The 53778-nt window shown below is 43.3% G+C and overlaps 1 protein-coding gene and 1 long non-coding RNA gene across 2 annotated transcripts; both read left to right on the top strand.

Annotated features, from left to right (window-relative positions):
* The first annotated feature begins 26827 nt into the window (after positions 1-26827).
* On the top strand, positions 26828-47830 carry LOC124277532 (G-protein-signaling modulator 2-like). Its single transcript, XM_046713243.1, has 12 exons — positions 26828-26982; positions 28367-28490; positions 28640-28755; positions 29021-29283; positions 31967-32066; positions 32180-32244; positions 33803-33879; positions 37789-37938; positions 39443-39608; positions 43161-43354; positions 44944-46567; positions 47319-47830. The coding sequence occupies exons 1-11, from the start codon at positions 26828-26830 to the stop codon at positions 45127-45129; spliced, it is 1596 nt and encodes a 531-aa protein (XP_046569199.1). The 3' UTR covers positions 45130-46567; positions 47319-47830.
* A 359-nt stretch (positions 47831-48189) lies between these two features.
* On the top strand, positions 48190-49746 carry LOC124277533. The gene is made up of 4 exons (XR_006898849.1): positions 48190-48310; positions 48369-48422; positions 48586-49443; positions 49693-49746. It is a non-coding gene; the product is annotated as an uncharacterized LOC124277533 (long non-coding RNA).
* The last annotated feature ends 4032 nt before the right edge of the window (positions 49747-53778 follow it).

Raw genomic sequence — 53778 nt, 5'->3', positions numbered from 1 at the left:
TGTTTTTTTTCAGTTTGACGATGATTATCATTATCAACCGTCAGCGTGAATAATTCAGATGGGTTCATATGACAATCAGTCAATGGTAACCGTATGACCAGACGCATCAATATCAACAAAGTCGTTACGAAAAGCCATCACCGACATCGTCAACAATATGCTCACCAGATGACCAGGCATGAGTAATATCACCGTCAGCCATAAGTGCAGCACGACGACATTAGTCAACCGGCTTCCAGTCTAGCAGATACCAGAGAATTCATAACAGTTCCCTTCAGATAACGATGATTATCAATATCACCAGCAGTATGCCTTTACACCAGTACGTGTCAATATCGTCAACAGCTATGTACCAGATAACCAGACTTCGACAAATCGAAGTACCGTGATGACCAGCCATCATCGTCAATCAACAGTCAGTGTGGTACCGAGCGACCATCACAATAAAAGCTTGGTACCAGATAATCAGATTTCGACAACAATCAAAGTCATGTCACTGCATACCAGGCATAATGCCGCCGGGTCGTCAGCGTGGTACCAGAGAATTCAAGCATTTAGTATCAAAGTCGTTTACCAGAGGCCACCAGATTCTTCGACAAATACGCACCAGCATGATGATCACAAGGGTAAGTACCTTTGTAAGCATGAAATCAATATCAACAGCCGTTAAATTTATTTAACCGACAAACAACAACAAGTCATGTCGCGACGAGCTGGTTCAGGCATTGATGATCACGCCAGAGAAGTCAATATCAACACAAAAGTTTCATACCAGATGGGTTCAGACTGATCGAAATCGTCACTACATGTTAAGGCCTCAGATGAATTGAATCTATTTATCATCGCATCAACAAATAACCAGTACGAAAATAAACAGTCAATTGGTACCAGATGACCAGACATTGAAGTCAAGGGATGGTTCAGTACGATGAACACGCCAACAAGTCAGCGGCGGTACCAGATGGCCCGCATTTATGTCAATCAACAGTTGCAGTTCTACGCGGCGGTACCGAGGTTCGAAAGTTGATGACGCCGTAGTGCGCTCCTCGCGATATCCGTACCACCGAAGGGTACCAGATACCAGTGGCGATATCGACAACCGTCGGTGTTATGTGGCGGTACCGGTAGCATGAGATCATCGCCGTCATGCGGTACCAGATAATTCGTAAAGATGACGCCCCTCAACACAGTGAACGCATCGTCAACCAACAGTTAAGGGTGTTCAGATATCAGTATGATGACATCGCCACCGGGTCAGCTGGTCGGTGGTTCTCAGACCAGATTAGATCAATATCAAATGTTCCCAGAATGGTTCGATGACGTCACCGAATCGTTGCGTTACCAAGATGGCTCGAAATACGAAGTCAATATCGTCAACAAAGCTGCGATCAGATAATACGACAATCAACAAAGTCATAAGTACCTCATTCAGCATGATGACTGACGTCAACCGGGTCGAGTCAGGCGGCACTGGTGATGGCCCTCGAAAGGATGATGACCACGTCAATCAACGAGTTAATGGTGTAAGTTCCTCTATTGGTCCAGACTTCGTGATCGATTATCGTCTCAACGAAATAATATTAACATGATCCGAGGTCCGCAAGCGATGATGACCGACGCTTCTAACCGGGTCGAAGTCAACGGTTTGGACATCGTCATTGATGTCATACCAGATAAGGCAGAACGACGTTCTGTTCACCACCGAGAATTCAGGCATGCCGAAATACGAACCTCGATGCGAACAGCGTCGCCTGGTCAAAGTCAGTATTTCCTTCAGTGTTCAACTCCACCCCGTATTTCATTGTCGACCGCTATTAAACAAACCGAATTAATGACAAAGAACAGCAGCCATTGTACGATGTCTGAAAACTGGTTCATATTCAGCCGCACACCGTACCGTATCCCCATGTTACGACATCGCTGGAACAAAAGTTACTTCGACGCAAATGCGCTAACAGAATTAAAATCGTGCCGTAGCCCGTTGCGTTGTCGCGAATTTCCATATTTCACAAATGAACACGTTCAACAACATGCAATAACGACCGGGTCTGTTCGTTCCGGTTTTCGATGATGAAGTTACCGGTGTTTCAGCCAGTTCTTCAATAGTGCGCTATCGTGTCGAGTCAGTTCACCGGTGTTCATATCAGTCAGTGCTGTTGAAACAAAGTTATCGGGTGTACCACAGTCAAGATACCGGGTGTTCTTTCAATGTCAAGACTTCATCCAGTATTACCGGGTATCTGCTGTTTACCGGATGTACAGTCGCTCAATACCATGTCAGATTTCACTGCGTGTTCGTTTAAGTCGCGACCGGCGTGTTGTCGCGATTACCGCGTTAGTCGACTACTGCGTGTTCAGTCGACTTCACTGAAAGGTTCGGTATTGCGTTCGTTAAGTCATGTACCGGGATGTGCTGTTGTTGCGCATCTTCTTCGCAACAGCCGAATTACCGGCGTATCTGCCAGTCAGTATCTTTCACCGGTACTCCGTCGACCACTGCAAAAATTGTTGTCGTCAGTATCGGGTGTCGTTCAAAGTTCGCGGTGTCTGGTTGTTCAGCGTCAAAATGGCAGTACGCCATCGTGTTTGACCGGTACCAGTCAAGAGGGTATTACCGCGGTGTTCAGTCGCATCATCGGCGTAAATTCACGTCAGACCATTGCGTACGACTGGCACCATTACCGTGTTCACCGGGTACCGGTGTCAGAATTGCGTTCAGCCGTTCACCGGTGTCTGGCGTCATGTACCGGGTGTACACTAAGGCAGTGTTCGTCAGTATTGCGGTGTTCAGTCAGAAGGTTATTTCAATATCAGTTGGGCAACCATAATATGCGAAGTTTGGTTCACGAATATCATTGTTAAACAAGCGTTGTTCATCGTTTAATCGATGTCTGCGATTTCGGTTTCCAGAATGCTGGATTATCCATTTAGGGTCCGCCCAGACGACGTGCCCATGAATGCAACGAGCACGACAGTTGAATATCATCAAATGGCAACCAAACATCAAAGGTCAGAATGCTTAAATAAAACGATTATTGAATATCAATGTAGCCTGCGCCTGACAGCAACCGACCGCAGCACCGGTAACCGTTTGTACGTATGAGCTACCTCCTCAATAGTCATTCAGCGCTGGAGAAGATGACGTCAGTAACAACCAGCGTCGTATCTTTGAATTTCAGCAACCGATTTTAACATCATCGGTTCAAACAGTTGTTCAATATCATCGTTTCAAAACAAAATGGTCCATCAATCGTCACCAGCCAATATCAAACAAAGTGCCGAAGAGATGAACAATATCAACAAACAGCGTTGGTTATTGTTCAACACCAGCGTTGTGAAAGATGGTTCAACACACCGCGTCAAGGAAGATGTTCATCATCAACAAATAAGTTGCGAAGATGGTCAATAACAATAACAAAGTTGGTGAGATTAAATCAAACAAACAGAGACAACATCATCAACAGCGTCAAGATATTCAACAACCAGCGTTGGCGAAGAAATCATCATCAGTATTTGCGAGATTGTCTTCACCAAATAAAAGACAGTTCACCAAACAGCAAAGCCAGAGATCAATCAAAAACCAGCGTCAGAAAGATGAATCTTCACCCAATCAAACAGCAGCCAGAGATGAAATCAATATCATCAACAAAGTGCCAGAAAGATGAAGTCTTCAATATCACCGGCCCGTGCGTCAGAAGATGGTTCAATATCATCAATCGTCAGTGCCAGAAAGATGGTTCAACATCAATGTCAATCAGCGCCAGAGATTGTCCGTCATCAACAATGCCAGGAGATATTCAACAATCCCTCAGTCAAAGACAAAAGAAAACCACAACTTTAACGAGATAACAATATACCAACCACGAATCAACGAACAGTCCGAAACCCTTCCATTAATCATATTTCTCGATTTCCAAATAAAATCCTGCTTTCCTCGCAACACTAACGCCGTTGATATTAAACCAGGGTTTCCGAACTTCAATAGCAATGTGGAGCACATTCCTCAGACGCATCAGCAGTCGAAATATATATCCGCAGTTACTTCGATCGGCGCAGTTGAAGAGATATCAACGCCGACCATATCGAGCATTATCATCAAAAGTCATTATTCGAACTTCGAACCGTGCTCCAATAGATAAACAATTTCGATAAAAATAATAGTCAGGCATAATCGATCATCATGACCAATTGTTCCGAAGTTATTTCGATTGAGCATAAATATAAATGCCTTAATAAAGAAGATCGTTTTTCGCCAGATTCGAGGAAACTTCAGTACCAAATCCGGAGATAATATAATGGCAACATTGAAGAGATTTTATCCGGCCCCAACACTTTCAACCAAAGACGATGACACCGCTTCGAATCTGCCGAAGGACAGCACGCTTTTCTCGTTGATATCGTTCTTTAAACTGTCGAATTTCTGGCGGCCGTTAATATGCTTCAGACATACCGCTGAAAACATGGCAATAACCAAACGAGGTTCCATTTATCACCGATGCACAAAAATCCGTTCAATCGCTTCGCAGCGAGGCACCGTCTGTTTCTCGTCTCGAGGAAAGCGTATGTCATTCAGCGAGTAATCAGTCAAATCGGTTCAGCCTTCCTCAACGAATCGCCAGCACGAAGCCGTTAAAGATGTAACGGTCAGCCGATTATCGCTATTCATCGTTGAATGACGCCAGATCGTTATCGGGTCATAACCAAAGCCGAAAACCACGACATGTAGACAAAAATGGCGATATCTAAGATGACGACCTGCGCCCAAACGTCGCGCGCAGCCAGTGTTCTACGAACGTCAATCCCGAACGAGTTCCATCACCACTTCTTCCGTTCTCGGATGAATTGAAGTTCTTTCCAGTCTATCGACAGCAACACGGGGATCAGGTCGAAGAGCCGTCGCAAGGAAAGCCGCCCGCCGGGGTTATCTCTTCAGATCGTCGAGCAGAGTGATTCCATAAACAGCGTCGTCCCCACCCAAATCATCATCACCATATCATCTCGATCTCCACCACCGTCTGCTTCGACCTCTTACCGTCGCTGCACCACCACCGTCTGTTTCGACCTCCGCTCACCGTCGCACCAATACCACCCGAACCGGCACCAATCTCGAATCTCCGTCAACTGCCTTCCGCAAGCTGCCGACCGGGCACAACGATCTCCTCCAATCAGCACCACCTTCACTGACCTTCCGTTTCATATCAGCAACCCAAAGGATCAGTTCGTTAATTACGTATTCAAAATATGAGCTTCACAAATTTACGTTATTGTCCGTCTTCAGCACTATCCTTCACCATTCACCAACTTCACCACCGCACTTCTGGTCCACCTTTTCGCATCTTCTTATCCGCCTTCATATCGAACCACCACGGTCTTCAGTCCATTCGCCGCACTTCACCGCACACCTCTAACCACATATAACTTCACAACTTCTCTATCCACCAGCACCAATCATTACGCATCTTCATCGCTTCAGCACACCGGTACACTTTGCGCCTGTTCACCAATCTTCGCGCACTTATCCGTTTCAACACTTGCGACTCAACCACTTGAAAACTGGTTCGTCTTCTGTCCACTTTGCTATTAATCACCACCAGCGTTGTACCACCACTTCTGTTCATTCGGCCGCACTTCAACCACCATCTCTGTCCACTTAGCGTTACCATCCAGTATCTCTGTCCACCTAGTACCATACCTATCCACTTAGCGCACTTGTTTCGTCGCACCGGCACCTTCCGCACTATTCACCACGTACTTCTATCCAATTCAGCATTTGTTCACTACCGCATTGCCACGACACCAGCGAACGATATTGTCAACATGTATCCTTCCGCCTGACCTGACGTCGCATTCGCAGGTTGAAATCATGAGATATATGCCATACTTCGGTGTCTATGCCAAAATACAAAAATCTAAAGATGTTCGAATATCTGAATACAAAGACAAAGCCTTCGATACCATCGCCATTCGTATAGACGCATTCGCCGGAGTAATTTAACGACAGCCCGTGAATCGAGGATACCTTCCGCCGACGTCATGATCTCGATACCGTGAAACATTCGTGCCGCAATGCGCAGTTCTTCATCGTTCAATCAATACGATAAACAAGGTAAATTTTGAAATTTCATCGTTCAATGCACTTCAGAATGCCAATATTGAAGGATTTAAAAGTTTTTTCAAACTTATTTCAGAATTGTACAGCGACCGTCAAAAAATCCTCAATAAATATCAAATGTTGTCATTGTTAGCTTCTACAGCTCTGAAAACCTCAATAGCTTTTGGGTGTTTTCAGCAATAATGAACACCTCTTCTGCGTAAATAATACACGCATTTCTTCCTCAATATCTGACACCGAAATACAGCACTTGTTTTTTGTACTGGTTTTATTTGTGATTACACATAAATTAAATCGATTTCGCGAATTGTTGTCCGGGAACGCCTTTCATCGCCGTTATCAATCCAAAAAGATGAAACCGCGAAAGCCGACAGAGAGCAATTGTTTATTATTCCATATGAAGGGCAAATCGTTTCGCCGTCTCTGCTTCACTTTCGTATAAAACGCAAGGGATAATAGCGTTTTTATTATCAACAGCAGTTGTGCGCCCAGTAAAAGACAACAGCAGTCATTCAATTCAGCAGCCAGAGCGAGCAGAGACGTCGCTATCCATCATTTATATCAGAATGGCGCTTTTGTAGCAGACTATCCATTCCCCTTACTATCATCGGTGATCAGGTCGTCACTGAACATTTTTCGGACGAGCGATTTCGACCTTACTATTATATCCTTTCTGCCGCAGTAAAGAATCCTCAGCGTCACAGTCTTCATTTCGAGTTTTGCGATTCAAGGCGGTTATACCGCTTCATATCTCCAGTGACGATAGTTCATAGTACCGATAGATCCCATTAGTTGATGACTGTGCCGAAATGAAAGATAAAGACCGAGTATACTGGCAGCTTAACATGTTAAGAATCATGGCCGACCGATACTGCGCGGTCGGTTCTGTTTCAGCCAGACGTCCTGTACCCAAACATAGTTTTCAGAGATAGACTTTTCCTTAAGAGTTCATTGACCGTGGAAGAAACCGACATCCTTCGATATGAGATGCCACTACGTGTTAGTTCCGTTATTAACGCGTCTTTTTATAGAAACATTGACTTCTCAATTTAGCGCAAATCAACTCGCGATTCAGTTTCAGGCACAGGCAAAGATGAGCAGCGATTTCGACCATTTCGAACAGTAACCGATCTTCCATTAGTGTTCAGTACGGTGGTTAAAAGCGGCATCACGCGCTCAAGTCACATACTACCAATAACAAAAGGTCATCCGAGAACGCAGTAACACATTCGGGTCTCTTTGGTCGTTAAAAGACTTTGCTCCCACGAAATACCATAGTTAAAGCCGTCATTCTAATATAAAAGTTCACACACCGTTTATCATCACGTTTTATCTTCTAACACGGTCGCACCCGTCAGACAACGGTGACGAATGACAGTACGTTCATATACCAATGGAAAATGGATCAAATTTTCACGAATAAACAAAATTGCTTTTAACTCGTTTTCCAATTCTTGAAGTGCCTGGTGTTCTGATATCAACCAAGTTCATGTGCCCTGTGTTGAAATCATGAATTTCCAAACATCATCATTTCTAAAAGTATGCACCAACATGACCATAAAACTAAAGAAGTCAATCATTTACCACGTAAAACTAAAGTAAATGTCCTCATGTAAAAACTGGCATAAAAATAATCGATGCAAAACTGCGTATGTCAATCGATGACTTCTCATGTAAAAACTGCGCAGCGTAATAATCATGCCCTCATGTAAAACCAAAGCAAGTACGACTACGTAAAACCATAGCAATAATTACGACTTCACGTAAAACTGTGTATCAATTACGACTACGTAAACTGTGTATGTACACCGATGACTACGTAAAACTGTTATGTAACACCGATGACTTCACGTAAAACTGGGTATGCAATAATTACGACTTCATGTCAAACTGTGCAAGTACACCATTACTTCATGTCGCGAAGTGGTCATCATTTATCAAACTAAAAGTAAGTGTCACCATGTCAAACTGGTATACACCATGACTACGTCACACCATGACTTCACGTAAAACCAAGTAGCGTACACCATACCATAAAACCGTAGCGTAAAGATGACTACGTAAGAGCCGTGGTCACCGATGACTTCATGTAAAATCAACAAACTGCCAACGCAGATTCTTTGTCCGATAACGAGCAAGAATTCGGTCGTTCATGAGCTGTATGTCATTACCATGTGCTGATCGGCATTGATCTTATATTCAACTGTTATAGTTGAAAGACCTTCACAGGTAGTAGGTGCAGGGTGGTGGTGGTGGTTTGACGTCGTTGAGATTTCGCTGAGGCGACCGGTAAGCAGTGATGCATGTAAAGCAAGTAGCCGTTAGAAGCTCGAAATGCCGGTTTAAAGTTAAATTCACGAGTATAACACGAGAAGAAGAAGATCACCAGACATTACGGTTCCCCCGAGACGGTCACCCTGTTGCACCATAGCCAGGCAGTACCATATTAACGTCGCTGGCGACTATAATCATTTATGCCGTCGGCAGGCCATCAGATAAGCGAATTATCTTTCAGTCAAATAATCAAGAAACCAGGTAACTGCAACCACATTCCGACCGCTCGATGAAGGCGTTTACCCACCGGGAACAAAATTAGCGTGTTTGTTCGACGCCGGTTTTAAAGAGTGGTGTCGCCTTTCTACCGAAGATCTAAAGGAATATCTTCTGGCCCTTTCTAATTTCCGGAACCTACTGAATGTTAGCTGTCGCCATTGCCCAACAATATAGCGAGCGGTGCAGAAGCGTTCATGTATATTCATTATCGTTATACTTCCATGCCGCGCCAGCGAAGATATCAATGCCTTTCATTTTCAGTTGTTATTGGCATTCATTACCTTTGGCTACTGGCGATATTAATATCATGTTCTTCTTTCAAGATTGTCATGTGCGATTTTGTCGTCGGTCAGCTAAACAAATTACCGTCAAGCTTCATCATAATATCAGCAGCATTACTTTGTCAAGCAAATGGAAGCTCCATTGAAATTTTCAAGTCATCAGTTGTCATTGCCACTGTATTTACCCTTCTGTCGTCATCAGGCGATCATTTCAACCAGCATTCGGCAAACAATATTCCTTCAAGTCACCGTATAAAGTCATCGTCACGGTTCAAACTCAATAACAGGGCGACTTCTGTCAGCGTCATCAGAGAGTCATTTCATCAGGCATCACTTTGTCAAAGCAAACCGGTAGTCGTCACTAAAGAAAGTCACTATCAAGTCATCAGCTTATCACTTTCGTCACCGCATAACAGAACGTTAAATGCGGCTTATATTGTCTGAAATACCGTGCGCACCGCGCGGTAACAACACTTCGTCGCGTCAATAATCGCCAGGTTTCGTCGTCAGCGGCATCAGGCCTTCGTCAGTCAATCGCAAGCATCATCAAACACGACGATCACCACAAGCCACCGCGTCACCGTCAAAGTCACGCAAACACCAAAACACTGGGGCGTTCACTCAAAGTCAAGAAGACATCAGCACCTTACAGCAACGGTATTCACCAGCCATGGCCTGTCGCAACCAGCAGGTGTTCAAACAACGTCAGTTCGTATTAAATGAAATGCCAAAGCGTCAATTGCATCAATCAGGCGGTTCTGTTATCGTCGTCCTTCAGGCCAGTTAAACCGCTTAGTATCAATCAGGCACCTGCGTTCCCACACCTGCCGTAGAATATCAACAGGTCAATCCACTTACCGCCGTAACAGATAGCTTCGTGATTTTCGCTGCTGAATGCTTTTGGCTAACACCGTTTCAGTCTTCTGGCTGCAACTTAAGCTGGCAGACTCTGCACCTGGGGCTTCCAGCTCCGTTCGGCAACATTTCGCCGCCGGTCAACAGTGACATGAATACGGATTAAAGATTTCAACCCGGCGCCCCATAGTTCCCTGAAAAACTCTAATACATGTATAAAATACTCGTATAATGATTGTAAAAAGTCACAGTCCATATCAAACGTTATGGAACTATTGTCGTCAGCCTGATGATATCAATATATTGGCGGATCTTCATCCTGTCATCGTTATTAAACATCGATTGCCATGAAAATTTCCTTTAATCTGCATGATGGAATGCACTTTTGGTGATCAAAAAATATCATTGCGGTGCATAAGATTACGATGTGAGCGCCGAGCACAACCGTTAACTTTCGTTCGTTTGATTATCAGTTTCAAATGACTTCGTCGTTGCCATCACTTCGATTGATCTTCATATTGGTAAATAGTTCGTTATCTTCAGCGAATAATATTTTCTAAGTTTGTGTTGTCAGAGGTTGATCACTGGATCGGGTTATTCCGATTCGGTCATGAGTTTACCAATTTCAAAGTTTGTTTATCCGAACAAGAACGATAGATTCAGTTGACGATCTGGCAGGATGAATTAATGAATGAAAAGGAATAAGTAGTAGCCGTCAATAATTCGATTGCTGCCATTAACTCGTCATCGTTCCTCGACACCGATGTCCACCTTCCGTCATAAGCGACAACATTGTATCGTCAGCCAGAAGAATATTCAGATCAGTTGAGACGAACACGGTTACGGCCGTTCGTAAACTGGTTCAACATTGCCAACTTCACGCCCAGAGCAATGCCTGCATATGTTCGCGTAAAGATCGCGCTATGTCGGTTCGAAAGCCGTCACGTAATTCGTCATAAAACCGCCGTAAACCATCATGCAATCGGCGAAAAGTGATTACCGCCATTCTGCGCAAGCACCGGTTCTTCTGTGTTCACATGACGAAGTTCAATATCGTTACGTCACTTCCGCATTGATAATAGTCAAAGCCGACCATCGAATTCATTAACGCGAAAGCAGCACCCGGTTCAGAAACATGCCCGCTCCCCTCATTCGACGTCAGTTATATCCGTTACTGCACGTTTGAAATAACGACGCCTAATCCGTATTGCGCAAGTTCACTTAGCAAAATTATACCGACGCAGCATTCATTCATTTCGTTAAAAGCGAAGTTACGTGCAAATGAATAGTCAAATTATCATTCGCAAAGGCAATCAACATAAATATTACGGGCCGTTTGGCTATCATCGCAGTTATAAAATCATTCCGACCACGTAACGCACTTTTCAGCCCCTGCAACACCAGCGGTACCGAATGACCGGAACCAAAATTTCCTCGGTATCTCAAAGACCGTTCACTATTGCCCGAATAAAGGAACATGCCCGAAACAACATTTCAGCGTCATTTTGAGTTGACCCAGCATGAAAGACGTTATGAAGAAACTATCGAATCGCATTCTTCAGTTATCCGCAGCAGGTTCTCGGTTCTGTGGTGATTATCAGAAACAACAAAGATGCATTCGTGCGTTGGGGATGGGCGTTAAAGATTGAAAACTTGTTCCAGGCCGTTTTCCCGTCGCCGGAACAAATAGCAGCGCACACTTCGAAGCCAGCGATCAAAAAGCACATCATCGGAACTGGCTTGACGCTGGCGGTCAGCAATTCCGAGGTAAAGAACCCGCTGTTCGGGTTGTTTCCCAGATGACAGCCCCGAAGCCGGGATTACCGCGTTTGCGCGTCAACATACTGAACAAGAAGAATCAAAATATCAGGTCAAACAAATATCATCGCCGCGTTAAATCAGCAACCAATACGTTTAGTTCGCCTGCCATTACCAAATGCAGAATCAATATTTCTTCACACCATCAACGAATATAAACCAACGAATCAATAAACAAGAAATATCAAAGTCATCAATACCCGACGCAAAATGATTACGAATTTAAAGTTGGCGATTACGCGTCAAATAGCTTCTGCGTATTAGAGCAGAAAAGTGAAGCGAAAGAGTACCGAAAGTTAAGCCTTTAAGTTTTCGCCATCTATAAACAACAGAAGCCGTACCATTTCATCAGATTAACCAAAGCATCAGCAATCATCAATTACAGCGTCAAAGCTTCCGGCGAAGAAATAGGCGAACGGTTTTGAAAGTTAACGTGAAATTTAAGTTCTAACTTCAATGTTACGTGGGGAAACCAAAAACGGTTTATTCAGAAATCAAAACAAACCAGCATCAATAAAGATCTATCTATGTCAAGTTTGGCGAAGAAATACGAACAGCTTAGAAGTTCGAAAAGACAGTCGCAGACGACCTTTATCCGTAAACGCATTCAGAATCACAATATTTACCATAACACAACAAACGACACCATCGAATGAAACCCGAACTACGTCATCAAACCGCGAACAAACAAAACATCATCTCATCCGAATTACCGTCAATTAACTTGTTTATTGTGTTTTTCATTAAATGCCAGCAGTTTATTCAAGATTTCCACATTTTCATAGCCGTTGAAGGTATCGTTATGGTATTCAGTATTTGCGTTATCATCAATTCTTTGGCATGATCGGCGTCGAAGACAAATACCTGAATAAAGCATCACGTTCGATGCGCCATTGGGTACTGACGACCGGCATACCGACCAAACGAAGCGAAAGCATCCAACCGACCAGCGTTATCATCGAACGATCTTTACGAATTCCATGCTGAAATCGAATACCGGGATTTTGCCATTCCGCAGTATTGCAGCACATCGCCAGTTGGCGCACATATTTACATTATAGGCCGATACACAGCTCCTCCTCGTTCGACAAATCAACCGCAGACCGGTAATTCATCTAGCCGAGCGAGGTTAACAGTTAACGTTCGATTCTTAAAGCAGTTGAGCGCGCTTCAATCAATACCAGTTAATACCGCCTTCTAACAAACGTTAATCAGGGTTCCATCCAACCAATTCAGCATTCGAAAGTTATTAATTTAGATGATAAATAACAGAGACAAAAAGACCACCGATGGAAGATTGATGGTGAAGCCACCTAAAAGCTCGTGGTAATGATCAATACGCATCATGTACCGTGGTAATGGCATAATATCGTTGCTCGTGAAAGGCCTTCGTGGCGTAAACGACGTATCAGTCAGGCACAATATTGTTAGCGCTCGTACAACGACGCATCATGAGGTGGCAGCATTGAAATATGGTCGCGTTTTCGTAGAATTATATTCAAGAAAGCCCGTGTTAGAACAGCATCATTGAACATGCGGTCAAGAACAGAACACGGTGATAGAACATACCGCAACGGCAACACAAGACGATTAGTACCGCACGCGCCCGTACCCAACAGCACTTGAAATCACGGTCAGCGTCGCGGTAGAAACGAGACCATTACATCATAACAAATGGACGAGAGTCAGCAGAACAGTTTGTTGAACAGCGCCTGCAGTAGAACAGAACAGTTGAAACATGCCCGTAGTGGCGCACCAAAGCCCGTACAACAGAATGTCATTAAGCGCCCGCGATAAAACATGCAACAAAGTGCCCGGTAAAACCAGCATCAGCAGCGCAACATGCGGGCGCCCGTGGTAAATCGGTATCGCCGAAGTACCATTCGCAGCGAACAGAATAGAAAACATGCTCGGCGTCGATGCAACGAACAGTTGAAGCGCATGTACAGAACGCGAATAAGAAGACCGGCTGTATGCCCGTGATAACCCAGAATCACAGCATCACGTGGCAAAACAGCACAGCGCGAATAAAGGTGGTGAACAACATGTGACGGCGCCCCGTAAACAGTTCGCGTCAGTGCCCGTGGTGAACGATCATTAGGCAACATGTATCGCGCCTGCGGTAACAGACCGACTGAAGTACCATCAGCGCTCGCGGCGTAGTCTGCGACGACCGTCACGTACCAGTTCGTAGCATCATATCGAAACCATGCACGCGCGCTCGTGGCACGACCAGGCACATGCAAAGCCTCGCGGTGTAGCATCAGTTAGCAACATGCGGCGTCAAAGCGGCAATATTGTGGGCAACATGTAACAAGTGCCCGTGGTAGAACAGACTATTTATGCGCAACATTTAACAAGCGCCATTCCAGCCACATCACTGAACATCCTTCCTCCCGCATCTTCAAAGTCGTTAAAGCACGCCAGCGGTGAAATCCGCCTAATGGGATATCAATCGTACTTTACGACAGTCATGCAGACACCACCATTGAATACACGTACACTTCGTGCCGCGGTGCTATCATTACCACCATGCCCTTCTGCATTCCGCCATGCCTGGCAGAACTTTATACCGGTCAGCGTTCAGCTCCGCGTCGCCCGTCTCAAAGCCATCAACATATAGTCAACATCAACTCTCGCAAAACCAGGTGAGCTAACAGTTCCATAGAGACACCATAACATGCCAGCATTAAGCCGTATGCGCAATTTTGGCGGCAAAAACTGATTTTGAGCAGCCATCTCCGACTCCTCACTATTTCACCTCCTTCGAGCGTAACTTTTCATCGCGCCTGCTTATCGCAAAATCACCGTCAGTTATAGCCTCGCCGCCAAATGCCCGAGTTCTCATCATTTCTCCCATCAATGCCAGTACCATACGGTAGATGTCGGTTCATCCTCGAAAGTCAGATAAAATATCAATTTTATCATAAAAAATACATAGTTTTCATCCCGACCATGCTCATGTCCCACGAAGAGGCGTGCTCCCCGGGGACACTGTGTCGTCACGTTCGACAGAGCCAGCCTCTCGGGAAACTTTTTCGCACTATAGTTGCCTAGCCGAGACAGGGGAATCTTGATTGTGGATTTCAGATACCCAGTAATTCGCTACCAGATATCTAAACAAACTCACATATTAAAGGCGACTATTGTCAACCATGTTAAGGCGACTACATTTCAACAAAGCTATGTCATTCATGTTTCCGATTATCGCGCAAGAACAGGTGACATGGGACTGCCAAGCCGGTGGCAATGGGTCAGCTCAAATCCAGTGATCAGGTGAAAGTTTTCAATGGCGTTTTCAGTTCCGTTGCGCCAATGGGTGAAAGCCAAAATGCCGTTAGTGACAGGTTCACACCGACAGCTTCACATAATCGCCCGCCGCAGTCACGTAGCCTTCAAACACGGGCGCCATCAGCAATACAGCCGTACCGACACACCGAAATGCCACAGCCAAGCGCCGAAATGTTGTAGTCAGTAAAAACTAATGCTTCGACCAGAATGAGATTGTTCGAGAGACTTCAATAGTCGCGGGCGAGAAAACGGATGAAGAGACGCTAAACCGCTGCGCGTTCCTTAAAGCCGCACCGGTATCTGATGATAACAGCCGGCGGTTATTTATTCGAATGATCAGTAAGGATTCTGCTGTCCAGGGTAGCATTTCGTATCGCATCGTTATCGCCCCGTTGATGGCGTAGTCGATCATCCGTTGCCGTAGTTGGCGTCGAGAGTCATCGCTTTTATTAGTAGCCCGGTGCCGCGCTTCAGAGGCCCCATCGTCACCGCGATTTTTTCATCGCAGAATGCGACTATCGCTGAAAGTATAGGAGATAAGCATTTATATCGCCGATTTCTAAACAGTAATAACGGGTAAACGATGACCGTATCACGCGCGAGCAGATCAACATCGGGGACTCATTCAACATGGACTTCGCCGTTCTTTCCATTTGACCGTATTCGTTTCAGTCGTCATATAAAATCACAGCGAATGACGCCGTTCGTAACCGGTTAAATTATCGAATGTCAGATTCAGATCGGAGATCATCATACATAAAATCACATCTTTATTGCGCCGAAGAAGAGCCTTCAACCTTCGAAATTTCTTAATATTGATATTCCTTTTCGAACCGAAATAGTCCCACACCGCGATAGCAGGAAGCCCAGCGTCATATCAGCAATATAGATCATCATTGAAATATCATCGTTATTGACGAACGACCGCGAGACGACTTCGACGTCTCTGAAACTCGTTCGATGTCTCAGAAACCCAAACGATTCTCGGATGTCTCAGAACTGTTCATGACTGACGTTCTGAAACCCGTTCATTTATCTCCGACGTCCAGAAAACCGCCCAGATTTAAGCCTCTTACCAAGACAGTCGCCAATGCCAATGCTTCCGGCACCACGACCAGCCATCAAGAAGTCGTAAAAATCTAGAAATTCGTTCGATGACTGACGTCTTTAGAAACCGACAACCGAAACACGGATGTTCGCGGTCTGTAAATCGAGCCCAAACCAATATTTCCGACCGGTTGTCGTCACCACCGAAAGAGTCCAGGCATATCAGTAAACTGAGTCGCTTCGATGTTCTGAGCACCACCAAACACGTAATTTCGAGCAATCGCAGACAACCATACAACGTTTCGATAGTCAACGCATAAAATATACGTACAACCAGGCCGTAACAGTCTTCCAGAGCTTTTGTCTTCTAAAGTCGAGTCGCCATTGTACCTTTCCCCGAAACGACTTCGAACCAGTCCCTGCGCAGCAAATATCACCAACATGTAAACTTGTTTTACAGCCCGTTAACAGCCACTTCGAACCAGCGGGAATTTCCGTCCAGAGAATACCACTAACACAAACCACTATATTGCTTCAGCCATTACCCTTGAACCTCGTAGTCCGGAACTCCGTTCAGTTAACATGGAACCACTTTCATATTGATCTGCCGGTTCCGCCCGTTAATAAAATATGTCAGTATCAGCCGTTCAACTTCCGTTATTGTCTTCGAAATACACCCGGACAATGCGGTGTTCCGCGATTCACAAAGTTTCCGTACATTACAATTAAACGATCGAACGCCATCGTACTCGGTGAACACTTCGAATTGATGTTCGGTTGAGCCGTTAAGAGGTAGTGGTGCCGCCCATACGCACGCTCAAAGCCGTCGATCACTCAGCCCGCCACGGTCAGGTTTTCCGTTGAAAGCACACAGAGAAACTGTTTCACTACAAAGTATACGAAAGTTACCTTTCTGGCGACAAAGAAAGTGAGCTGCGCCTTTCATCATTGCGATATATCAATACTTTCAATGCGAAAGCTGGTTATCATCACTTCCTTTCGGTTATTCACAAAACAATACGTTTAATATCATTGGTATACTTTCTCGTCAGTGAGTTGGCTGGTCATTACGCAGTCATCGCCACGTCAATTCTCTACAGTCAGTTGGCCAATATTCACAGTGAGTTATTAACACTTCGCCAGCCCAATAGAGTTATCATCACTTCCTTCATTCAGTCAGCCATCACATCGGTACACACCATTACCAGTGAAAGGTTAACAGTTACTACTTTCACATCCGCCAGCGAGTTATTAATTTCACACCACAGTTGCCATTAATACTTTCTGACACGCGAGTAACACGTTATCCGAGCTGGCGACTTTCGGTTGAAGCCGCATTTCGTTATCTGCCGCACACCGTTTTCACATTCACGTGCGAGCATATCATCATCTCTTTCACATCTGCCGCGACACTTTCACAAAATTAAAGTGAGCCAATATCACTTTCTGTTATTCAATAAGTGAAAGTTACATCAATACCACAGCATAATACCTCATTCAGTGAAATAACAGTCAGTTGGTCATCGTTTTCTGACGCCGCAAGCACCATAGCTGGTTGTCGACAAAGTCATTGGTCACTGGTTCCAACTACGTCGCCATCATCACTTCGTTATTCGTCAGTGTCGTTACACATTACCAATAGCCGCAGCTACCTGTTATTCACAGTGAATACAGCTTCATCTTCACAGTGAAAGTTGGTCATCACTTTCACATCCTCACAGTGATACGCTTGCATTCACAGTGTTGTTAATACTTAACAATACATTTTCAATAGTCTACAATACTTTTCGTCTACACACACCTCTTTCTGTTATCTTCACAGTGAAAGTTTCATCTTCACGCTGTCACTTTCTGAAGCACCCTGTTACAAACACTTCTGCTACCAATAGTCAGTTACCATTCACAGTGAAGCCGCACACAATAAAGGTTAACAATTACCATAAAACAGTTTCAATATTCAATAAAGTGGCTACACTTCTGCATCTTCACAAAGTGAAAGTTATCACCTTCGCAATACACACAATTTCACATTCAATAAAGAATACAATTTCATCTTCACAGTCAGTTAATAATTTTCTGCATTAGTGAGTATCACTTTCGGCTCAATAGTTATTACTTAATACAGTGCATCTTTCTGGCCATCACCGAATATCCAATAAAAACATTTTCACACTACGTAAGTTATTAATACTTCAAACAGCATACTGTTGTTACATATTCTCTAACACAATACTACTCAATAATTCAAAATACAATATCACTATTCCAATATTCACAAATAAAAGTTGCCAATACCTCTCTCAATTCACAGTAAAGTTATCATCACCTTTCACATTAATAGTGGTTAATATCAGCCTCAGTTCATGCCAATATCACTTTCAGCTAAGAACACTTCATTATCTTCACAGTATCATCACTTTCACATCCGCTTAATAATTCTCACTGCTGTCTTCATCTCAGTAGCACACACACTTTCATTCAATTTTCATTCATTAATACTTTCAATATTCACAGTGAAAGTTACTTGTTGATTGTTAAACAGCCACACACTTTCTGCATCTTTCTGTTATCTTCAGTGAGTTATTTGTCGTCTTCGTTATTGCTCGTCATACTTTCTCGTTATCTTCACGTGAGTTATCACTTCACATTCACAGTAAGTTGTTGTCACTTTCACAATTCACAGTGAGCATATCATCACTGCTGAAACAAGCGTTAATACTTTCTGGCTATTCACAGCATATCACTTTCTGGCTGACTATTGTCAGCTAATACTTTCTGCCACTACAGTGAAGCTGCGTCAATTTCTTAAGACACAAGTCAGCAATACTTTCCATTCACAAGTACACTTTCATTATTCACAGTGAAAGTTATCACCTTTCAAGACCACAGTGTTATTCGTCATTACCTCTCTAACCATTGAAGCCTACACTATTGTGTTTCAATATTACATAAACATTTTCATTAGTGAAGCTGCACACTTTCGGCCATTCACAGAAGCAGTATCACCATTCTGCCAGTGAAAGTTACAATAATTTTCGCTACAATACCTGTTACTATCACTTTCTGTTATTAATAAAGTCAGTTGTTACACAATTTTCAATATTCACAGTGAGCTGGCTATCAATACCTCACATTCAGTGTTACACAAGTCGTTACGTCTTTCGTTATCAGTAGCATTACGTAAAGTTGTTATCATCACTGCCACAGTGAGTTACAATACCTTCTGGCCATCTCACAGTGAAGCTGCCATCATCAATTACCTACACTAAAGTCAATTTTCAATATCGCTACACACTTCAATATTCACAAAGTGACATCTCACCAGCCCACATCGCTGTCAAGAATATCACTTTCGTTGCGAGCTGCAATTTCGTTATCTCTCGCGAGTTACATCAGCAATTTCGTTGTTCAATACACAGCGAGTTGCCATTTCACACCACAGTATACAATATCATTACGCAGTTGTTATCAGCCCTTCGGCACTCAGTGGCATATTCGTCGCTGAATATCACTTTAGCTACGGTCACTCACACTGCCAGTGAGCATACCGGTTTTCTGGTTATTCATATTGTGCTGTTATCATCACTTTCATCCTCACACAGTGAAGCATACCAATAATTGCTGCGAGCTGCACTTTCACATTCAATAAAGTCACTCTTTCTGTTATCTTTCACAGAGTTATTAATACTTCAATATCTCACAGTGAGTTGTCATTTCTACATCTTTCATTCACAGAAGCCATTTCATCTCAATAGTGGTTAATATCACTTCTTCACATCTCACAGTGATATTGTCCACAGTGGCAAGAGAATGCATTTTTACTTGTCCGCCATCTACAATCACTGTTACGACATAGATTCAATGCTTCACATTGACAGTATTCGGTAAAGACTGGTTAACAGTACATAGTGAGCCAAATACCACGCCAGACAGTGTATCTGACACACGCTTCATAACAAGCACAACACTTTCTAATACAGCTACCATGGTATTTTGCCTTTCGTGCAGCCCCGCCTCTGGGAATTTTCCGCCATTCGCCTGTCATTTCTTGCATGGTAAACACGCCAGCGTTGGTGACGCCGCAGCCCGCCTACGCCAACATAGTTAACATGGCCCAGTGGCCATAATGTTCACTTCCAACAGCATGATCACAGTGGAAACATAAAGTCACGGTTCAGGTTACAGCACAATAGTTTCAACGATCAAACAAGGAAGGGAAGATAGTCAATTACGGTCTGCGGTTTATGGTCAGCTCAAATACCTGGTTATCGGACGTTACGATCACAGCGGGAACATAAAGCCATCGATGAATTGCAAGTCAACATACCGTTATCGATAAGTCAACATAAGTCTGGTGTCAGCAATACCTGCTCATTCATTAACGATCACAGCGTAATTAGCCAATCGAGCGGCCCAGGCCGCATATGTTTACCTGGAACAATAGAATAAGACTAATGCCAGTGTAATAACGTTGCATTCGGTAAGCCGTTGTTAAAATATATACCAATTACCGGGGATATTTAGTTTGACGCGGTTCAGCTCCACCGGTAAATACAGCAGCCGAAAACATAGTTCTCGCCCAACGACAGCATGAATAGTGGGTTAACATATTCGTAAGTCAAGGAAGAAATATATTCGCCCACAGAGTCAGCAGCGAACAGCGAAAGTTTAATAACGCGGCCAGCAGCCGCATCATATATCTTCAAGCCTGATTTAATTCGTTAGACAAAGCGAACAGTTTACCGATGTATTCAGGCCAGTACAAATATAGTTCTGCTCGCTCAATTCGTTGGCCGACAAAGATGTCATAAGTGTAATATAAAGTTTGTTCCGCGCTCAATTGCTGGTGACGTTATGACGGGAACCGATGTTAACATGGCCAGCAGCCAGAAATATATCTCTTCGCACGCATTCATTGTTGGTATAACATCAGTTCGTACAACATAGTTCTCGTTCGTTGACGGCGCCGAATACAGCGTCAACATTCGTAAGTCATAAGCAGATGTTCACGCCACCACTAGCGTTAACACGTTAAAAGATTATAAGGTTTCGTCAGATAAGCAAGCATAGACGATTGATGTCGTGCCAGCGTTAACCATAAAATCGTAAATATGGCATAATAACACTGAAGTCGCAGTTGCCGTTCGAAGATAATGGCAGCAAAGTGAATAGTTGGTAGTAGTACGTTAGAGAAGCCAGCAGCGGGTCAATAGCAGTCCATCATAGCAACACTTCGTTGGTGAAAGTGCTCGTTTCAGCAGATTAGTTCATGTCGTTCTGTCGATAAAACATATATCGCAATAACTTCAATAACCGTTTACCTAGTTATAAATCATCAATAACCGCCATATTTAGATGTCAACTTCATGAGTGAAAGAGTTGAATATTTCATCGCCACACACGCAATATTCGAAACATGACTTAAAGCCCTTTTGTGCCAGGAGCAACAATGAGTACCTCATTCTTCGTCAGGCATCATAAGCATAAATACCTCTCACACAAACTTCGGAAGTATTATCAAAATAGCGCATATAAACGCACATGACATTTATTACCCGTGTCAAAAAGACCATAAATACCTATACTGCGTTGACCTTTAGCAGTTCAATAAAAAGACAGTTTCAATTCTTCAAAGCAGCATGACTTTTCTGCTTCACCATATTCATGACAAACTCCACAAAACTTTACCCATACGACGACACAAAATGGCGAAGTTGTGGGTGAGCGGTTTGGTTCAATAGCCATAGCCACTTCGTGCCAGTTATAACTTACGCCAGGTCAAACGATGACGGCAAACAATCAGTACATCACAGCATAATCAGCATATATCGTCAATTTTCAAATAGATTTTAAATTAGACAATGGCGGAAGACAAAGTCATCAATACCGCCAGTCGGCAAAAATACCACGATTGTTCAATTTGCCGCGATTGGCGGGTGCGCATGGCGTGCGGAAGGAGAGTATGAAAGGTTTTTAAAGTCTACCAGAAAGCGAAAGACTATCAGTAATTGAAGTCTATGTCAAACCAGCGTCATGGGAGTTTATATATCACCGATTCGTGGAAAGTCAAGCCGAACTGTTTTGTATTGCATCATCAATTTCTGTTTTAAAATCGATAGCCGTTGGATTCAAAATGGTTTATTCGGTTGTACCGTCAAATTAGCATATCAACAGATCTGGTTTTTCATTAGGCGCATTATCACGGAAAGCTCGGTTGTTAGTTGAGCAGCGCCATATTGAAACATCGCACTATCACAACAGCTGGTCAATGATATAGTAATGTCTGTGTCAATTAATGATCGCACAGCTTGCGAACAAACATAAAGTTGAAGATCGAAGACGAATTAAACATCGCTAGAAAAGATTGATTTCATTCATTTGTTTCAGTTAGCATTGTCGGCGCAGATTATCAGTTGTGCAGCGCCTACCGGCGAAAATTGCGATACTTCCAGATTTATCGATGCAGTGATCTTTAAAGATAGTATCTTCAACCGTTACTTTATAAAGAGAAATATATCGTTTTGTGTCATTTTCATTGCCGTTTGTCAAAAATATTTATCGAATTGTTGCGACAAGCAGGATTAAGATAAGTTTTGCGATGTACCAAAATCGTCGATAGGCGATTCGCCGAGCTGGAGTTTGCCGAATACGTAGCCACCCATCACATGTCAACAAACCGCTTACTCGCGAGTGGAAATAGATCAGAATCGCCAAACCCATCGGTGACAGGTTAAATTCGTTCCATGCATAAAAACCATCTGTCAATACACCAAAACTTCGTCGCATAACCTTAGTTATGATTATAAATATCATACGAGTATAGAGCAATAACCTGCAAATGAAAATGACACAAAAACTAGAATATATTTCTCTTTATAAAACAACAGTTTGAGATACTATCTTTTAAGATCACTGCATCAGAATTCATCCTCGAATATTATCTGGCACGCTTTAACTACTAAAAACACGTAGGGGAACCCGTGCACCGCACAGCTGATTGCTACTTCCTCGGCGCTGTACACAGTAATCTTAATCCCCGCATATAAGACAATGCTCTAAGCAAAACAAACGTCCAGAACTAAATAGGTAAATCAATCTTTTCTTAGCCATGTTTAATCTGCAAATGTGACGCCTTTTGGTTTCTTCTTTGTATGTTTGTTCACGCTAAAGTTTATTACCGCCAGTCACAAATCACATTGTTGACACAAGTTTTATTCCACCTCTCTGATTGTTGTAGTAAACAAAGATTCACTTATGGCGGCTAGCTTTGATCATTGCAAGACTATCGGTTAGAAAACATTGTGATGGGTACCATCACTCAGGTAAGTTTCAAATGCGCGAAAAACAATCCGCGCTTAACAGAGCTTTTGTGAACTTCTTCCTCGTGAATATTGCACCCTGTGAAAATATATATGTATGACACAGTACATAGATCTTGGTGGTGTATTGGTGCCTTTTTGGTAGTTTTGGAATTCTGAATAAAATATTTTGGCGCTTCCATGGCAACACAGTCTTTACTTCAAAACAGAAATTAGTGGTAGTGCACTTTTCCCGAGCAGAACTCTAAAACCGCTCAATGTTTCTTCACCAAACTTGGCACATACATAGATCTGGTGGTGTACTGGTGCCTTTGGTAGTTTTGGATTTCTGAATAAAATATTTTGGCATTTCCATGGCAACAAGTTTGACATAGACTGAAATTGCGTTGATAGTGCTCCTTCTGAGCAGAACTTCAAAAACCTTCTCAATACTCTCCTTCCACTTTTCTACATAATACACACCTAAATATTTGACATAATCATAACTCGTAGACATAATCATGAAGAGCATTTTGCCATTGCGGGGATATTGATGACTTTGTCTTCCTTTGCTTTATATTGGTATTGTCCTAATTCTAAAATCCCATTTTAGTGATGATATATGCTAGTTTTATTTATTAATACTTTCGTGATATACCAGTTGTTTTAATTTCGTCCTTCATCATTAATAGTTTCTTTCAGATTTCAAGATAAGTTTGATAATCCCCTTTAAGTCACAACATGGCTGGAAATACTGCCGCCAGACTATAAACTTCAAACTCACTCACCCACTTTTAATCTGTATATTTTGTATCTATTAGTCAGCACATTTGGGAACAAAAGCCATAGATTAAGTTTTTAGTTAGGGTTTGTCATGAGGGGATATGGTGTAGAAAAGTCATACATTCTTTGAAAGAATTAAACTTTCTTCTTTCTTAGACTGCCTAAAGTTCACCTGAATATCGTGAAGGCACATAATATAGTCTTTGACTGGGTGCTCAAATAATCATTTGCATGTTATAATACATATTTTGGTCTCCTTTAGAGTTTGTGTTGGGGAGGTATTTGACCATGCATTTGGACTATTTCTATGTTACCTCATGAAGGAGTAAGGATATACTCCAAACGTTGTGTTGCTCATAATAAAGAAGTTGACATCCATAAAAACTCTCTTCCTTTACAATATTAGTTGTGAGGAATGAATTACTATCTTACGTAAGCAGTTGTGGGGAAGTTATTACCGGTATGTGTTTTAATGTTGTAGAACAGCTATAGACTAATCTCGCCCAGCAGAGCAGAGAACTTCCTGTAGGGTTGTTATTGCTATTTGATGTTGCTATGATGGACTATATTGTTACTGCCAATATATCCTGCCTTTGAGTCGTGTAGTGGATGTCTGTTGTGTACTGCCATTGTAATTACTTTGCTGCCATCTTTGTTGACTTGTATAACCGACTAGTGTGTTATACAGTTGTTTATTGTATGCCATATTTTGTTGATTTCACACAAATTTTAATGGTTAAGGCATAACACTGTTTTGACAAGAATCCACCTCAATCGTCTATGCTCTTATCTGACAAGAATTTGCCTATATTCTTTCTGCGTGTTGTAAGTGGGTGAGGCGGGGCATCTGTACTGTACTGTAACCTGGGCCATGTTGGCTATGTTACACTGTATTCATGCTGTCTGTTGTAGGTGGGCAAGGCAGGGGCTCTGGTACTGTACTGTAACCTGGGCCATGTTGGCTATGTTACACTGTATTCATGCTGTCTGTTGTAGGTGGGCAAGGCAGGGGCTATGGTACTGTACTGTAACCTGGCCCGTGTTGGTTATGTTAAACTGTATTCATGCTGTCTATTGTAGGTGGGCAAGGCAGGGCCTCTGTACTGTACTGTAACCTGGGCCATGTTGGTTATGTTACACTGTATTCATGCTGTCTATTGTAGGTGGGCAAGGCAGGGGCTATGGTACTGTACTGTAACCTGGGCCATGTTGGCTATGTTACACTGTATTCATGCTGTCTGTTGTAGGTGGGCGAGGCAGGGGCTCTGTACTGTACTGTAACCTGGGCCATGTTGGTTATGTTACACTGTATTCATGCTGTCTATTGTAGGTGGGCTTAGGCAATCGGCTCTGGTACTGTACCGTAACCTGGGCCATGTTGGTTATGTTACACTGTATTCATGCTGTTTGTTGTAGGTGGGCTGGCAGGGGCTATGGCTCTGTACTGTAACCTGGGCCATGCTGGCTATGTTACACTGGTATTCATGCTGCTGCTATCATTGTAGGTGGGGTGAGGCAGGGCTATGGTACTGTACTGTAACCTGGGCCATGTTGGTTATGTTACACTGTATTCATGCTGTTTGTTGTAGGTGGGTACTGTAACCTGGGCCAGGCAGGGCTATCTGTACTGTACTGTAACCTGGGCCATGTTGGCTATGTTACACTGTATTCATGCTGTCTGTTGTAGGTGGGCAAGGCAGGGGCTATGGTACTGTACTGTAACCTGGGCCATGTTGGTTATGTTACACTGTATTCATGCTGTCTATTGTAGGTGGGCAAGGCAGGGGCTATGGTACTGTACTGTAACCTGGGCCATGTTGGCTATGTTACACTGTATTCATGCTGTTTGGGCCATGTAGGTGGTGCAAGGCAGGGGGCTGGTATCTGTACTGTAACCTGGGCCATGTTGGTTATGTTACACCGTATTCATGCTGTCTTGTTGTAGGTGGGCAAAGGCAGGGCTATGGTACTGTACCGGTAACCTGGGCCATGTTGGCCACGCAAAAGGGAAGCATACACGGATGGCCGACCAAGACCCAGGAGAGTCTCCAGAAGTCAATACGACCTGTCCGGCAGAAGGCCGCAAAACACTCATGAGTGTTATGAAGTGGCATTTAAACCCCAATACGCAGAGAGTGTGTAGCCTGTTATGAGAAGACGGTGTTCAATCGTCCGATCCGAGAGGTTTAGCCCACCATGCACTGTGAGTCCTTTGTAGGTCCGGTGGAGACGTGGAGAACGCAGATCCCACCACGTCCACAGTGAGCAGGGCACAGCCACAGCCACGGACAAGAAACGCACGAGCCCCACCCACTGTGTGACGTACCAGAGTGGCCCACAACGTGAGACGTAGAGGTAGCACCGATCAAGACGGAGTGGAAGCCCCACTGTGTAGCCCCACGCACCAATCCACCAGCCCACCACCACACCCAAGGCCCCACAGGACCCCACTGGACCAGGAAGGAACACCGGACTGCCCCACCAGCCCCACCGGACCAGCCCCACGAGACCCCACTGCCCACAGGAGATGGAGGATGCCCACCACCAAATGGAGGAAGGAATGGACTGGAGGAATGTAACCCGACCAGGAGTGAGATGACAAATGGAAGGACCGGTGGAGAGTGGCTGGAAGCACAAAGAGATGGAAGCCCCACACTGCTGAGTGAAGGATCAGGAGATGTGTGAAGGACTGACCCATGAGACAACCCACAACCCCACTGCCCACTGGAAGGACCCCAGATGCATGACCAAAAGACGTAGCTGGACTGACAAATAGCCCCACCGTGGAGATGAGTAACCACCAGGAAGACCAGATGGACCCCACACGTGAGACCACCAAAGACTGGATGCCCACTGCATGGACCCACCAAAAGAAGGAACTGACCCCACCAGGAGATGGCCCACCAAAGAGATGGAGAAATGGACCAGAGACCAGTGGCCCACTGTGAGACCAGGCAGCCACCAGATGTGTGGAAGGACTGTGAGATGGACCCCACTACTGTGAGATGTGGAGAGTGTTTGTAGCTGACTGTGAGATGTAGAGAGTGTGTGTAGCTCACTGTGAGATGTAGAGAGTGTGTGTAGCTCACTGTGAGATGTAGAGAGTGTGTGTAGCTCACTGTGAGATGTAGAGGTGTGTGTGTAGTGTGTGTGTGTGACTCCTGTGAGTGAGATGTAGCTCACTGTGAGATGTAGAGATTGTGTGCAGCTGACTGTAGAGATGTAGTAGTGTGTGTAGCTGACTGTGAGATGTAGAGATGTAGTGTGTGTAGCTCACTGTGAGATGTGGAGATGTGTGTGTGTGTAGCTCACTGTGAGATGTGAGTGTGTGTAGCTCCACTGTGAGATGTAGAGAGTGTGTGTAGCTCACTGTGAGATGTAGAGAGTGTGTGTAGCTGACTGTGAGATGTAGAGAGTGTGTGTGTGTAGCTCACTGTGAGATGTAGAGAGTGTGTGTAGCTCACTGTGAGATGTAGAGAGTGTGTAGCTCACTGTGAGATGTAGAGAGTGTGTGTGTAGCTGACTGTGAGATGTAGAGAGTGTGTGTAGAGAGTGTGTGTGGCAGCTCACTGCCTGTGAGATGTAGAGGGAGATTGATGTGTAGCTCACTGTGAGATGTGGGAAGTGTTGTAGCTGAGATGTAGAGAGTGTGTGTAGCTCACTGTGAGATGTAGAGAGTGTGTGTAGCTGACTGTGAGATGTAGAGAGTGTGTGTAACTCACTGTGAGATGTAGAGAGTGTGTGTAACTCACTGTGAGATGTAGAGAGTGTGTGTAGCTCACTGTGAGATGTAGAGAGTGTGTGTAGCTCACTGTGAGATGTAGAGAGTGTGTGTAGCTCACTGTGAGATGTAGAGAGTGTGTGTAGCTGACTGTGAGATGTAGAGAGTGTGTGTAGCTCACTGTGAGATGTAGAGAGTGTGTGTAGCTCACTGTGAGATGTAGAGAGTGTGTGTAGCTGACTGTGAGATGTAGAGAGTGTGTGTAACTCACTGTGAGATGTAGAGAGTGTGTGTAGCTCACTGTGAGATGTAGAGAGTGTGTGTAGCTCACTGTGAGATGTAGAGAGTGTGTGTAGCTCACTGTGAGATGTAGAGAGTGTGTGTAGCTCACTGTGAGATGTAGAGAGTGTGTGTAGCTCACTGTGAGATGTAGAGAGTGTGTGCAGCTCACTGTGAGATGTAGAGAGTGTTTGCAACTCACTGTGAGATGTAGAGAGTGTGTGTAGCTCATTATGTAGAGAGTGTGTGTAGCTCATTATGTACTGTAGTGAGAAGAGCTAGTTTGTCACAGTGTGCTCTATACTGTGGCTTTCTGATATTCCAACAGAGAAAACCTGACCATTGTGCGGGAACTGGGTGATCGGGCAGCACAGGGCCGTGCATGTGGAAACCTGGGCAACACCCACTACCTCTTGGGCAACTTCAGCCAGGCCATCAAGTTCCATGAAGAGGTGATTTCACCAGGGTGCATTCGTACTTTCTATACTGTAACGTTGACATACGACAGTTGTAGTGCTACGAGAGCTTTGTAAAACGGGGCCCAGGACACACCACTACTACTTAACTGATGTCCAGATAACTGTGTTCCTGTTTGTTCCAGAGACTGGCAATAGCTAAGGAGTTTGGAGACAAGGCAGCTGAGCGTCGGGAGTACACTAACCTGGGGAATGCACACATATTCTTGGGAGAATTTGAGATTGCAGCAGATCAATATAAGTAAGTTTCCATGTTGCGTGATATGTCTCTGCTGGACAGGTTCAGTTTGCTGGGTTCCAGGGTGGTAATGCAGCAGAGCAATATAAGTAAGTTTACATGTTGCGTGACATGTCTCTGCTGGACAGGTTCAGTTTGCTGGGTTCCAGGGTGGTAATGCAGCAGAGCAATATAAGTAAGTTTACATGTTGCGTGACATGTCTTTGCTGCACAAGTTCAGTTTGCTGGGTTCCAGGGTAATTCATGTATTAATCATCCTGTGTTTCAGGAAGAGTTTACAAATAGCGACGCAACTAGAAGACAAAGCTCTAGAGGCACAGGCCTGTTACAGCCTGGGCAACACATATACATTGCTACGTGACTATGAAAAAGCCATTGAGTACCATATGAGACATCTAGGAATTGCTCAAGAATTACATGACCGGGTCGGGGAGGGACGGGCCTGTTGGAGCCTGGGCAACGCCCACTCAGCCTTAGGGGAACATGAAGCAGCACTCAAGTTTGCAACAAAACACCTGGACATATCTCGAGGTGAGGTGACAACTTACACCACATACACTTGCTCCAGTCTCAAAGGAAATAATTGAGTTTAGATGGTAATTTCTAGATTATATTAAGAACAGGTTTCCTGGAGACATCCAAGACATGAACAAGTTTCCAGGAGACATGCAAGTCATGAACAGGTTTCTAAAAGACATCCAAGTCATGAACAGGGCCTAGATTTTCGAAGCTCTCTTAGCGCTAAGATAGTCGTAAGTGCCAAACATTAACATTAACTTACGACTATCTTAGCTAAGAGAGCTTCGAAGAGGCCCAGGTTTCTAAAACATCTAGGTCATGAACAGGTTTCTAAGAGACATCCAAGTCATGAACAGGTTTCTAAGAGACATCCAAGTCATGAACAGGTTTCTAAGAGACATCCAAGTCATGAACAGGTTTCTAAGAGACATCCAAGTCATGAACATGTAGAGTGTCTCCTGCTTGCCAGTCCGGGCCTGTCAATGCTATGAATATGTCTTCAATGATGTCCTACTACTCTTGCTAGAAATATGACCACTAGGCTACCCCACTGCCCCCATTAAGTGTGAAACAACTGATGAAATTGTGGACATTTGCGGGACCTCACATCTTCCAGTTCCAGGAAAAGGAACAATGCTTGTATTAGCTTATCCAATGTATATAGAAAGAAAATCTTCAGGGACAGAGAGAGTAAGGTTACAGTTTTCTTTCGAAAACAATAAAAGGTCTTGTTTTTTACTTCATGTATTGTCCTCCGGTGCGGATACCTAAGTCCCAACACATTCACAATGAATTTAAGCTAACCAGTTTTTTGACAACGTAATATATTTGTGATTTTATATGACGGCTAAATTTGACTACAATTGCGAGCGTTGGAAGGGAATATGTATATCCAGCTAGGGTCCATGAATGTATTGAAAGTAGTGTAAGTCCCATGGTACCTAGTATGGTGATCTACCTTCACTTGCAGATGATCTACAGTCCGTGTTTATATTGCATTGTACTGTTTAGAAATCAGCATTTTTCCTTATCTTGACTCATGCTTATTCCTTATCTCCCTTCTCCTTTCAACGGTTAAGTGGAAACGTGAATCCTTTTCAATTTCCTGCAGTGGAAAAAATCACTAGTGACGATTATGAACCTCTAAGAGACACAACTTTTGAGCTACTAACTCAAAAAACGATATTTCTCCGAGCCTTAGCTACAGCAGCAAGGATGTCTGAAATACATACACTCAACTTTGGACGAATGCGATTCGACACAGGAGAACATGCTGCAGCACACCTGGGACTAAGATGGGACTGTACAGCTAAGAATCAACTACCTGGTCAACCAGATCGTCAATTTCATGTACCAGCATTATCATCAGTGCTCGGACATCGAGACACAGAGGACTTATGCCTAGTCAGAGCTTTAAAAAATTTACTTACAACGGATTGCTACATGAAGGTGAAAGTTTAAACGTCTCTTCATCCCGTTTTCACCCGCCACGACTATTGAAGTCTCTCGAACCACAATCTCATTCTGGATCAGAGCAGTCGTTTTACGAGCCTACAAAGCAACATGTTCAGGTTTTGCGCGCCCAAACGCGCCAGATAAGTTTCCGGGTGTGATGTGTTGAAAAACACACCTTGCTTCGCGGAAACCATGTGCTGCTCGTGGGGAAGCCGTCGACGAGGGGACACGTGACTGCCCGCGGGGGGGGTCAGTTACATAGCAGAGCTTGTCAGTGTAAGACCTTATGTCACTAACATGACATTTTGGCTTTTCCTTATTATCACAACAGGACTAGAAAACTCCCTCATTGAGAAACTCACCCTGATCACACTGACTCGTTTAGGCTAGGCAACTGACCCATTGCCACCAGCAGCGAGTCCATGTCCACCTGTCTTACTTGATAAGTCAGAGCATGAATGATATAAACTCTGTTAAGTAATAGTCCTTACTTAACTTATGGGTTGCGATCTCAGTTTCGGTAATAGTCCTTACCTTAATATATGGGTTGTTTAAGATATCTAGAAATTGTAGATTACTAGATTATCTAAATCCACAAAATCTATAAGATTTAAGAGAAGGTGGTCCCCCAAATATTTCAACTAGACAACTATAAGGCCGCAAGAAGAGTTCCCAGGGGGTATGCAATCAGACTGTATTAATTGACAGCCACAGTGAATCCCAGGGGTACACCTATTCCGTCGGTTTTGATAAACAATGAGCATGAGTCAGGATAAAAATATATGTAATTTTTATGATAAAATTGATATTTTATACTTATCCTGACTCATGGGATGAACCCTCCCGGCCGTCCCCTCTCAGCATTATGGGCTTCACTGAAAGACGTAATGTGGGCTTAATTTCGGGAGAAATGATGAGAGCTAGACTCAGGTCATGTCAGACCGATTTGGCGGGCAAAGGGAGGCTACTCTTGGTAGTGATTTTACGATCGCTTCAAGGCATTGAAAAGGATTCAAGTTTCCACTCAACCGTCGAAAGGAGAAGGGAGATAAGAAATAAGCATGAGTCAGGATAAGTATAAAATATCAATTTTACCATAAAAATTACACCTCTATTGTACTAACATGTTAGCTCACCTGAACATCTCTATGGAACTAACCTGTTAGCTCACCTGAACATTGCAAGGGATGTGTGTTAACCCACTTTTATAACAGATATATGTCTGTTCCATGTTGTTTTTAGATCGGGGATGAAACAGGACAGATGACCGCAAAGATGAACCTTGTTGACCTCCGTTCTGCACTAGGCATGGCAGATCACAGCAAGGAGAACATGAACAGGTAATGATAGCACCACTTGACACAGGGAACAGTAATTTTTTGATAATATTCCAATAGATGAATGTCTGCATGGCTGTAAATAAAATTCTGATGATATCCATTAAATTTTCCAGTTCCTGTAGCGTGCTGGCCGACTTGAGAGATGCAGGAGGGAAGGATGTTAGTGATGTGGCTCTAGGTAAGATTACAGGCACTTGTTACATGGTACCTCATGCGTCTGTTCTACCACAGGCACTTGTTACATGGTACCTAATGAGTCTGTTCTGCCACTGGCACTTGTTACATGGTACCTAATGAGTCTGTTCTACCACAGGAACTTGTTACATGGTACCTAGTCAGTCTGTTCTACCACAGGCACTTGTTACATGGTACCTATTGAGTCTGTTCTACCACAGGAACTTGTTACATGGTACCTAGTCAGTCTGTTCTACCACAGGCACTTGTTACATGGTACCTAGTCAGTCTGTTCTACCACAGGCACTTGTTACATGGTACCTAATGAGTCTGTTCTACCACAGGCACTTGTTACATGGTACCTAATGATTCTGTTCTACCACAGGCACTTGTTACATGGTACCTAATGATTCCGTTCTACCACAGGCACTTGTTACATGGTACCTTATTTGTCTGTTTTACCACAGGCACTTGTTACATGGTACCTAATGATTCTGTTCTATCACAGGCACTTGTTACATGGTGCCTAATGATTCTGTTCTAACACATGCATGTGTTACATGGTACCTAATGATTCTGTTCTATCACAGGCCCTTGGTACATGGTACCTAATGATTCTGTTCTAACACAGGCACTTGTTACATGGTACCTTATTTGTCTGTTCTACCACAGGCACTTGTTACATGGTACCTTATTTGTCTGTTTTACCACAGGCACTTGTTACATGGTACCTAATGATTCTGTTCTATCACAGGCACTTGTTACATGGTACCTAATGATTCTGTTCTAACACAGGCACTTGTTACATGGTACCTTATTTGTCTGTTCTACCACAGGCACTTGTTACATGGTACCTAATGATTCTGTTCTACCACAGGCACTTGTTACATGGTACCTAATCAATCTATTCTATCGAAAGGCACTTGTTACATGGTACCTAATGATTCTGTTCTATCATAGTCATTTGTTACATGGTACTTAATGAGTCTGTTCTACCACAGGCACTTGTTACATGGTACCTAAAGAGTCTGTTCGATCACAGGCACTTGTTACATGGTACCTAATCAGTCTGTGTTACCACAGGCACTTGTTACATGGTACCTAATGCATCTGTTCTATCACAGGCACTTGTTACATGGTACCTAATGATTCTGTTCTAACACAGGCTCTTGTTACATGGTACCTAATGAGTCTGTTCTAACACAGGCTCTTGTTACATGGTACCTAATGCGTCTGTTCTACCACAAGCACTTGTTATGTGTCTGTGTTCTACCACAGCACTTGTTATGTGTCTGTGTTCTACCACAGGCTCTTGTAATGTGTTTGTGTTCTGCCACAGGCACTTGTTATGTGTCTGTGTTGTACCACAGGCCCTTGTTATTTGTCTGTGTTCTACCACAGGCTCTTGTAATGTGTCTGTGTTCTTCCACAGGCACTTGTAATGTGTCTGTGTGTTCTACCACAGGCACTTGTTATGTGTCTGTGTTCTACCACAGGCTTTTGTTGCGTGGTAACTACCATGTCTTGTTATGTTAAGGATCTTTTTATCTCTGTTGTTCCAGGACGTCGCCCAAACCGTGCACGAAGATTCAGTATGGAGAACATGGAATTAATGAAACTAACTCCAGATAAAAACAAGGTAGTTAGTTGATTTGTTAACGTTTGTTAGAACATTGCAGTGCTAATTGTGTTAAACATAGTGTAACCTTAGAATGGAGCAGTGCTGATTGTGTTAACCTCACTCAGTAAGGTAAATTACCAGATGTGTACAATTTAATTTGTCAGACAGGGAGGCTAATTGTATCAACCTAAAATAATGCTAAATATGCTGCATCTGGAACACTTAACCCTGGCAATGGAATGCTGCAATACTACGAATGGCAAAATCCAGTATTCCTTTGCATGATTATCTCGTGTTGTGGTAATGATAGCACTAGTGTTTTGAAGTTTGGATGCTTTTCACTTGTTTGGTCAATGCCAGTGTCAAATTTGCAATAACATCATCAGACATGATGCTTTACAAATTCAAAGGTATTTGTGTTCTAAATACCAGACCTGTTGCATACCCAAAAATTGATGTGTATGTACTTGCCTCGTAAAATAACTGGACATTGCAACCAGCTGTTCAGACATATCTTTCCCGATCTGGGAGTGATTTTGTTTTGAAATTACTTTTCATTGCCGATCTGACCACACATAATTTCAGCAACATTCATGAAAAGAATATTGAAGGAAATCTTGAATAAAACTATGATAATGTACTTGACAACACTGAAGAAACCTAGTGTAAGTTGAAATTGGCAGTGAACAGTTATTCTGAGATGGAAAGGATGAGCGTGTTTTTGTTTGTTACGGGTTTGTTGACATGCTAGTTCCAGGTTTGTTATGATAGTGTGTTTGTTTGTGTTATGAGCACACAGTAGTCAAATGGTAGTTCTGTATTCTGGAATACGCGTTTTGCGGGGGGTATTAAAATGGACTCCGTCCGTGCGTGCGTCCGTCCATGCACATTTGTCTTTTCCGGAGCAGAACTCTAAAACTGTTCAATATTTCTTCACCAAACTTGGCACATAGATAGATCTTGTGGTGTACTGGTGCCTTTTGGTAGTTTTGGATTTCTGAATAAAACATTTTTGGCGTTTCCATGGCAACAAGTTCGACTTAGAATGAAATTAGTGGTAGTGCTCTTTTCCGGGAGCAGAACTCTAAAACCGTTCACTATTTCTTCACCAAACTTGGCACATAGATAGGTCTGGTGGTGTAATGGTGCCTTTTGGTACTTTTGGATATCTGAATGAAATATGTTTGGCATTTCCATGGCAACAAGTGTGACATAGACTGAAATTGGTGATAGTGCTCCTTTCTGGAGCAAAACTTTAAAAACCTTTCAATACTCTCCTTCCACTTTTCTATATACACACCTAAATATTTGACATAATCATAACTCGTAGACATATTCATGAAGAGTATTTTGCCATTGCGGGGGATATTGATGACTTTGTCTTCTTGTTTATTGTTCATTGGTTTATATTGTGATTGTTGAGTAGTGTGAAGAAAATTAATATTAATTCTCTGCATTTGAAATAATGTAGCAAAGGTGACCTAAAAACATGTGGATTTTGCTATTTAAGCACACACAGCTGGTGTCGTGTTTGTTTGGCCTGAATATTTTGGTCCTCTTGATAGTATATATATTGTACCTGTACCCTGAGTAATATCAAGCTGAGGGCTGTCATCTAGAACTGTATGAAACCTTGGGGTTCTTACCTCAAGAGTTACTTTGGTAACCACCACAAGCGGCTTCAAATTGAAGGGATAAATTTTCCAGTATTGTACTTTTTGATGCTTATCAAACCTCAAATTGTGCACTTTCTCTTGTTCAAACAACCAAGGAGTTGAAACAACCTAGAACAAAGTTTTTAATCTCTTTTAACACCCATCCCAAACACACCTGAGCTCTATCTATTGTTCTTTTATTCTCTGTGAGTGAAGATGTCCTGCCTTTTAGAGACCAAGGGTGCAACTTGTTTTGGATACTCTAGAAGAATACAGGCGAAGTGTGGGCAAGGATGAACCTCACTCTTCATAGCTAACAGTCTTCATACTGGGGTGGTTCCAGGTCCAACTCAAAAGAATGAAGACAGCTGGAAGTAACATGGTTGACCGAGGCATGAGCCACTTGTGACTGTCAAGGGCAATAGATGGAGCTGGGGTGTGTTTGGGCAAGGTCTTTAAAGAGAGGCTGAAATTTTGTTCCAGGTCATTCCAACCCCATAGTTGTTGCAAGAACAAGAAAAAGTGCATTACATGAGATAAGATAGTATTTTATATATACTGATGGTAAAAAGTTAAGCAACCCCGTATGTACATGTTGATTTTCTTGCAGGTAATTAGATTTGAACCTAATGCATTTGCACATGAAAAGATGCATGAACACTTCACTCAAACACACCCAACAGAATGAGAATAGATATCATGCTGCACGTGGATAGTGAAATCCGCGAAGGCACTCGTGACTTGCACAATACAAGTTAGATGACTGGTCTTGTAAACGTCATTACACTGCAAACATTGCAGGTAACAGGATCTCGGATGCTTGACGATGGAAGATGATAGGCATGAGGGAAGCAGGCATGTTTCTGAGACAAATTTCAGGGCACTTTCACGTTAGTAAGTCAGTGGTCAGCAGGCTGTTATCCAAACACAGAGTGACATGTAATGTGAAGGACAGACCTCGTCATGGTCGACCTAGGAAGACCAGTGCACGTGACGATCGTCGTTTGGTTAGAATGGCGAAAGTTAATCCTTTTCATATTAGCAAACCAGTTACGCCAAGTGTGGAACACAAGCAACAGGCGTCAACGTTTCCCCATGAGCTAGTGAATAAACGTCTTGTGGCAGCTGGATTAACGGCTCGAAGACCCCTTAAACGCCCACGTCTTACACCTAGGCATATGCAAGACCGATTGCTCTGGGCTAGACAACGTCAAAACTGGAACATTCAAACTTGGCGACGAGTAATTTGGATGGATGAGTCACGCTACAATTTGTATGTCGCTGACGGTCGTTTACGTGTCAGACGGGCAGCCAAGGATGAGCTGATCCCAAAGTGTGTCCTTCCTACTGTCGCTGGGGGCGGCGGCTCCATAATGGTATCACTTATGACGAGAAGGTGGACATCAAGGTTGTCCAAGGAACAATGACAGGTGTAAAGTATCGCAATCAGATTATTGACAACACTGCTATTCCTTTCCTTCACGCCAATCCTGTCACAGCATTCATCTACCAAGATGTCAATGCTCGTCCACATCGTGCTATTGTTGTTCAGGAAGCCAAACAAGAGCACAGAATTGAGTCGCTTCCTTGGCCAAGTCAGAGTCCTAATCTCAACCCGATAGATGGGATGAGATCGGGAGACAAGTAAACCGTCGTGATCAACCTCTGACCAACTTACAAGAGCTTAGAAATGCTGTACTGAATGCTTGGAACAATTTACCAATGGGATTTATGCGTAATCTAGTGCTCTCTATGAGGCGAAGATGTCAGGAGGTGATAAACAGCCGAGGTGGTTACACCCATTACTGAGGGTCATTATGTCCATTTTGACTTGTCAAAACTGTGTCATCAAACAGACAAAAGTTAACAGTTTGTGCTCAACACTCACATATGTCACCTTACACTTAAAAGTTTTCCTGTGTGCCCAAACTTTGTTAGATCTTTTTTTGTCTAAAAATTACCATTTAACATCATGCAGATTAAAAGTACACCATTATGACATGGAGTTTGTCTTTTAATGATGTTTAATACCTTTGAAGTATTGGTTGATAGAGATCCACCAATATGTGTGTCATCATCAAGTGTTGGCAGTGAAAATGGTACTTCACGTTCCATAACGTTTGAAAATTATGGGGTTGCTTGACTTTTTACAATCAGTATATATACAAGAGTATTTTATACATATATTAAGAGTTTTTTCAAAGTGTATATACAGAGGCCCTTGCCAAGGTTGAAAATCTTTAATCCATGTCTCATGATCACTGTTAACCAGCAGCAGAATGTTGCCAAGGGTGCTGGAGGAGCTCGGCCCAAGGTACAGAAGTCTGCCAGCATTGCCACGGAGATGTCCATGGACACGCCCAGGGCTAAGGCAGCAATTGTTCGCCCAAAAACTGCAGATTCCGCGATCCAAGAAGAAAAGGTGAAAATCCACAAGCTATCTGTTACAACAGTAGCTGTCAGGTCGTTGAAGGTGTGACCTGTTGGCTTATGTCCCTACAACAGGTGTGAACACCAACTAGCCTGAAGGTTGTGTATAGAACCACCTGGTGTCCTAAAGGTGTGAACACCAACTAGCCTGAAGGTTGTGTATAGAACCACCTGGTGTCCTGAAGGTGTGACTGCCTTGCGGCTCGACAATACAATTTGGCTTGATTGTTTGAACACCTGCTGGGTTGCCGGTATGAATGCTTAGGCCATGACTCTTGAGTACCTGGTGCCTTGACTGAGTGAATGCCTGGTTGCTTGACCGTGAACCCCAAGGTAGCTTGAAGTTATGTCATCTTCTTGGCTTTAAGGAGTGAACACCTAGTGGTTTGAAAGTGTGACTGCCTGGTGGCTTGACAAAGTGACCACCTGGTGGCTTAACAAAGTGATCATCCGGTGGCTTGACAAAGTGATCACCTGGTGGCTTGACAAAGTGACTGCCTGGTGGCTTGACAAACTGACTGCCTTGTGACTTGACAAAGTGATAGCCTGGTGCCTTGACAAAGTGATCGCCTGGTGGCTTGACAAAGTGATCGCCTGGTGCCTTGACAAATTGATCGCCTGGTGCCTTGACAAAGTGACCACCTGGTGGCTTGAAGGTGTGACTGCCAGATGACTGGACAAATTAATCGCCTGTTGGCTTGACAAAGTGACTGCCTGGTGGCTTGAAGGTGCGACTACCAGATAGCTGGACAAAGTGATCACCTGGTGGCTTGACAAAGTGATCGCCTGGTGGCTTGATAAGTGACTGCCTGGTGGCTTGAAAGTGTGACTACCAGTTTGCTTGACAAAGTGAATGCCTGGTGGTTTGACAAAGTGACTCTCTGGTGGCTTGACAAATGAACGCATGGTGTCTTGAATTTGTGACTAGCTGGTGGCTTGACAAAGTCAGCCCCTGGTGGCTTGGAGGTTTGAAGTACAAAGTGATCGCCTGGTGACTTGACAAAGTGACTGCCTGGTGGCTTGAAGGTGTGACTACCAGATAGCTGGACAAAGTGATCACCTGGTGGCTTGACAAAGTGATCGCCTGGTGGCTTGACAAATGACTGCTTGGTGGCTTGAAAGTGTGACTACCAGTTTGCTTGACAAAGTGAATGCCTTGTGGTTTGACAAAGTGACTCTCTGGTGGCTTGACAAATGAACGCCTGGTGTCTTGAATTTGTGACTAGCTGGTGGCTTGACAAAGTCAGCACATGGTGGCTTGGAGGTATGAAGTCTTAAAGGCGTGAACACATGACTGCTTGCAGATGTGAATATGTAGTAGCTAAAGGTGTGAATGCCAGGTGTCTTGACACCTCGTAGCTTGGAATAGAAAGGCATTGTGTATTGTCTGTGAATGCCTAGGAGCTTGAAGTATAACTGCCTTGTAGGTTGAATGTATGAATACATGAACACCTTCTATACACACTCACTCACTCACTCTGTTGTTGCTGTTTCAGGATGAGAATTCTGATGACGACAGCTTCTTTGATCTCCTCAGTCGGTTCCAGAGTCGAAGGATAGATGACCAGAGATGTTCCTTTCGTCTGTCAGAACCGACACCTGCCACACCTTCCACCCCCGCCACCCAACCTCAACCCAACGGTCAATCCCTGTCCTCACAAGGTGAAAGCATAGAGTCTCTACTGAACAAACACATAATTTTGTTCCAATTTGTTTGAGCTAAACTCTTATGTAATTGTTTTGGGTCAGATGTGAGTTTCACGAGTGCCACAGTACCTGGTTTTCTTGACTATTTGCTTGACTGAAAGATGTTCTTATATCTGATGTACCTGCTATACCTGACCGCCTCAAGTGGTGTGTAGTGGTTAGAGTGTCCGCCCGAGGAGGAAGGTCGCGGGTTCGATCCCCGACCGCGGCCATACCAAAAGATCTAAAATATGGTACTTGTTGGTCCCTGCCTGGCCCTCGGCATTAATGGGTACAACAAGGACTGGTCGTCTCGGAGTCAGTATAATGTGTCTGAGTGGGATATTCATGCTTCACTGCGGCATGGTATCTCAGTGGGCTAGCACTATAAAACCAGCTTCAGTCTGGGCTAGTACAAGCAGCTGCACATACACATACACATGCATGCACGCCGTCATATGAGCGAAATATTCTCAAGCACGACGTTAAACCCAATTCCACCACCACCACCACCACCACCTGCTATACCTGTGAAGGATATTTCAACCTATAGCTGGATTAGATATAAGATCAATGCCAGTCAACATGGAAGTAATGAAGCATACAGCTCTATGGATGACATCTTCTTGTTTATTGCATAGACCGACATGTTGGTGTAGATTCTTACTCCGTTATCAAGTTAAAAGAATCTACGTTGAAACGTCTGAGTACTGTTGTTTGGTAGTTTGACAGTTTTACATGAAGTCATGGTGATACATGCTTTAGTTTTACATGAAGTCATGGTGGTACATACTTTAGTTTTACATGAAGTCATGGTGGTACATACTTTAGTTTTACATGAAGTCATGGTGGTACATACTTTAGTTTGACATGAAGTCATGGTGGTACATACTTTAGTTTGACATGAAGTCATGGTGGTACTTACTTTAGTTTGACATGAAGTCATGGTGGTACTTACTTTAGTTTGACATGAAGTCATGGTGGTACTTACTTTAGTTTGACATGAAGTCATGGTGGTACATACTTTAGTTTTACATGAAGTCATGGTGGTACATACTTTAGTTTTACATGAAGTCATGGTGGTACATACTTTAGTTTTACATGAAGTCATGGTGGTACATACTTTAGTTTTACATGAAGTCATGGTGGTACTTACTTTAGTTTTACATGAAGTCATGGTGGTACTTACTTTAGTTTTACATGAAGTCATGGTGGTACATACTTTAGTTTTACATGAAGTCATGGTGGTACATACTTTAGTTTTACATGAAGTCATGGTGGTACATACTTTAGTTTTACATGAAGTCATGGTGGTACATACTTTAGTTTTACATGAAGTCATGGTGGTACATACTTTAGTTTTACATGAAGTCATGGTGGTACATACTTTAGAAATGATTAGTATGATTTGGAGAGGTCTTGGTATTCATGACTGGAATTTCAACCTGGTTACATGAGCCTTGGTTGATCTCCAAAGACACCAGACTTCAAATTGGAAAACAAGGTTAAAACAAATTTGCAATTTAATTCATGAAAATTTGATCCATTTTCCATTGGTATATGAAGACAGCGATTACCTCAATACCTGTCATTCATCCTCGTTGTGTCTGATACCAAGGTCACATTCGTATTCGAGATAGAGCATTGATATTAAACAGTGTATGAAGACTTTATATTAGAATGACAACCTAACTATGAATATTTCTGTGGGAGAACAAAGTCTTTGAAAGGCATTAAGAAGTTGGAAGAATGTGACACGTTTTATGGATGACAACTTTTGTGTAGAGTATATATATTAGGGTTGGGGAATGTAGAAAGATAGCGATGTAATGATGAAACCAGTAAGAATGACAGGTGTGGGTGGTGGTGGTGTTCAATTATTGTGACGCAAGCAGTCCTATGTTCACGTGATACCACTTTACATATTTAACCACCATTACTAGACACAGAAATATGGAAAGATCAGTTACTTGTTCAAATAGTTGTACAAAGTCCCGCTGCTATCACTGCCTATTGCCTGAAACTGAATCTGCAAGTTGATTTGCATAAAACAAATTGAAGTCCAATGATTTCTTCCTATAAAAAGTGCCGATAATAGCAGATTCTTCTTACATGTAAGGAAAGAGTAGCATCTCAGCATATCAGAAGGATATCGAACTGCTCTAGTGTGAATCCTCACCAAGCAAGGAAGGATCCTATCCTCTAAAGCTCACTATGATTCATTTGAGATTTAGGATATTCTTGGCTGAAATGGTCGACCATGGTACACCATAGTCTTTTTACCATGGTCAACCATGGTCTGTGAACATGGTATACCAAGATATACCATGGTCTTTTACATGCTCATTTCAGCTGGGTGTCAACCTAATGGGATCTATCAGTCACTATAGACTATATACGTCATCCACTGGAACCTATGGAAGCAGTGTGTTATAGCTATATGCCTTGAATCTCTTGCAAATAAGTAGAAGACTGCCTTGACGCTGTACCAAGCCTTATGTGGGATTCAACACTGCAGTGTTAGAGGGATGTATTCTTTAGAATTACGAATATATAATAGATAGGTCAAAATATCGTCGAAAATGTGTGACATTGTGTCTTTTAAGAATAAGGTCCTCGGTAATTAGTAGGGGATGGATGGGTCTGCCTCAACCTTAAGCGCCCATTTCTGGTGTCCCCCTCCGTGATATTGCTGGAATATTGCTAAAAGCGACGTAAAACCATACTCACTCACTCACTCAACCTTAAGCGTTAGAGGTAGTATTCTAAAGATAATTTTCACTGTTGATAACACTGGAGGCATATGCACTCACTTTAGCTTCCTGTTGATGCAATAAAAGCCTTATTATCCCTTACGACTTGCCTGAAATCGATACTTGAAACTTCGAGGCAAACAGCTTCCAAACAGAGAACACTTGCCATATATGGAATGTAAACAATTGCTCTCTACATCGAAAACTGTTGCACGCAGTGTTGTTGGTGTTTACTGAACTGGTTTCAATCACACGTTGTGCGAACGATATTCATAAAGAGCGTTCCAAGGGACATAACTCTGTGAGGTTCACTTGAAATAATGTTCGGCCGGTAGAGGGGGTGAGAGTCAATTTAATTTAATATTGTAATCTAAATACGTAAATTTTAAAAAAATAAATTATATGGTATCTTCCCTCAGGACTGATAGTTATTATTATTGAGAGAAATGCATTATGTATTTTAAGAGAAGTGAGGTGTGACATTGTGCCTTTAAAGTACCCCAAAAATGTGAGGTTTTCCAGAGCTTCTGCTAGGGGAGATAACTCTGTGAATAGCATTTGGTAAATCACAGGGAAGAAGGGCGAACACAGTCCTTGAAGTTTTTTTTTATTGAGGTCAACCTGTGAATTCTGAAATAAGTTTCAAGAAAAAAAGCAATCAAGTGCTAATGGTAACATTCTGAGAATTATTACCATTGTTGATAAATTTCAAATTCCCCTTGTTTATCATGTGATTAGTTGGTGAAGTAAGAAGAAATTTACTTACCCATTGCAGTTGCCTCCCCTGGCACAGATGATTTCCTGGACATGGTGGCAGGCATCCAGGGATCACGCATGAACGATCAGCGAGCAGAGTGTCCCTCATTTCCCGGCCTCAGTTCACAGGCTGTCATTGGTCAGTTACTCCAGCAGAAGTCTGACGACACGGTCCCAGATGACAACTTCTTTGAAATGCTGATGAGATGTCAGGTTAGAACTGTCTTTTGTATTTCAAAGGTATTCAGACACATGGAAGTGCACTTAGATTTTGTAGTTTCGCTGAGCATAGACACCCAGGGATATCGCATATATCTCCATAATTTTCTTCTGAAATACTTTTTGACACTAAATCAAGGTCCAAGTGAGGCCTAGAACATGAAGGATACATGTTGTAAATATCATTCATACTGGGTGTCAGGAAACGTTAGCAGAAGTGCAGTAAGTGAGATAGAAGTGCACTAAGTGAGATAGAAGTGCAGTAAGTGAGATAGAAGTGCAGTGAGATAGAAGTGCAGTAAGTGAGATAGAAGTGCAGTAAGTGAGATAGAAGTGCACTAAGTGAGATAGAATGCATTAAGTGAGATAGAAGTGCAGTAAGTGAGACAGAAGTGTACTAAGTGAGATAGAAGTGCAGTAAGTGAGATAGAAGTGTACTAAGTGAGATAGAAGTGCAGTAAGTGAGATAGAAGTGCAGTAAGTGAAACAGAAGTGCAGTTAGTGAGATGGAAGTGTACTAAGTGAGATAGAAGTGCAGTAAGTGAGATAGAAGTGTACTAAGTGAGATAGAAGTGCAGTAAGTGAGATAGAAGTGCACTAAGTGAGATAGAATGCACTAAGTGAGATAGAAGTGCAGTAAGTGAGATAGAAGTGCACAAGGTGAGATTGAAGTGCACTAAGTGAGATAGAAGTGCACAAAGTGAGATAGAAGTGCAGTAAGTGAGAAACCAGTGTACTAAGTGAGATAGAAGTGCAGTAAGTGAGATAGAAGTGCAGTAAGTGAGACAGAAGTGCAGTTAGTGAGATAGAAGTGTACTAAGTGAGATAGAAGTGCAGTAAGTGAGATAGAAGTGCAGTAAGTGAGATAGAAGTGTACTAAGTGAGACAGAAGTGCAGTAAGTGAGATAGAAGTGCAGTAAGTGAGATAGAAGTGCACTAAGTGAGATAGAAGTGCAGTAAGTGAGATAGAAGTGCAGTAAGTGAGATAGAAGTGCAGTAAGTGAGATAGAAGTGCAGTAAGTGAGATAGAAGTGCACTAAGTGAGATAAAATATGTCTTTAAAATATAGAATTTGTAAGAAATACATAATTTTGGGCACCTTAATTTAACAGACTGGTCAAGCAGGACAGGTATTGGGTACCTTAATTAAACAGAGAGGTCAAGTGAGAGAGGTATTGGGTACTTTTATTAAACAGAGAGGTCAAGTGGAGAGAGGCATTGGTACCTTAATTAAACAGAGAGGTCAAGCAAGACAGGTATTGGGTACCTTAATGAAATAGAGAGGTCAAGTGAGAGAGGTATTGGGTACCTTAATTAAACAGAGAGGTCAAGTGAGAGAGGTATTGGGTACCTTAATTAAACAGAGAGGTCAAGTGAGAGAGGTATTGGGTACCTTAATTAAACAGAGAGGTCAAGCAAGACAGGTATTGGGTACCTTAATGAAATAGAAAGGTCAAGCAAGACAGGTATTGGGTACCTTAATTAGATAGAGAGGTCAAGTGGTATAAATGGACTCCTTATTACCATTGTGTGTGGTTAGGATTGATAGTGGACAACATAACTATGGGCTCCTCTCTCAACAGGCATCTCGCTTGGAGGACCAGAGAAGTGCTCTGCCCCAGCGGCCAGCCGCTCCCACCGTGCCCGACGAAGACTTCTTCAACCTGATCCAGCGTGTGCAATCCAGTCGACTAGAGGAGCAACGCACATCCATGCCAGCAGACTCAAAGCCAAACTCAGATTCATCCAGGAAAAGCAAGAAGAAGTGACAGTGTTGACAGTTGTGTGTGAGAGTGCAGGGCTGGTTCATACAGTTGACGGTCATGCTCAACACTGCCCCGGGGCACCTGCAACACATCTGCCTGACAGTTTACATGACACAAGTCATTATCTGCCTCATTGTGTGCCAGTGAACAATCAGATGTGCATATTCTATCCATAAACAATTTTGTCTATATGTCGTTTTCAGCTGAACATATTATCTGCAATCCTAGCATACATTGTTACCTTACATGTGGAGCTCAACGATGACTCTTGATATCAATATGCCATTTATCTTTAGCAGCTTCATTACTAGCAGTAGTTCATTGGGAAAATATAGCTTGAACAGATCTTTCCATTTGACTCGGCGAGTTACCTCCCTTGTAGATGACGCCTCCCTTCCTCAGACTGAAACAAACAATTACCTCCCCTTGCAAGCTGATGGAGATGGATTTTGTATGTATCCATTACATCAGTGTCATGAGGGGCTCGGGTGTTTGGATGTACCATATTTTCTTGAGTATAATGCACACCCAAACATAATGCACAACCCCACTAGGAAATTCAGTAGTTTAAAAAAAATAGATTTCGAGTATTATGTAAAGAAAAAGCTACATTGTATCCCTTCAGCAAATTCAGGGATAAACAAACAGGTATCATAAATCTTGGTTAAAAGTATTTAAAATTTGAGATAAAATCTCTCTTGACATAATGATTTACCATTGATATTATATCTCCCGTTCTGCTGGAAGTTTGTGTACTTGCAGAGATTAAGAAGTGTTTCCTCAAGATCTAAGCCGAAAAAAAAGCAATCTGCTGTGCAGGTTTTCTCTTAATCTGCTGAAGAATCATTTATAACATACTCAATCAAATAACTTCGAACAATTTAGTCGCAGTGATCAGAAGAATTATACCTGAGCTATTATTTTATCAGGAATATTGTGTTCCAATATTGAATTTTAGTTCCAAGTTTGAATAAATATTTTTTAATGATAATATGCATAGCTCTTTGGTACAGCTGATTGCATGGGTCAGACATTGTGTATCTCTGTAACTACTTGTCAAGTACTTCTGGGTCTCTCTTCCTCGGCGACTGCCAAACATTTGTGTACATATGTGCATTATACTTGGGAAAATAAGGTACTCCACAAACCTTTGTAGCCTTGCTGGTCTGAGAGGTGAGACCCTGCATGAAGTTCAAGAACCCTGGACAGAAATGTAGCAGTTGTAAAGATGTTGCAGGGAAGCTAACGTTGCCATACTGGAGATTTTAACAAATCAGGAAATATAATTCTTATGGAAGGTTTGGATATTCACGTTATTCATGGTTAGTGTGTCTATCTCCGGTTAAAAGTTATGTTTTCCTTTCTTTATCTTTAACAAAGTGTGTGTGAAGACCATCTCACCAACACTGTTGGTGTGTGTGAAGACCATCTCACAACACTGGTGTGTGTGTGTGAAGACCATCTCACAACACTGTTGGTGTGTGTGAAGACCATCTCACAACACTGTTGGTGTGTGTGAAGACCATCTCACAACACTGTTGGTGTGTGTGTGTGAAGACCATCTCACAACACTGTTTGGTGTGTGTGAAGACCATCTCACAACACTGTTTGGTGTGTGTGAAGACCATCTCACAACACTGTTTGGTGTGTGTGAAGACCATCTCACAACACTGGTGTGTGTGAAGACCATCTCACCAACTCTGGTGTGTGTGAAGACCATCTCACCAACACTGTTGGTGTGTGTGAAGACCATCTCACCAACACTGTTGGTGTGTGTGAAGACCATCTCACCAACACTGTTGGTGTGTGTGAAGACCATCTCACCAACACTGTTGGTGTGTGTGAAGACCATCTCACCAACACTATTTGGTGTGTGTGAAGACCATCTCACCAACACTGTTTGGTGTGTGTGAAGACCATCTCACAACACTGGTGTGTGTGAAGACCATGTCACCAACACTGTTTGGTGTGTGTGAAGACCATCTCTCAACACTGTTTGGTGTGTGTGAAGACCATCTCACCAACACTGGTGTGTGTGTGAAGACCATCTCTCCAACACTGTTTGGTGTGTGTGAAGACCATCTCACAACACTGTTTGGAATTGATGTGTTAAAATCAGTTACTGCAAAGAGCGTGTGTGAAGACGAGAATAGATGCAATGATATCCTGACCTTGTGGATTTGACCTGGCAGTGTACGCTGCAAAGAATATACTGGGTAATATTGGAGGAGGGAGGGGTGAGGGGGTCCAAGGCAGCCTCCCAGGCAGCACCCACACAGTACAAACAGTTGCAATTAGATGTCTTGCAGTCAGTTAGACTTACTGTCAAAACATTTGCCATACAAAAGTGCATTACCCAGAGTTTACATTGGCTCAAATATGAAGATCATTTTCTTAAACATTCTATTGCTGAAGATATTTTGAGACATTTGAATGACCTCTTTTAACTTTGATGGCTATAATAATGATCTCCGTTGCATTTGATAAGTCCTACTTGACATTCATGACACATGGTTCAAAGCTGAGTCCGGTCTGAGATGAATGGGTTGTCAAAAAATGGGTCATCCAGCACTGTCTAAACCAAAAATCACTAAGTATGGTCAGCCAGCACTTTGTGAACCAACCTTGACTTAATGTGGTCAGCCAGCACTGTGTGAACCAAACTTCACATAGTATGGTTGCCAAAACTGTGTAAGCCAACCTTCTGACTAGACACACCCAATGAAAGTCTGACTGTAGACACACCCAGTGAAAGTCTGGCTGTAGACACACCCAGTGAAGGCCTGGCTGTAGACACACCCAGTGAAGGACTGGCTGTAGACACACCCAGTGAAGGTCTGGCTGTAGACACACCCAGTGAAGGCCTGGCTGTAGACACACCCAGTGAAGGCCTGGCTGTAGACACACCCAGTGAAAGTCTGGCTGTAGACACACCCAGTGAAGGCCTTGCTGTAGACACACCCAGTGAAAGTCTGACTGTAGACACACCCAGTGAAGGTCTGACTAGACACACGCAGTGAAAGTCAGACTGTAGACACACCCAGTGAAAGTCTGGCTGTAGACGCACCCAGTTAAGGCCTGGCTGTAAACACACCCAGTGAAGGCCTGGCTGTAAACACACCCAGTGAAGGCCTGGCTGTAGACACACCCAGTGAAGGCCTGGCTGTAGACACACCCAGTGAAAGTCTGACTGACTGTAGACACACACAGTGAAAGTCTGGCTGTAGACACACCCAGTGAAGGTCTGGCTGTAGATACACCCAGTGAAGGCCTGGCTGTAGACACACCCAGTGAAGGTCTGGCTGTAGACACATCCAGTAAAAGTCTGACTGTAGACACACCCAGTGAAAGTGTGGCTGTAGACACAACCAGTGAAGGCCTGGCTGTAGACACACTCAGTGAAAGTCTGACTGTAGACACACCCAGTGAAAGTCCGACTGTAGACACACCCAGTGAAAGTCTGGCTGTAGACACACCCAGTGAAAGTCTGGCTGTAGACACACCCAGTGAAAGTCTGACTGTAGACACACCCAGTGAAGGCCTGGCTGTAGACACATCCAGTGAAGGTCTGGCTGTAGACACACCCAGTGAAAGTCTGACTGTAGACACACCCAGTTAAAGTCTGGCTGTAGAGACACCCAGTGAAAGTCTGGCTGTAGACACACCCAGTGAAGGCCTGACTGTAGACACACCCAGTGAAGGTCTGACTGTAGACACACCCAGTGAAGGCCTGGCTGTAGACACACCCAGTGAAGGCCTGGCTGTAGACTCAACCAGTGAAGGCCTGGCTGTAGACACACCCTGTGAAGGCCTGGCTGTAGAAACACCCAGTGACAGCTGCATCATGGGAGAGAGTAGATTGGGTAAGGTTGTGTTATATTTGTACATGTTGTTGGTGTGTTATGTACTGTATGTCATTACATTTGTAAATATAGAGCATTCACTGTGAATTTATCTTATGCATTGTAGATACAACTTTGATTTTAATTCTGTTAAGTTTTATTTAAGAATCAAGTAACTTTGTTCAAACGAATATCATGTATGAAGTCCCAATTTTTAGTGTGCCAAACTGTAAGATATGAGAAACCAGTTTTTCAAGACCATCATGAAGCCCCCTGTGGCTCACTGGTCTGTCCGACTAATTCAGTTTGGTTTAATAAAGAATGTGTGAGGTCTGACATACAGACATGGGAAAATACAGGGTAAGGTTAGACACTGAGGGAAATGACTTGGCTGTAGGCTGACACTGTTCCACACATCAGGGGTTCAGCCATTTCAGCTGTTCGTTGACGTGGTCCTCATGCCTAGTTATCTGAGGTAGCACACTTGGCTGTTGGTTGACGTGGTCCTCATGCCTTGTTATCTGAGATATGACATGTGGCTGTTGGTTGATGTGTCCAAGTCTAGTTATCTGAGGAACCACCATTGGCTGTTGGTTGACGTGGTCATCATGCCTAGTTATCTGAGATATGACATGTGGCTGTTGGTTGATGTGTCCAAGTCTAGTTATCTGAGGAACCACCATTGGCTGTTGGTTGACGTGGTCATCATGCCTAGTTATCTGAGGTACCACCCTTGGCTGTTGGTTGACGTGGTCATCATGCCTAGTTATCTGAGGTACCACCCTTGGCTGTTGGTTGATGTGGTCATCATGCCTAGTTATCTGAGGTACCACCCTTGGCTGTTGGTTGATGTGGCCCTCATGCCTAGTTATCTGAGGTAGCACACTTGGCGGTTGGTTGACGTGGTCATCATGCCTAGTTATCTGAGATATGACATGTGGCTGTTGGTTGATGTGTCCAAGTCTAGTTATCTGAGGAACCACCATTGGCTGTTGGTTGACGTGGTCATCATGCCTAGTTATCTGAGGTACCACCCTTGGCTGTTGGTTGACGTGGTCATCATGCCTAGTTATCTGAGGTACCACCCTTGGCTGTTGGTTGACGTGGTCATCATGCCTAGTTATCTGAGGTACCACCCTTGGCTGTTGGTTGACGTGGTCATCATGCCTAGTTATCTGAGGTACCACCCTTGGCTGTTGGTTGACGTGGTCATCATGCCTAGTTATCTGAGGTACCACCCTTGGCTGTTGGTTGACGTGGTCATCATGCCTAGTTATCTGAGGTACCACCCTTGGCTGTTGGTTGACGTGGTCATCATGCCTAGTTATCTGAGGTACCACCCTTGGCTGTTGGTTGACGTGGTCATCATGCCTAGTTATCTGAGGTACCACCCTTGGCTGTTGGTTGATGTGGCCCTCATGCCTAGTTATCTGAGGTACCACCCTTGGCTGTTGGTTGACGTGGTCATCATGCCTAGTTATCTGAGATATGACATGTGGGTGTTGGTTGATTTGTCCAAGTCTAGTTATCTGAGGTACCAAACTTGGCTGTTGGTTGATGTGGCCCTCATGCCTAGTTATCTGAGGTACCACACTTGGCTGTTGGTTGATGTGGTCATCGTGCCTAGTTATCTGAGATATGACATGTGGGTGTTGGTTGATTTGTCCAAGTCTAGTTATCTGAGGTACCAAACTTGGCTGTTGGTTGATGTGGCCCTCATGCCTAGTTATCTGAGGTACCACACTTGGCTGTTGGTTGACGTGGTCATCATGCCTAGTTATCTGAGATATGACATGTGGCTGTTGGTTGATTTGTCCAAGTCTAGTTATCTGAGGTACCAAACTTGGCTGTTGGTTGATGTGGCCCTCATGCCTAGTTAACAAAGGTACCACCCTTGGCTGTTGGTTGATGTGGTCATCATGCCTAGTTATCTGAGATATGACATGTGGGTGTTGGTTGATTTGTCCAAGTCTAGTTATCTGAGGTACCAAACTTGGCTGTTGGTTGATGTGGCCCTCATGCCTAGTTATCTGAGGTACCACACTTGGCTGTTGGTTGACGTGGTCATCATGCCTAGTTATCTGAGATATGACATGTGGCTGTTGGTTGATGTGTCCAAGTCTAGTTATCTGAGGTACCAAACTTGGCTGTTGGTTGATGTGGCCCTCATGCCTAGTTATCTGAGTGCCACCACACTTGGCTGTTGGTTGACGTGGTCATCATGCCTAGTTATCTGAGATATGACATGTGGCTGTTGGTTGATTTGTCCAAGTCTAGTTATCTGAGGTACCAAACTTGGCTGTTGGTTGATGTGGCCCTCATGCCTAGTTAACAAAGGTACCACCCTTGGCTGTTGGTTGATGTGGTCATCATGCCTAGTTATCTGAGGAACCACCATTGGCTGTTGGTTGATGTGGCCTCATGCCTAGTTATCTGAGGTATCACACTAGACTGTTGGTTGATGTGGTCATCATGTCTAGTTAACAAAGGTACCACCCTTGGCTGTTGGTTGATGTGGCCTCATGCCTAGTTATCTGAGATATGACATGTGGCTGTTGGTTGATTTGTCCAAGTCTAGTTATCTGAGGTACCAAACTTGGCTGTTGGTTGATGTGGCCCTCATGCCTAGTTAACAAAGGTACCACCCTTGGCTGTTGGTTGATGTGGTCATCATGCCTAGTTATCTGAGGAACCACCATTGGCTGTTGGTTGATTTGGCCTCATGCCTAGTTATCTGAGGTATCACACTAGACTGTTGGTTGATGTGGTCATCATGTCTAGTTAACAAAGGTACCACCCTTGGCTGTTGGTTGATGTGGTCATCATGCCTAGTTATCTGAGGAACCACCCTTGGCTGTTGGTTGATGTGGCCCTCATGCCTAGTTATCTGAGGTACCACCCTTGGCTGTTGGTTGATGTGGTTCTCATGCCCAGCTATCTGAGGTACCACACTTGGCTGTTGGTTGATGTGGTCATCATGCCTAGTTATCTGAGGTACCACACTAGGCTGTTGGTTGATGTTGTCATCATGTCTAGTTATCTGAGGTACCACCCTTGGCTGTTGGTTGATGTGGTCATCATGCCTAGTTATCTGAGGTACCACACTTAGCTGTTGGTTGATGTGGTCATCATGCCTAGTTATCTGAGGTACCACACTGGACTGTTGGTTGATGTGGCCAAGTCTAGCTATCTGAGGTACCACACTAGACTGTTGGTTGATGTGGTCATCATGCCTAGTTATCTGAGGAACCACACTAAACTGTTGGTTGATGTCATCAGATCATTGGCCTACAGCCATGTATGGTTTGAATTCTAGATTCCAGATGGGTATGAGTGTTGGTTTGTCTGTACCATACCTATGCTCTGTGATTATGTTTAAGTGGTAAACACACTAAACTGTCAACCTGTAACATGGCTGATATTCTGTTAATGATATCATTAGACTCAACTCACTCACTCACTCACTTGAGGTTTGATGAATGTACCATAGTACTAAGAGCAGCTTTAAGGCCTGTTGAGTTCAGGTGCTATTTATGGTTTGGAAAGATTGCAAAGCGCGTTGTCTTTCATTTGATTGCCTTTATACATAAAGCATTGTGAAGTACAAGTCTAGTTAGTAGTGATCTCTTGAATGAGTGTCCTGGAGGTACAGTGGTTGTTTGGAGAGAAGTCGAGGACATACTTACAATGTCATTTAGAAAGTGGTCAAATGTAACCTATGTAATATTTAGGATTACACTATCTCTGTAAAATACAGATTGTTGTGCTTTCTTAGGTTTAGTCCCATCCAGGATTCAAACCCACACAACACACAATGTCAGCGATGTAACCCTACCAGCCACCACGGCTGGGTTGGAATCCTGGATGTGACTCAACCTAACAAAAGTGCTTGAATTTGTAATTAACTGAGAAAGTGTAATCCCAAATACAACATATGTTGCAATTACCATGTTTGTAGATATTTGCCTTGAAAGCCTGATAGTGTACTTGTATCTAGAAATTGACAATTACGTTTCCTCAAGTGAGGCAGAGGTATGCAAGATAGCATGGGTGTGTGGAGAGATGGACACAGGCAGAGGTATGCCCTAAGAAAACATCCCTGATCACTGAAAGGAGGTGTGTTATGCAGTTCTTAAGAAGTCTTTGGTTGTAGATATTCCTGACATGTCTCCCTCTCTGGGAAGTTAGTCTGGAGCATGTTATATGCCCAAGTCTCAAGTGCGGACATAATTTCTTTCATTTTTTTTGTATAATTCTCAAAGTCACTGTTGTAAACTTGCTGCAAGAGATTGGTTGGATCACATGATTGCCAAGCACACAGAACACCCATGTAACTAATTAGACCTAGCCAGTCAATTTATTTGTCATAGTAGTTTACAATCAAACATGTTTCAATGATATACAATATTTTTTGTGAAATCATTTGTATATCAGATGTTTCCAGCATGCCAAATTACAGGTTAGGAGCCACTGGCGCTGGTGTCACACCATATATACAAGATAAGTAAAGAAGTGCCTCAGACCAATATTCATATTTCAGATGCATTGTTTCATGGCAATGGTATATTTTTCTTTAATTATGTATCCAGGATCAGTTGTAAGGCTATTCCAAAGAATCTGTTTCAAGGTAATCAGCAAAATCTGTTACTATCTTACTTTGGGCTATCTTGAATCTGTTGTATGCAGACAGTTTTTCAAATACATGAAGCAGATTTCATCAGTGCTTGTTAGCATAAGTGCTTTGCTCAATGCCTGGTAGGGCCAACCAGGAATGGTGAAGGGCTGTATGCAAGACTTGCCCTTCCAGCTT

Source organism: Haliotis rubra, unplaced genomic scaffold (assembly GCF_003918875.1).
Source record: "Haliotis rubra isolate DU_JTF1 unplaced genomic scaffold, ASM391887v1 Scf2227, whole genome shotgun sequence".
In the NCBI taxonomy this organism is placed as follows: Eukaryota; Metazoa; Mollusca; class Gastropoda; order Lepetellida; family Haliotidae; genus Haliotis; species Haliotis rubra.
The sequence above is the reverse complement of the archived record's forward strand: the minus strand, read 5'-3'. Positions and strand labels throughout refer to the sequence as shown.

What these genes read in the sequence shown, in the direction of transcription:
- LOC124277532 (XM_046713243.1), top strand. Translation starts at nt 26,828, where the DNA reads ATGAGTAACCACCAGGAAGACCAGATGGACCCCACACGTGAGACCACC. An exon ending in ACACCTGGACATATCTCGAG is followed by an intron (nt 29,284 to 31,966) that starts GTGAGGTGACAA and finishes CATGTTGTTTTT; the next exon opens with AGATCGGGGATGAAACAGGA. An exon ending in AAATGCTGATGAGATGTCAG is followed by an intron (nt 43,355 to 44,943) that starts GTTAGAACTGTC and finishes CTCTCTCAACAG; the next exon opens with GCATCTCGCTTGGAGGACCA.